Raw genomic sequence first — 72089 nt, 5'->3', positions numbered from 1 at the left:
CAACAACAGGGACCTGGGGGCAGTGGCAGTGGGCACACGGTCCAGGGGACGGAGGCCCAGGAACACTGGGGAACTGGGAGGGCTGGCGGACAGGCCAAGGGAACCCACTCTCCACGAGGCCCTCTCCTCCATCATGGGAGCCTACCACCACTCCCAGGAGACAATGGCAACGGTCCTGGCCAAGTTTCAGGAGACCCAGCGCATGCAGGAGGAACAGTATTTGGGGTTCAAGGAGGAACTCAGAACCATCAGCTCCGCCCTGGGCACCATCGTAGGGGTGCTGAAGGAAATACTTAACACCAGGAGGGACACTGTGGCACTCCAAGGGGCCCCTGACACTAGCATGGACGATGAACTGCCCACCACCTCCGCCGGCGCTAGTATACAGGAGGCACCGCCACAAGACCACCACACCAGCACCCCACCCCCTGCAGACGGAGAACCACCCCACAAGCGCTCCCTGAGATCCAGGAACAAGACAGAGCACGATGCCAAGACCCCCGCCAAGAAATGAGACCGCCCTGATTGTCAAACCACTGTCCCACTTTGTAACACTGTCTATGTTGGAACTGCCCCAGCTCCACTTCCTATGCCCATATGGGCAATGCACCTGTGAGACTAATAGACTGGACTCTGCCATGGACATTTCTCCACCATCCCCCCTCACCATTTTACAACCCCCTCCAATAATGAGCACTTCAATAAACACGCTTGAAGCACAAAACAATCTGGAGTCAGTCTGTGATTTCGAATTTGTGTATTAGCAATTACAGTGACAAAATGCTTTTTCAAATGTAATGTCAACATACCTATGTCACACAGCTCAAGTCCAAGAGGAATCTAAGCAGATGACACACGTTGGAAACCACACCTGTGAAACCGTAAGGGAAAATGACAACTCAGAGACCATACACTGGGTGAAATCGACAGACAGGATAGAGGTAGAAGTGTTAAAGTACTTGTAATAGGCAGGAATGTTTTCTCACCTGTGTGTCACTGGAAATATTGCTGGATGACTGAGTCCCTGTTGTCAATGTCTTCTTCCTCTGCTTCCTCCTCATCACTGTCCACAGGCTCCACAGCTGCCACAACACCGCCATCTGGACCATCCTCCTGCAGAAAAGGCACCTGTCGTCGCAAACCCAAGTTGTGAAGCATACAGCAGGCCACAATGATCTGGCACACCTTCTTTGGTGAGTAGAATAGGGATCCACCTGTCATATGGAGGCACCTGAACCTGGTCTTCAGGAGGCCGAAGGTGCGTTCGATCACCCTCCTAGTCTGCCCATGGGCCTCATTGTAGCGTTCCTCTGCCCTGGTCCTGGGATTCCTCACTGGGGTCAGTAGCCATGACAGGTTGGGGTAACCAGAGTCCCCTAATATAGCCACACCCGGTGCCTCTGGAGTTGACCCATCACATAAGGGATGCTGCTATTCCGCAGGATGTAGGCGTCATGCACATAGCCAGGGAACATAGCATTTACCTGGGAGATGTACTGGTCTGCCAAACATACCATCTGTACATTCATGGAATGATAACTCTTCCGGTTCCTGTACACCTGTTCACTCCTGTGGGAGGGGACCAAAGCTACATGGGTCCCATCAATGGCACCTATGATGTTGGGGATATGTCCCATGGCATAGAAGTCACCTTTCACTGTAGGCAAGTCCTACACCTGAGGGAAAACGATGTAGCTCCGCATGTGTTTCAGCAGGGCGGACAACACTCTGGACAACACGTTGGAAAACATAGGCTGGGACATCCCTGATGCCATGGCCACTGTTGTTTGAAATGACCCACTTGCAAGGAAATGGAGCACTGATAGCACCTGCACTTGAGGGGGGATTCCTGTGAGATGGCGGATTGCTGCTATCAGGTCAGGCTCCAACTGTGTACACAGTTCCTGGATTGTGGCACGGTCAAACCTGTAGGTGATGATCAAACTTCTTTCCTCCAATGTCGACAGGTCCACCAGCGGTCGGTACACCGGAGGATGCCGCCATCTCCTCACATGTCCCAGCGGACGGTACCTATGAAGGACAACAGCGACCACAGAGTCAAACAACTCAAAGTTATTTACCCACAGTCTACACAGAACACCATTCATACACAAAATGTGGCCTGTATTTTTGTTGTGAGACAAGGCCTAGGTATGTGTGACGCAGTTGGTAATTAGGCCATGTGGGCCCCTGAAATGGCGGCTGCCTGACCTGTAAAGTGGGACAGTGGGATGTGAGGTAACTGTGCTGTAGTTGTACACCGTCGCGGTAGGCGGTCGAAGACCGCGGCGCAATGCTGCATTGGTTAACATTGGACCCTATGGGTCCCAGGAGCCAATGACGATGTACGCCGGCGGTGACGGTACGCACCACCGCGGACGTGACCGCCATTTTCTATCTGTTCAATCACTCAATACCTGATCTTCGACAGGAGAGGACCTACACTGCAAGTGCTGCTGTGACCTCGGTCTGGAAGAGACACTGGCTTGTGCGTCTGGGGAAAGGCCCCCTGCCTTCACTGCAGAGGATTTGGAGAAGCTCGTCGACGGGGTCCTCCCCCAGTACACGCTACTCTACGGTCCTCCAGACCAACAGGTAAGTACACAGGGAGCATGCTGTATGGGCTATGCCTGTGTGGAGAGGGCTGGTTGTAAGAAGAAAGGGGGCACAGTTCTGCGTGCATGAAGGACTGTGAATGCATGTGCCACATGGCAAGGGTAGGGATGTGGGCCACTCACTTTGACGGTGCAGTTGGTAATGACTTCTCTTCTTCCCCTGTACATGTCATGTAGGTCAGCGCCCACCAGAAGAAGGATATTTGGCGTGCCATCGCCAAGGACGTCGGGACCCTGGGGGTCCATCACAGACGGAGCACCCACTGCTGTAAAAGATGGGAGGACATTAGCCGCTGGAGCAAGAAGACGGCGGAGGCTCAGCTAGGGATGGCCTCCCAACGTGGGAGGGGTGCCCATCGAACCATGACCCCCCTGATGTTCAGGATCCTGGCGGTGGCCTACCCTGAGTTGGATGGGCGCTTGAGGGCATCACAGCAGACACAAGGGGGTGAGTACACTCTCATGCTGCTGACTTTGCACGCATTGAAGGTGTCTGGGTGGGGGAGGAGGGCTGTGGGTTTCCCTAGGCCAGGGCGAGTTCTGTAGGGAAGGCCCCTCCGTAAGGCAGGCCATGTGGCCCCCCCACCCCACCTCTGTAGAGTGCCAAGTACAGCTATTCATGCCCCTGTGTCAACTATGTGTGCAGATGTCGTCCATAGCCTTGTAGGCCATTTCCCAGGAATTGCATCTGTAGAGCCCAACAGCACGACGTAGTGCAGGGGGCTGCTGTGTCTGTATTGTCCGCCAACGGTAGCGGTAAGCCATGCACTCAACCTGTCTTTCTTCTGTTGTCCCCCCCCCCTTTTTGTGGTCTCCCTGTTCTTGTGTGCATTAGCATCATCAGGCGGAGGTACAGTGGCACCGGAGCACGAGGGAGCTGCATCCCACATGGCCATGGAGGGCCACACTACGGACTCAGAATACACCAGTGGGACGGAGGGCGAGGGGAGCACCACGGCGGTCACAGGATCTGCAACCAGCGACACGGACTCATCCTCCGATGGGAGCTCCCTTGTGGTGGCGGCAACATCTGTGCCCCCCCACTTCTACAGGTACAGTTGCCACCCCCCCTACCAGCACCGCCCTCCCAGCAGCCCCTCAGCCTTCGCCCCGTGCCCGCTCACCCAGGAGGGTGGGCATCACCTTCGCCCCAGGCACCTCAGCCCCTGCCCCTGTCACCTCTGCTGCCCTCAGTGAGGAGGCCATTGACCTCCTCAGGTCCCTCACTGTTGGGCAGTCTACCATTTTGAATGCCATCCAGGGTGTAGAAAGGGAGTTGCAACACACAAATGCATTCCTGGAGGGCATTCATTCTGGTCAGTCGGCCCTTCATCGAACCCTTCAGACTTTGGCCTCAGCACTGATGGCAGCCATTGTCCCTGTGTCTAGCCTCCCCCCTCCAACTTCCTCCTCCCAAACCCAATCCCCTGTACCTCTGCCTATCCCAAGCACACCATCAGACCAGCCTGCACACACCCCACCACACAAGGGAAGCTCAGGCAAACATAAGCACCACACATCCCACAGGCACTCACGCAAGCATCACACACATACAGACACACCAACATCCACTGCCTCCACTGTGTCCCCCTCCTCCTCGTCTCCCTCCTCCCTTCCAGTCTTGTCTACACTCACACCTGCATGCACTACCACTACAGCCACTACGTCCCCCACCAGCACACCCACCACCACACCCCGCTCACGTGCACTCACCACCCCCACTACCATTTACACGTCCCCTGTGACCTCTCCCAGTGTGTCTGTGACGCCCCCTCCCAAGATACACAAACGCAGGCACACACACACCCAACAGCCATCCACCTCACAACAGCCTCCAGCCCATGCACCTGCACCCAAAACCACAAAAGTTACACCTCCTACAACCACCACCTCTTCCTCCACTCCCAAACCCCCTCCAGCTACCCGTCCCAGTGTCTCCAAAAAACTTTTCCTGTGCACTCTTAACCTATTTCTCACCACCCACCCCGTCCAACTCATAGGTCCCGTACTAGCACCTCAGCCAAAAAATCTACGGGACCAGTTGTGCCTGTTGTTACAGGTATGTGGAGTGCACCGGCCACCAGGCCAGCCAGTGTGGCACGGAGCCACAGCACAGCCAGTCCCCCCCTGTGAAGCACCAGACGTTGGACAGTACCCGGTGGGAGAGGGGGAAGCCTCCAGCCAGCCAATCCGCTCACAGTGGTTCCGGGGGGAGAGTCGACTCAGCTGTGACTCCTCCCAAGGTGGGGAAGGGGCAGAAGAAATCTCCAAAGTCTGGGAGGAGCAGCACGGCAGAGAAGACCGCCATCATTCCTGCTGCCCAGGAGGCCTCCGCCAGCCACATCGTCACTGCCCAGGAGGCCTCCGCCAGCCCCATCGTCACTGCCCAGGAGGCCACCGCCAGAGTCACTGCCCAGGAGGCCACCGCCAGCCCCATCGTCACTGCCCAGGAGGCCACCGCCAGCCCCATCGTCACTGGCCAGGAGGCCACCGCCAGAGTCACTGCCCAGGAGGCCACCGCCAGCCCCATCGTCACTGCCCGGAGGCCACCGCCAGAGTCACTGCCCAGGAGGCCACCGCCAGAGTCACTGCCCAGGAGGCCACCGCCAGCCCCATCGTCACTGCCCAGGAGGCCACCGCCATCGTCACTGCCCAGGAGGCCACCGCCAGCCCCATCGTCACTGCCCAGGAGGCCACCGCCAGCCCAATCGTCACTGGCCAGGAGGCCACCGCCAGAGTCACTGCCCAGGATGCACCGCCAGAGTCACTGCCCAGAAGGCCACCGGCAGCCCCATCGTCACTGCCCAGGAGGCCACCGCCAGCCCCATCGTCACTGCCCAGAAGGCCACCGCCATCGTCACTGCCCAGGAGGCCACCGCCAGCCCCATCGTCACTGGCCAGGAGGCCACCGCCAGAGTCACTGCCCAGGAGGCACCGCCAGAGTCACTGCCCAGGAGGCCACCGCCAGCCCCATCGTCACTGCCCAGGAGGCCACCACCAGCACCATTGTCACTGACCAGGAGGCCACCGCCAGAGTCACTGGCCAGGAGGCCACCGCCAGCCCCATTTTCACTGCCCAGGAGGCCACCGCCAGCACTATCGTCACTGGCCAGGAGGCCAGCACCATCGTCACTGCCCAGGAGGCCACGCCAGCCACAGCCCAGCTGGCCAGGAGGGCCCCGCAAGCCACAGCCGAGCTGACCCATGAAGGACCGCCAGCCACAGCCCTGCTGGGCAATGACGGACCGCCTTGGCAAGGACCGCTGAACAGGGCAAAGACCGCTGAACAGGGCAAAGACCGCCATGGAAAGCACCGCTGAACAGGTCAGACACTGGCAACTCAAGCACCGCTGAACAGGGCAAAGACCGCCATGGAAAGCACCGCTGAACAGGTCAGACACTGGCAACTCAAGCACCGCTTAACAGAGCAAAGACTGCTGAACAGGGCAAAGACCGTTGAACAGGGCAAAGACCGCCATGGAAAGCACCGCTAGCCCAATTGCGGCACGGGCAGTGACGCAACAGGGACCGTCACAGGGTGAGTGCTGCACTCTGGGCCCCAGTCCCCCTCCAGAACCAGTGGAGACTTGCATCCACTCCGTCTGTCCTTGGCAGGATGAAGCACTCTGGGCACCAGTCCCCCTCCAGAACCAGTGGAGACATGCATCCACTTGTGTGACTGTGGCTTTGCACTCCCCACGATGGAACATTGGGCAAACCACCCACTTGTGAGACTTGAGAGACTGTGGCTTTGCACTCCCCAGGATGTAACAGTGGGCAAACCACCCACTGGAGAGACTTGAGAGACTGTGGCTTTGCACTCCCCAGGATGGTACAGAGGGCAAACCAACCACTGTAGAGACTTGAGAGACTGTGGCTTTGCACTTCCCAGGATGTAACAGTGGGCAAACCACCCACTGGAGCGACTTGAGAGACTCTGGCTTTGTACTCCCCAGGATGGTAAAGTGGGCAAACCACCCACTGTAGAGACTTGAGAGACTGTGGCTTTGCACTCCCCATAATGTAACAGTGGGCAAACCACCCACTGTATAGACTTGAGAGACTGTGGCTTTGCACTCCCCAGGATGGTACAGTGGGCAAACCACCCACTGTAGAGACTTGAGAGACTGTGGATTTGCACTCCCCAGGATGAAACAGTGGGTAACAGTGGGCAAACCACCCACTGTATAGACTTGAGAGACCGTGGCTTTGCACTCCCCAGGATGTAACAGTGGGCAAACCACCCACTGCAGAGACTTGAGAGACTGTGGCTTTGCACTCCCCAGGATGTAAAAGTGGGCAAACCACCCACTGTATAGACTTGAGAGACTGTGGCTTTGCACTCCCCAGGATACATCAATGTGCATGGAGCCCCCTTGTGTATCTGGCGTGGTGCACTCATCCGGCTGAGGTGCCCCCCTTCCCTTCACCCTGAGGTGCCTGTTGTATTTCTATCTGATGCCCCTGCAGTGTTCTCTCCGTTTGGATCGGGTATCTTGTGTGGGCCTCGCCCATGCATTTTGGGCCCTGTGGTCCACGGACTATGAATGGTGCAATACCTGCACTACTAATCGTGGTGTATAATTTGTTTATTGTGTATATATATATGTATATATTTGCTTACTGTATTTTGATATATTACAATGGTTCCACTCATTTCCTTTTGTCTTTGAATTCTTCCGGGGGGGGTTGGGGGATGTTACTGTTATGTTTAGATAAACATTGGTGTGTGTGTTGTAGTGGGTGAGGGTCGGGGTGGGGGTTGGGGTGTTGAGTGTGTGTGTCCCTGTGTTTTTGCCTCCCCCCTCCCCTATGTCGTAGGTGCAGTACTCACCGTGGTCTTCGCCGCCGGCGTTGATGCTCCTTGTAGAAGAGCAGGAAGACTAGTGCAGGAAGAATATGGAGTTCTGGCTCCATGGTGCCCTCCTTCCTCGTGGAGTGTGTAGAGGTGAGCGTTTTCCCTTCGAAATGGCTGTTTCCGTCGTGTTTTTATCCGCGGTGAATCCGCCCCGGAAAAGGTGGCGGATTGGTAGGTTGTGATACTGTGGGCGGTACGTTGTCTCCCGCCTGTCTGTTGGCGGTGACCGCCAAGCTGTTTGTTTGTACCGCTGTGGCGGTCGGAGTGTTAAAGTGGCTGTCTTTGTTGGCGGTTTCCGCCACGGTCATAATTGCAAATGTTTTAATGCCGGCCTGTTGGCGGTCTTACCGCCGCTTTAACACCGTCCCCAAGGGTTGTAATGACCACCTATGTCTGGAGCTGGCCTCAAAACTGCATCTGCCCTATAGTCAACGGAGCTAAATTTAGAATCAAACAAATAAACAAGGAGGATCATATGTTGCCGCTGTTCGCCAGAGGTTTCTAGGATTCAAACACAACACCCTGCACATACAGAAAGAAGACTTAAGCAGCATTTTGTCACCATATAAAGTCAGTCATGAAGTAATTTAAAGTCCACAAACCTGTTCCACTTTGCATCTCCCATCTGGCTATACCCTGCCTGCCCCTGCCATCCTAGAACCTTTGTTAGATGAATAGCGCTTACTAAAGTTTGCAAGATTCCATAGCGCTCTCGGAATCTTGATGCCTTTATCAACTCTGGCTAGTGGCTGACAGAGCCCAAGTGGTCTGCTAATACTAACCTCAATATTCTCTGAAACCTGGGTGTTAACATCATTCCACATTTTAAAATGTTTTATAATTGTGGAGATAGTTTTTTTCCCAACGCGCTCTTAGATTTCTGTATATAATTACTAGAAGTGCCAACGTGGGAACTGTTTTAAATTGTGCCTGAGTTATGGTATTTATTGGCAATTAAAATAGTGTTTACTGGCCACAAAGCTCGTTGCTGACGGGTAGCAGACTCGTGGACTCCCTTTGCCCATTTCGTCCTCACCTCCTTTCTCTTCTTGGTATGTGTTGTGTGTCTGCATCGCTGTCCACTTCTCTTTCTTACCCCGTACCTCGCTGCTTTTTATTCTGAGGTCAGCTGGAGAAATTCAGTTTGGAATGGGGTTTTCTTGCCACTGTAACTCCTTTGAGTAGTAAAGTCAGGGTTATAGCTTGGTCAGTAATACTTGGGGGTAGTGGGGTGCGAGCTTCTGATTTTGTCTTTTGTATTAGTTTAATGATCCTTTCATTCAGCTACCTCTCTTGTTCTGAAGCAGCTAGAAATCGTTACAAAAAGTGCTGCTGTTTTTTAGATATGGCTGTGCTGCTTCCCACAGTAGCTCTTTTTAGTGGCTTGAAGCTGGTAGGGCTGCAGCGCTATAAGGGCACTGCATATGTTAGACATGGGCTTTAAAAATGTGTACTTTTATTTAAGGACATAGCAGTGCTGCCTTCATCAGTAGCTTGTTGTAGTGTCTTGAAGCTGGCAGTGCTGCAGCGCTCTAGAAGCCCTGCAAGTGGATGCTCTGGATTTAAAAGGCTCATATTTCTGTTTAAGGCTTTGCTGCTTCTGCTTCCGACACTAGCTTGTTGTATGTCCAATTTTTCCCGTAAACCTCCTTATCAACCTCAAACCACAAGTTAGTTGCTATTTTACAGTTTGTTTTGTTTGCACAATAACAAAATCTATTTGGAGGGCTAAAATCATTAACTTTTTTGCTATGTGTAAATTGGTATGTGTTTACAGTAATTGAAGTTTACAGGATTAAAATAAACGTGTATGATAAAATGATTTTGTTCAATTACTAATTGTGTGTTGGTATTTTTTATAGGACAAAATAATTTTACATATTTGTGTGCTACAGCCTCAATTAACTTTTTTTTCATTGGTATTATACTTTACTATCATGAAGTTAGGTAAGTATTTACTATGCGGCTGTTGCTGTGGTGCTGCAGGGGTCCTGTACGTAGAGGCTTTGGTCTTCAAAGGACAGCACTTCCGTGTTTACTGCATCTGATGTTTAAGCTTGGCTCTATCATGTTGGGATGTGTTTACGCTAAAAGGGGAGTTTATACATTTGTTATACACTGAGCCTCTGCTGTGGCTCTGGTATCAAGGTTGTAGGCAAGGGCAGAGGGAAGATAGGGAGGGAGCGTGAGGAAGGATTACTGAGACTTGGAGACATACAGGAGCCTGTGAGTGGCAGGCCCAGGGGCAAATTTTTTATTTAATTGAGTTTTATAGGTTTCTCATTTACAGCTTGTAATTATCATCCACGGGGTATCCTGGGCATGTTGGTCTCATCATTTCACTTATATATGCAGTATAGATGTAATCACATTGCTTACTACAGTTACAGCAAAGGAATACACCAGATGGTGGACTTGTTACTTCAAACAATTTACATCAACTAAAAAAAAAACGTCTACAAAAAACATGAAGGATGTATTTTTATTATCTACAACTGGTCCCTATTATCTAATCCTTATACAACCAAAGTAGCTTTTGACTGAATTAGTGTTGTGTATGACTGTGTTTATGTGCACCACCAGTCACCCATCCATGCTCTGCAAATGTAGGGCTTCTTTGAGAAAAAAACCTGCCAGAATCCTGCTATTTTCTGATTTCATATAACACAGTCCACATCCATGTAATCTATGGGGGGGCTGTCATCTAATTTGGGGGTGATGGTTTGTATCAAACGTTCCCAACTCAGGTGACCCCAAATGATGTACGGCTACCCGCAGCCATTTCAGCCGCAGCAAATTTCCATACTTCAGACTTTCATCTATCTAGGTTGAGTGGAAGGGAAGATCTCCAATGCATCACATTTAATCTTTTTGCAAGGATCAGTGCCAAATCCATGAATATGATATTGGGTTTGTCAGTTATACTCTGTCAAGTCTGACACAACTGTTGTGATCTCTGACTACCAACATCTAGTCCCCATATAGTGCCGTATCACGTAAATAAACATTGCCTCATCTGCTCCGCATTTGTGGCAAACCAATGTCGTGTTTGGCTAAATAACTTGTAAATGTGCAGGAGCAGTCCGGTCCGGTCGGGTAGGCGATGCATCGTTTTTCTCTCCCGCAAGAGTGCGATGCGTCGATTTCCAGACGGTGCACCTCGGATCTGCACAGGCAGGTTCACAATGATTTTGACGCCAGGCGATGATGCATGAGAAATCCGGCTACACAGTGATAGAAAACCGCGCTGCGTGGGGTTGGTGTTGATTTTAGCAGCCACAAGCGGGTGTTGAATCAACGTTTTCCGCTCATGGCTTCCTGTGCATTGATTTCAGTCCTTGTTCTACCAGCTTCACCTTTCAAGGGCCCAGGGACTAGATAGGGCACTACTTGGCATGACAGGAGTCTCAACAGAGAGTCCAGATACTGGCAGAGGAAGTCTTTGATGGCCCTGAAACTTCAAAATAAGAGGCAAGCTAAGTCCAAGCCTTTGGAGACACTTCACAAGCAAGAATATACCACAAAGTCCAGTCTGTGTACTCTTTCAGGCAGAAGCAGCAACTGCAGGCCAACCCAGCAAAGCACAGTCGCATGCAAAGGGGCAGTACTCCTCCTCCAGCTCTTCAGCTCTTCTCCTAGGCAGAGGTTCCTCTTGGTTCCAGAAGTAATCTGAAAATCTGGGGTTTTGGGTCCACTACGTGTACACCTTTCTGCCTTTGAGGAAGGCAAATGTCAAAGGAAAGTCTCTGTTGTTCACAAGATCCTGCCTTGCCAATGCCTGGCCCCAGACACACACCAGGGGGTTAGAGACTGCATTGTGTGAGGGCAGGCACTGCCCATTCAGGTGTAAGTGACAACTCCTCCCTCCAATCTAGCCCAGATGGCCCATCAGGATATGCAGGCTACACCTGAGCTGCCTTTGTGTCACTGTCTAGTGGAGATTAACAAACAGCCCAATTGTCAGTGTGACACAGGCAGGGAATACGCAAGCAGGCAGAATCACAGAATGGCTTAAACAAGATAATGCCCACTTTCTAAAGGGAGGCATTTTAAAACTGATAATTTAAAAGCCAATTTTACCAAAAGTTGTATTTTTAAATTGTGAGTTCAGAGACCCCGAATTCCAAATCTCTATCTGCTCCCAAAGGGAAACTTCACTTAAAAGTTATTTAAAGGGAGCCCCCATGTTAACCTATGAGAGAGATAGGCCTTGCAACTGTGAAAAACAAATTTGGCAGTATTACACTGTTAGGACACGTAAAACACATCAGTACATGTCCCACCTTTAACATACACTGCACACTGCCCATGGGGCTGCCTAGAGCCTACCTTAGATGTGCTTTACATGTACAAAAAGGGAAGGTTTGGGCCTGGCAAGTGGGTACACTGGCCAAGTTGAATTGGCAGTTTAAAACTGCACACACAGACACTGCAATGGCAGGTCTGAATCAGGTTTGGAGGGCTACTTATGTAGGTGGCTCAATCAGTGCTGCAGGCCCACTAGTAGCATTTGATTTACAGGCCCTGGGCACCTATAGTGCACTTTATTGGGGACTTACTAGTAAATCAAATATACCAATCATGGAAAAGCCAATTACACATGCAATTTACAAAGGAAGCACTTGTACTTTATCACTGGTCAGCAGTGGTAAAGTGCCCAGAGTACCAAAACCAGCAAAAACAGAGTCCAGCACACAGTCAAAACACAGGAAGCAGAGGCAAGAAATACAGGGGAGACTACTCCAAGGATGCCAGGTCTAACAGCTTGATTCATAATTTGTTGCGAAGTGGTAAAGGAGAGTAAAGGTGGATAACTTCTCATGAAGTCTTGGGAGCTTGTCTACATGTTGCAGATGCCTGTTGTATGATGTGATATGACTGGACAATGAAATCTTCTGATCCATATGGTGTTACCAATGGACAAATCATGATTCACTTTGAACTTTAATCTATCATTCCCAGTTGGTTCAGAGGGAGAGATCCTTTGGAATTTGAGAGGTACAGACCTCTTTGCCCTTACCCTGCACAATCCAAATGCCTGCTGAGAAGACTTAAATTTTTCCTTTGAGCCATAAGAAGACTCTTGACCTAGCTTCTAAAATGCTGACAATTTTCCCTTTTAGTTACTTTTTGCCAACCTTAGTTTACTTCATTTTGCCCCAGATGTCCTTTTTCCAAATTCTATTTGTGCTTTATTTCCTTTTTACTTTTTGTCCTCATGTTTTGTTGCCCAGCACATGTCAATTAGTGGCTTGTTATTTTTAGAGATTCCCCTTGCTTAGTTAGTTAATTTAGATGATTCTGAAATTGCTCCAATGATCAGAAAAATTGGACAGAATTTGTTTTCTGAGCACCAAATCCTACTTGTGTTATTCTGAATAGCTCTGATAGAATGTTTGGCTTGTCTTATATTAATTAGATATCAATTTTTCCAACTTGTTAGTCACCCTATAGTGACATTGTACCCTTACAGACTAGTCTTGAGAATCATTTATGCTAACCTGAGTATAAGCTTGTAATAAAACCCTTGACCTTTATTTCCCACTCGGGTTCTCCTTGTGTGACCAAATTGGTCATACTGTAAAGAAATGGCAATTGATTTGTTATATTAACTGCTCTTACCACTTGCTAAGGCGAAAAGATCCGTCAAACTTGTTTAAAGCATACCTGAAATGCTCCAGCAACCTCCATAGTGAGATCTGCACTAAAGTTCCATGACATAGAGAGGTATGGGCTCCATCAGAGTCCAATGTTTACACACACTGCCTTGTTCGCTGTGCCACAGGGGAGCAAGCTGGACCTCACAGGTTTTTTAAGCATGGAGAGAGGAAATGTATTACCTCTAACCTTCATGTTAGCAGGCTAAAACATTCACCACTAGGCTACCAGAGAACTTTTAAACTGCATCGCTCTGATGAAGCTCAAAGTGGTTGAAACGTACCCGTGGTTTCTTTCATTGTTTCAGAGAGGAGAGTGGGTGAAGCTGGACTTTGCCTACTTAAGGAGCATCATGGATACTTTGCATTTCACGTTTTCTTCTGGAATTGCACTTATAGGCTAAACACAATGTAATTTATTGTGTTCTGAGTAAAGAATTTCTACATTAGAATTCGGGCAATAATATCACCAGAATTGCAACCCGGAAATGGCAAGTTACACCCTGAGATTGTTTTTTATTTTTTAACTAATTTTATGTGTTTTTTTTTATCGAAATAACTACACTTGGTCTATAAGATACACACACATATCTCAGTGGAGGGCGCATTAACCCGCAGACAGCTATACTATCCGTAATACCTGCGGGGAATCTCCCATCCACGTACTCCTGAGTCAACTCTGCCCGTGAGATATTTCGGTGTCTTATCTGCGCCGGGACCGGCTCGAGGTCACCCTGGTGCGCAGTTATTGCCAGCATCCGCCTCTGGGATCATCATCGGCGCCGTCAGGATATGGAGCCACCGATAAGATTCGTCTTATCAGGGCCATATTTGGGTCTTATCACGCGGCGTGTCCCTTCCTCCGGGAGTGGACGAGTTCCACCCGCCCATAAATCTGATTTTAATATATTTACTTTCTTTACCCAGCAGATGGGATCCCTGTTGTTTAGGAGGAGGAGCTCTCAGTAGATGAATATAAAAGGTGCAGCCCTAAGAGGGGCTGCACAGTGACTTCGAACAGGTCTCAGTGCACCTCTCCTGACCCCCACACATCTGGACAAGTAAGTATTTCTCTTTATAGCTCGTTCCCTCACCCTCCATCATTCCTTTTTCTCTGTGCCCATTTTTTACACCTATTTCGGTTGTGTGCTGAGCCAGGATGCCACCAGCCATGACCATGAATTTGAAGGAACATTACCGCGTCTCCAACTCCACACTAATTCCTTCCCCCCCCCCCCCCCCCCAACAGACAGTAACAAAAACCAGTAGCAGGCTTCGATGGACGTTCAGTGGGAACAGAATTTGACATTTTCTTTCCAGCAATTAATGAAAGGCAGGAGTTAACATAAGAATGACGTAAAAACGCTAAGGCCCAGATTTACTAACATTTTGTGTGTGTTTGTGCCACTTTTTTTGGCGCAACCATGACGCAAAATGGTAATCGAGATTTACAAAGGCAGGCAAAGGCCGAGTTGGGTCACATTGCATGACTTTGTAAAAAATTAGGCAAAGCAGGGCCTTGTGCTTGTTAAGCACTTTGCACTTCACATTGCGTAGGGTAGACGTTCCATATCTGGAGAATGGGTGCTCCCATGCATCCACCCACGTATTAGACACAAACCCAGATTGACTAAATGCAGTAAACCTGGGTTTTGCCAAAATGCCTGAAGATTGTCAGCACAATGAGGAAGCAAAAGCTAGCCATATCTTAGTAGATATGGTGCATTTCTGCTCGCTCCATTTCAAGCAATGCAGCACAGCAAGTTGACTTGCTGTGTTACAAGAAAGGCTACTAAATCCGGTCCTAAGAAAATTTGGTGATACAAACCAGAACCCTCACTAGTGCTGGAATTGGTCAAAACAAATGATCTGGGCTCCTCTCAATTTGAAATAAAAAGAGTGGTAGTAGAAAGTGGGTGTTGTTATGAAGGTGTGGTCATGAGGAGCGATGCATGAGAGTCAGCTTACACATTGAGGGGTAATTTACTAAAATGTGACTCAACATAGCAAAGCAAGCAAAGTTCTTTTGCTCTGTTGCATCAGGGGAAAAGTGAAAAATAGCACCAAATCTGTTGAAGTATGGTGCCATTTTTCCCTCCACCAGTCTGGTGCACTTTAGGCTGCCATGCGCCAATGCACACACATACGCACCATTGCTTTGTACAGAAAGGGGAGCCTTCCAGTGCAAACGCTATGTTTTCATAAAGTTTTCACTTAATATGTCTTCACTACAATACAACAAGCAGGCAAAGTGTGCAAAATATGGAGAAATTAAAACATTTCTCCAAAGTTACTCTTACTATGAGGAGGCGTAATGTTCTGGTGCAAATTCCTATCTACAATTGTTAATAGATAGGGATTTGGGTCAAAACCCCTGAGTGGTTGCATAGGAATGACAATGTACCACCCATGGAATGCCTCGTGCATGCAAAGTAAGGAACAGAGCAACGCAACTTTGCACTGATTTGGGCAGCATTCCAATGCAAGTCTTGATTTGCATTGGAAAGTCAACACCACCACAACACTTTGCATATGGTTTGTGTTACAAAGTAGTGCAAACTGGGCGTAAAGTATTAGTAAATCTGCACCTTATTTTTTTTAAGCTCTGTACCAAAGAATTCAGCAACATCGTCAAATGTGATAGTAAATCTATTCAGGCTTAACTCATTGGTAACAAACAGACTTCGTTTTAAAATATTGTTTACATTAAGATACCTGCTGCAGAGATCTTTGTGTACCTAGCAATTTCTTGAGTACAATAACTGTAAGATAACTCTGGTGATGAATGCACTTGCTGGAAAAGTTTGGGTAGTCTAGTCACAGGTAAGACTCAGCATTTAATAGCACAAAGGCTGGGCTGGCTTTAGCAGTGGTAGCACCTGGTGCAACAATCTTTGTTGTCACCACTGCAATGACTTCCTTCTCCACAGATTTACTGATTACCACCCTCCAACGATGTCCCTTGTCTCTTTATAGTCCCACTCCCACAATAATTTAATTTCTGTTATAGCCGCTACTCATCCCATTGTAGAGTATCCTCGTATTTTACATTATGTGCACCTACTATAGGTGGACAATTAATCTTACAAGTGTGTAAATCAATCCTTGGGAAATAGCACATAAGATAATAACAGCTACTAGGTGTAGGAGTCATATATCATGCATACTGGTATGCATTGTATGTTAAGAGCGCATGGTCTGGTGAAACAAAGTCAGGATTTAAAATGTAAGGAAGTGGTTGAGGTGGTCTGCACTAAAACACATGTTTTTCCATCCCAAATGTACCCGTTTTAGCAACCTTAGAATAACCAAAGATTGAGGGAAAACCCGGTATGATTCCAAACCACTGTCTTACAGTTTGCATGCAGCTCCTTCATGGCATTTCATAGCCCAATAACACTGCAGCAGGTGCCTTGAAGCTATCCACCTTATCTCCAGCTTACCGACTGGTGCCACCCAAAAGCCAGCACTGCATGGAGGGCTAATGTGCCGGATGCAAAGCATAATGTGAACATGCGTGTCACAGATTTGTATTTTATGTGGGCAGCTCAGTGGGTTCTTGCTTTTGATGCATTGGTCCTTTTGTTTGATGCAGTTCATAATATATAATTCTTATACAACAGCTGAGTGACCTACGAACTGGCATCAAGGAACTGCAAGCATACTACATGACATAAGCGTAGAACCTTCCTGTTTTTTCCTCAATTTTTCATTATTCTAAACATTTCTAAAAATGATTCCTTTGGATAATAATATGCACTCATTAGTTACTGCTGCATAAATGATTGCGTGTATCAATATTCCTATAGACACATAGGTTTGACATTCTTACAGTGCAGGCATATCTCTTACATATAGGGCTTGGAAAACCCAAAAGACTGTTTCCAATTTAAAGTTTGGTTCAAATACGCGTGTCATCACAGTGTGAGTGTATTTGTTTTTTCAATGACATTGGAATTAAGATTTTAGGTGCCAGCCAGCTCTATGCCAGATCAAGACTTGAACACACATAGTTCAGATGACTCATTAAGTAAGGTATTTGTGGTCTGCCTAGATGGAACTGAAACATGGGGCCTCATTCACCCTTGCAGGTTGCTACTCTGACTGAAAAGCGCAGGCCCCTAAGTGTCCCGGTGTTGGCAAATTGCACCATGGCATACTAAACATCTTTCACTGATTCTGGCCCGGCTCCCTAATAACTTCCAGATCTGGGGTCCAAATCAATTTCCCTCATTTCCAACTCTGGCCTTCACAATGGAGTGGGATGAATGAAAACCAGATTTAAAAGGTGAGAGAATAGATTGGAGATCAGCTGAGCGTTTATTTATTATAACATTTGTATAGCACTGACTACCCTTATGTGGTGTACTGGAATGCCTATGTGTGTGGGTAGCAGACTACACTGTAGGGCTGTGTGGTTCGAAGGGTACTGTTTTTATTTTGAGCCTATCCAGGAAGTGTTTTTATGCGTGAGTGATGATCACCAAGGTACATTTATTGTGTTAGGGGACGCAGTGTGTAGTGGTGTGGTGGATGCAGAAGTGTGAGAGACAAACCTGCATTTTCATAACTTGTGTAATGCTGCAGGCAGGCTCCGATTAACTCTGCAGGCCCCTTTATTGTGTGTAATGTTTATAATTATATTCAACATCCAATTTCCTATTCTAGCTGTTGCAGGAGATTGACCTCTCTGTGATGTTATATATGTGGGAGAGGTGATAAGGATAAGTTAGATAAAGAGTGAGGAGCGCATCAGAGATCTACCGGATAGGCTGTGTTACAGTCCTTCTTGAACTGATTGCCATTATAAGACTTCATAGTAAGAGATTGTCCAAGATGCACAGCATTATCATCATCCTTTTTGTCACTTTAGGAAGTCAGTGCTCAGAGTACACGACTGTCTTAGAAGTGCGAGGAGGACTATGTTAGAATAGTCTGGTGACCAACAATTTGCGGCAAATCTCTTAAATCTTGGCAGTCCTCTCTGGCTGGTACTGGGTAGTTATTTGGGCTGACTTGTATAGCCTGTAACTGTGTCCTCCATTAGCCAGCAAGGTTCCATATGTCCTTTCATCCATTATATGCCCACTTTGTTGAAAAAAGGAGCAGGTTATGAGTCGGTGGATGATAGTATACGTTGACATTAGTCATAAAGACTACAGTTACTGCCCTTCTTCTTGTGGTCAGAGGTAGGCGATAGGCTCAACATTGTTAATATGCCTGTGAAGTCTTTGGGAGCTACAAATAGAGTCCTAAATGTACATAGGCTGATTCTGGGTCTTCATTCACAGATTGACAGCAGGTACTTTTAGTATTAATTAGAGAGGCATATCCGTGTTGCGCCCCTGGACTAGTGGGTGATGTAATTATCTTGGGAATAATTTTGTTTTCACCTCTTTTCTGAACTTTATATGCTCTTGGATGCTTGTAATTTTGGCTCGTGCTGCGTACCCGAGTTTAGTGGCTTTGAACCTAGGAAGTAGTGTCTCCTAAGGATTTCTTATTGTAAGGTAGTATGTCAATCCGTGCTGCTAGCCTGGAGCACAAAGTCGAATTCTTCTTGTATTGTTTAAATGTAATTTCTAATTTGAAGGGATAGTGGTGCTGCTCCTTTGGAGACTCTGTAGACAATGCAAAAAACCTTAATCTTCGAGCTACAGGTAGCGAGGGGAGTTTTAGTCGAACAGGCATCATGTTTCTCTGGGGTCAAGGCAGAGGAGGAGTCTTGCTGCAGCATTTGGATTTGTTAAAATTTGCATATAATGAAATAGGGGACAGCAATATATTGGCTATTGACATGGTTGAGCTGTGGTATTACAAGAGTGTAGAAAGCGTGCAGTATTGGTATATAATGTGTGGGAAGATGTGGCATTGTTTTCATTGTGTCGAAGATGCTCTTTGTGACCTTGCTGGCATGTGGTATCAGGGACATATCAGAGTCCATGGTTATGCCTAGATTTCTCATGTTCCTTGACGTAGATTGCTTGGTATCAAGCTCTCTTAGCTGTTCGTTGATAGGCTGGTGTTTGTGATGCTGTCCACTGATCATGATCAATGTCTTTGTGGTGTTGAGCCTTATGCAGTTAATCGTCATCCATACATGTAACCAACAGAGACAGGCACTCAGGGGCTCATTCTGTCTTTGGCAGTCTTTTCCTTAGACCGCCGAAGTAGCAGGTGCTGGAGGACCGCCATATTCCGAGTACTGAAGGATTTTTGCCACAATTTGGGCAGAAACCCTCTAGTAGTCGTGCTGGCAGTTGAAGGTGCAGAGGCGGTTCCACTGCCGGCGCCGCCCCACCAAAAGGACTCCGCCTGCCATATTGAAACCTGTAATGTGGCCTGGCAGTGTCCTGATGGTGGGGTGCTGCTGGCGGTGGGAGAGCCGGGTCCGGTCCCCTCAGGGAGGAGCACCTCGTTGGACAAGGTAAGTGTCCTCCGCAAGGAGAGGGGGCTGGGGTGTGTGAAGGGGTGTGTGTGTGTGTGTATGCGTGTCATTAATGGGGGGGTGGGAGAGGAGTGATTGTGTGTGCGTGTGTCTGTGTCTAAATGAGGTGATGGTGATGCGTGTGTGTGCGTGTGGGTGTAAGGGTGTTGTAAGTGTGAGTGAGTGAGTGTGTGTCAGGATGTGCGTGTCTGTGGGTGTGTGTGTGTATGGAGGAGGCGGGGTTAAGTAAGGGGTTTGGGGTGGAGGTTAATGCTGAGATGGCGGCGTGGGGAATAAGTATGGGGATCGGGCTTGGGGGGTCACTACAGGGAGCGGGTGAGGGAGTCATCTACCGGCACTGGAATTAAAATTCCTGTAGCCAGTAGACTTTCCACCATGGATTTTGTGGCAGTGCTACTTCCACGGAATCCCTTGCGGAAAGGGGACTCTGAATACCAGCGGGGGTATTGGGTGGCCCACCGGGTCAGAGATGCTCGTCTCCAGCCCGGCGAGTCCAACTGCCCTGGTGGTAGGAACGAGTAAATGGCAATTTGGCACAGGCCAAACAGCCACACTTGTTATATGGCGGTCTGCACCACCATCCTGGCGGTGGTCAAAAGACTGCTGCCGGCATGGCAGTTCAGTTACCGCCATACTTGGAATTACCCCCCAAGTCTTAAATTGTGGACATCTTCTGGGCCATGAAGTTTTAGAAGATTTGTGTATCATCTTCATAGTTGTAACATGTAGGGTTAGACGACATGATCCTGTCTGGTTAGGTAGATGTTGAATAGGAGAGGAAAGGGGATGGACCCCCTGAGGGATGCCACGGTGTTGATTGGGAGGTGCAGATGTGAAAGGTGATAGGAACACCAAGCTCTGTCTGTGTTTGAAGTATGAGACAATCAGTTTTAGGGTATTTTAGTATATTCCAGGATGATGGAATTTGTGCAGTAGTGTCTGATGGTGAACAGTGTGAAATAATATGCAATAGGTGTTTGAAGAAAGAAAGTAAGAGAGAGGTTTCAAGAAGCAGAAGCAAAGGAAGGGCCAGTTGAGTGTTTAACGTTGATTATGAGAACAGTGGCATGTTTGGACAAGGGTAATTTGCATTGAGATTAGCTGCTATGTATGTCTAAGGCTACAAGCAGGCTCCCTTGTAAGCACCGCCTCTCCTGCCACAATACTTGTCTCCAGTCCATTCACTTCTGCACGTGAGAGAAACCACTTGTCAGCTTTAGAGCATCCGCACAGGAGCGTAACCATCAAAGGTGCTTCAGTTGGAACGGCCCCGGTACCTCGAAGAGGCCCACTGCACCTTAACTCTAGCTGTTTTTATTGCCACAAGAGGAGGCATGGGAGCATTTTACTTACTGGCATTAGAATCCATTTTGCCCTTTTAATGTCAATGTCCCCACCTTTTTCCTTTGCCGTCTTCAATGAGAAAAAGTACTGGACATTAGTCCCTCCTATGCTCTGACAAGAAACATCTCGTGAAACCACTGCATATTGGTTTGTCCAAACTAATTTATAAACTAAAACTTGTTGTTTTTACAGAACTTGTTCTCTTTACAGCACTTTTTCTCCAGCATGTTGGGGAGATCATATTAGATTTTAGAGATACATTATATGGGTGCCACCCACCAAATGCAGTTTCTAAAAACATTAGGGTGCAGTTTATGGTAAAGGAAAGCTTACATCTCTGATATGTTAGAGCTTCTCTTGAAATTAATTTTCAAAGCAGGAGAAACATTCTGCTATTTTAGAGGCAACAAGATAATTATCACATCTTCTGACAGCCTTGCAATCCCTCACTTCTCATTGGTTGAGGATAGGCTTGTGTCAGGACAGTATCACTCTTATGATTTGAAACAGCACCATCTAGGCCATTAGACCAGCATTCAGGATAGAAAGGAGGCGCATCATGTCTCGTAGCTCTCGTAAGGTAAGAGTTATTTATCGATAAAGGCCTCCTGTATTTTACATTTCTGTTGCTGCATCTGGATTCATGCATAAGTTTAGGCTGCACACTTATTTGCAGAGCTCTGTGACTATAGCATATAAAGTGAGATTTGGAAGTAATAATTTAAGGCTTGGTTTGTGCTATGATTTCTAGACGAATCTGCTGTTGTGAAGTCGGATAGACACAGGATATAGACTTGCTCACCTTCTTTAGAGCACTTACTGGAAATGACCACAATGAACTCCACAGAATGTATTCAGGTTTTGATCATAACTAGTGCTCATTTGCATTTTCATGAACTCAACTTCGGTTATTTAGTGTAAGCCGTTTTAGAGTATTAATGGTGTACACCTTGTATTCTTTATGCAAACCTAATGTTGAAATAATATTTGAGGGTTGGTTGTGTGAGAGCAATACAGTGATTTGAAGGAATTACATTTTTGAAAATGTTTTTACAGTGCCAAAAACTGGAATTATATAGGATTGATTCGAATAAAGAAGCGCTGTACTATCAAGTGAGAATGATCAAAATTAAATCATGTTTCTGTGTCTGAGAATTACGTATGTACCAATGTCTTTCTGCTTTCTTAAAGTCAGAGGTATGCTTGGACGTGCTACTGCCAGGCACTTGCATATTTAGATGTATTTATATTTATGCTGACTCTATTTTTCAACAATGGTACTATACACTAACAGGGTGCAATGACATCAGGGTGAATGTATATTCTCTATACTTGTATCACAAGCCACAAAAGCTCATCCGTTGGTTGCGTGGTTATGTTACTTTTTGGGGAATCAGCAATAATTTAATTACTTCAGTTAAACTGTAGGTAAGATGTTTCCAGTTCAGAAATGTTCAGGCCTTCGTATTTATGTTGTGGTTGTAGTAATAAATTAATGATTGTGTGAGTATTCGTTGCAACTTCCCTGAGTGTCAATTCCTATGATATCACTTCCTGTGATGTCACTGATTATAATAATCATCAGCTACCTGGAGAGGCTAGCTGTTTCCCCCGGATTTTTAGTGTCCTGTACGTGGCGACACCAATGGGTGCTTAGACTTTAGCAAACTATTGCTCCTGGCCTTCCTCAAACATTCGTTTTTTTAGCCCCAAAGAACTCCCAAATCCCATCCAGTTCTCTTGGACATTGAAGGCTTTGTTTTTTTGGTACATAGTTTCAATTTTTTGGTACTATGCTTATATTTTTGCATCTGAGACCATACACTGCATTGGGACTTTTGACATTTCTATCAAAATGCTCATGTTTGCCTCCATACAATGTTGCTGGTGGAACTTTGGTGTGGTTGATTGTTTGGGGGGTTGATTGGTTTCTAATTCTCTTGTATTGCTTTTGTGCACTACTATAAGATTGCCTGTACGCTGCTCTGACTACACATTTATTTGTTGTTCTGTGGTGCTTAGTGCATTTTGCTCTGTAGCTGACAGAGTGACATTTGTACATATATTTTTATTGCGCCAGGAAAGGTATCCAGGTGCTATGCATAACTTCAGCTCTCCAATAAAGGCACATAGAGCAGCCTCATTTTAGACTCTTTTAAAAATTGCCATATTAGAAGAGTATTTAATGTTTATTTGAAGTTAATTTTACAGTTAGGTGCTTTTCAGTAAACATGTCCCACCCAGGATGCTTCTCTTTAAGCAGGGGCTATCAACGTTTTTGTGTCCATAGATCTGAGGCGCCTCATTTGCATATACCAATAGAACTGAGATTGCCCGTGCTCAGGGAAGTCCTGATCAGCAGCTCTGTGGACAAACATCAAGGCCCAGAATTCCACTCCGGAGACAATAGGCCAATAGGTTACTACAGTACCAGCCTGGTTCTGGATTGTCTGTAGTCATGCAAAATACTATTTTGGAAACTTCCCAGAAAAAGCACTGCAATAATGACTTGCATTAGTGACCATGTGTTCTCCTTCCTAAAATGGTCCGAATTTCAAAAGTATCCTCAGCTGGAAAGCACACTTTTTTGTAAGATTGCCTGCTTTTCAAGAATATGTAGCCGATCGAACAAGATGCCAAACCTCTGCTTTCTATGTGATATATATGCCAGAGTCCCCTGTCATCATCTGACCGCATGACGATTTTCATTTGAGCATCATAAGCAACTCTGTGTTTTCTTTCTTAATGGCCAACTCGACATCATGCAATATTTAACTATATTAGTATCCTCATTCAGTTTCTTCGCGCCTCGTTCAATATCTCCATCGAAAATAACGATGAACTGAATGGCATCAGCATGCACGACCAACCCCTACCCACTTGATATCAACAGGTCATGTAATGGATTTGCATAACAAAGAGTCCCCCTTGATTTCCAGTGTCGAAGGCAGTGGGTGGATCAGGTAGCACTGGCGGTGCTGCCTTCCCTTCCTACGCGCTCTGCAGTAAATGTTGTCTTGCATTAAGCAGGGTTGTTTCTGTCGCCCTGCCTGCTCTGAAGCCTGACTGCATGTCCCCCTAACATGGAAGGGAGCACCTCAGACGTGGACAAAATGTTGCCCGATAACACCAGGGGCATATTATGCATCGTGCCCTACGAGTGCAAGGGGCATTAGTGCCCTCTTCGTGCGCCCCAGCCTGTATTACGGGCACTTCTACGCATGTAGCGCTAGCTGCGCGGCTGCCTGCACTGTGAAACAAGGAGCAGCAGATAAGCCGCCACTGATTGCCTTCCCTCCAGAGCAGGAGCAGGTTTGCAGCTGCCCCGAGGCAGTGCATTCTTTGCAAGAAGACCCCCTCCCACTGTGCGACCGGTGCAAAGGGAGACAGGGCGCTCTCGCTGTAACATGGGCCCAGGAAAAGTCCGGTGGTAAATGGTAGGAAATGGCCCACACATTATGATTTGCTGATGCTGCGAAATGGTCTTCAGGAGTACTGTGACAGAACCTCAACCACTGAGATTCTTGGTTAGCCGAACATCAGAACGAACTTTTTAAACTGTGGACATTTTACCAAATAGATATGAAAATTGTGGGGTAAGATGTGCACATGGCCACATTTTTCATACATTTTATTTGGGGAGGTTAAGGGAAATCCGATCAATCACTCTCCCTCCTTTCCGACGAAAACTCCCCTAGTTATGGCGAGCCGCTCTCACTCAGTGCATTGTGGTGCTGGTGTTAAATCACTTTCCACTACAGCTCTTGGCTCTAAGTCCTGCCCAGCACATTTATACCTTGCTGCCACAGGCCAGCATCAACAGAAGCCGTGGCCACTGTCAAGAAGATCTTCGACCATGTCAGTAGCAATGTCTGCCTGTTTTCATGCTGCTGTGTGACTGTCTGTGTGCTGGACTTAGATGCAGTCTGTGCTGCTACATGCATGACCAGTGCTTAATCAGCGCCGGTGGTTGTAGGGGGTGTGCACTGACACGGTTTTTTGGAGGACCAGGACTTACTTTTCATTATCAGACTTTTGACTCAGAGTGAAGAGAAAGGCATTAAAAGGGGAAAGGAAGTGATAAGTGAGAAGACTGTGGCAAATGCAGAATGCAGAGTTGAATGTGAATCTGCAGGAGTGCGGTGCGGAGACATTTGTAGGATGGCAATAAAGAGACATGAGGTGGAATTAAAACTGAATAGCTTTGGTATTTGGCAAGTCCAGCACTCAGCATCGTTCATAGTGGGCTCCGAAGAAAGCCTTTGGGCCTGCATTTTTTTGTATTTAAATCAAATACTGAGTACATGACTGTGTGTGGTTGTTCTGTGATAGCCTGAAAGAGGCACTCTATGACCACTTGTGTGTACTGCTGACCGCCTTTGCATGCTGCTGTTTTGTGAATACACTTCTTATGTACCTTTGTGATTGTCTTACTTATGGCAACACCAGTTCACCAACCTGTCTTACATCGTTTTCTCCCTCTCTTTTCCCGGCAGAATGGTTTACATCACATTGCTGGCCCTTCTGTGTGCGGCTCTCTGCGTTAATGCAGGTAAGATTCTAGGAGGATTTAAAAATAAAAGGACATTTCTAGCACACAGACGTACAGGGAATTTCGGTGTAAGTAGAATGACAGAGCGAGTGTTATGCAATAAAGGGATTTCGAGGACCACAGAAATGTAAGAATTCATGTTATGTTATGCCTTTTTATTTAACACACATTCTGAAATGTCCTGGGTTCTTAGCGCTTTCAATTCATGCTGTGAGTTTGCACACTGGAGATGGTCCATGAGGGCTCTTCGCAGACAGCCCAAACCAAGTGTAGTGAGTGTAGAATAGTGACGGGTGTTGAGTTTTTCCTGTGGTTGAATTCCACGGGGTGGAAGGTTTTGGGGCCTACTTGGCAAACCCATTGGAGTCAATGTAAGGTTTGGGTTGTCTTTATAGGGTGTTTTGGATGGTTTTACAACCTTCTGCATTACCTGTATCAACTGTGATTTTGTAATACATTGTTTTCGGACTTTATACTGCAATGCGGGGTACCTGCACTTTCCTAGGACCGGAATGAGAGAATCTGCTGGTGTTAGGTGCAATATTTATGGCTGGCTGTACTGATTTTTATCTTCTGTAGCTGATACTGGCATTTGAAGGAAAATGCACTACAAAAAGCACATTCCTTGCCATGTTAGAACAAAGGACTTAAAAACACACCTGTCAACAGACCACGACTCTCGAATTACTTCTCTTTGCACCTCAAACTTTCACTAGCCTCCAGGATAGGTGAGTACTTTAAAAACGCCGCCAGTAAAATAAATTACAATAAATCCTTAAGTTAGAACTCAAGAAACACGCTGTACGCGCTCTAGTCATCTCCCATCAGATGGCAAGATTTTCGCCTTCACAGCCTCTCTCCACAGCTTCCTTCAAACGGTTCTGCAAGCAGCGGCAAGAATGACCTTTGGCACCAGGAAGTATTACCATATGTCCACTGTGCTTTCAAAACTAGAGCCCAACAGCTGTTATTATAGGTCCAAACCGTCCTCAGTAGCGGTGGGGGAACTCGTTGAGTTACATAAAAACTGAGATTCCGAGGAGTTCCTCCAATAAATGGAAAATGCATGTCGTGCTGCAATTTAGCGGCAGTAGCGCGAACAATGCTGAAAAATTAGTGCAAGCAGCACCATGAGGTGCATAAGAGCGTGCAGCTATTCGAGTTGATTTTGCTGCTGCTCGAGTAGAAAATCTATCTTGAGCAAAAGCGAATCTACTCAAGAAGCAGCCCTCTGACTGCGACTACTTGCGACCACCCGCTTACAAAAATTGCACTAGGGGGCACCTATTCCCACTCGCACTTCTAGAGCCTCGCTACAAAGAAATTCCTCCACACGGTGATTGGTGGAATTTGGCTGGGATTGCAGAGCCTCCCAGTTCTGCCAATTCCACAGGTGGAATGAAACATTCCACTTACACCTGGTCTTCAGATCACCATGTGTCATTTTCAAAGCTATGTAACAATAGAAATCCTAGCTATCTTGGCCAAAGTCACAACCTCAAGCAATTACAGAAAGCTACGCAGTTCTAACCAGCTCTTCCTTGTGCCGCTAACAGCAAATATTTCTAAGAAGACTGCTTTAGTATTCTACCTTCCACTACTTCTTGTCTGTGCACAGACGATCCCCTGCCTTCTGGTTCCTCGGTCTGCCTCTAAACCACCTAACTCCTCACAATTTGCAAGAGAAGGGTGCTGATCCCCCTCAACGGGAATTATAACGATCATCCAGTGTGGCAAAATTATGCACCCTGTAAAACTAAGGCCCAGATTTAAGAGGGCCTAGTGCCTCCTTGCGCCACATTAGCATAATTTTTTATGATGCTAATGTGGTCCAACAAGGCCAAATTTGCTGCGCCGTATTTATAAAGTGGTGCAATGCATGCATTGCTCCACTTTGTAACCCCTTGCGCCACATTATTTCTGCGCCAGGCCTGTTAGGGGGACCGCAAAAATGATGCAGTGTAATATAAGAGATTCCCCTGTGCCTTTTTTAGCCAATATTTTTAACACTAGCACAGAGCAGGCATTAAAAGGGGGCATACCATTGTTTTCAATAGGTCCCTATGTACTCTGCAAGTTTATTGGCAACATTCAGGCACTAATGCTGCACAGTACGTCAATAGAGTAAAACATGTTCACTCTATTTCCCCTACCCTGCACCATGGTGCACCATATATTTAAGGCACACACATGATGGCGGTAGGGGGCGCTAAGGGGCGCAAAAAAAGTGGCGCTGCATTGGATGCAGCACCACTTTTCTTAAATTTGGGCTTAAATGCTTTTCTTTGGCCATTTTCCACTTGTAAATTGTAAAAGGACCCGATTCAGGGAATTACATGGGGTAATAGGGCCCGGTAATTCTGATCCTGCATGTTAGTCCCCTTTCCTGGCCCAAAATGTCCTGCTGATCGGTAATTGGGTTGGAGAGCCAAGTCAGAATCGATAACCCCAGGCTCCGTATAACTGCTTCCACTTACTGGTTTAAATACCTTGATCAGCTTCACTTCCTCTACAAACTCTCTCTGGTGTCTTGAATGGAATCCTGAATAAGACTGCAATTGCATTTATAATAAAAATTTTACCTCTGTAAATTGTGCTTCAGTACCTTGAAATGGTGCAAAAATGTTTTCTTCTAGTGTCTATTACACCCAGCTTTATACACCGAAGAAAGACAGAGGGATAGGGAGTTTGCACCGTTTTGAAGCTTGCTTTATTAGGGACAGGGTCAAGTGAACAGGTCTTAGTCAATATTTAGCCTGGAACATGTCATATAACATGGACCATTTTAGAAACCTGCACAGTAACGAGCAGAACTAATACATTTTGTTTTACGTTTACTGCTTGAAAGATGGCACAAACTTTGAGGCAAAATCAGTTGGCTTCTTTAATGGTTTTGTCAGTTCTTGAAAGTAGCAGTTTGAGATATGAGGCCTTGTCTATCAGGCTCATCTGGAGGTGGCAGTGATGGTGCCAGGAGTAACTTATCTCTAGCGCTGTTTAACATTTATATGCAGCATGAGGAACTGTGGTGCATTATAAGATGTGGTTGTCTGATGTCACTGTGGAATACACTCACAAAACCAACTTGGGTCCAGCCAGGCTCATTTGTTAAACCTTAGCTCAACCCTTGGTAGTTGTGGTTTTGAACAGTCATGCTTAGACAAAGGAACAATTGTGAAGCATTTAGAAGTACCAAAACAACAGAATAAGAAAGTCACCCAACTAGAAAGAAATCCAACTCCAATGTATAACTTTTAGTCAGATTTGTATGAATTAGTAGACAGTAGAACTAAAAAAATCAACTGGAGGGTTCTGTAGATATATAGTTTTATGTCAAATGTAAATCTCAGGATTTTACTCAGAAAAGGATGAACAAGCATTGGTAAATGAAAAGTTTAGATCCTTTGTAAAAGTTTAGAGTTGTATTTGGCTACTCCGCCCTGTGCTGGGTGACCAATTCTGGCAAGGTTAAGGTCAGAGAAACCAATAAGGAGTAGTAGGACAGATACCGTGGTACCAAAGCAGTCACAAGTCCAGTTGTAGGTTCAACGGGTGAACCGCTTTATAAATCAATGGAGTGGTCCTGAGGCAAGAGATACAGTATGCTAAAGATGCTCTGTGGCCAACTGAAGCCTTCCTTGAACTACTCCTTGGTCCATGATCCAGATCGGGGGACTTTTGTCACAGGGATCGATGTCCTTCTAAATCCTCTTGGGCCCAGCAAAAGTTCATTTGCCACTGGACTACTGGTCTTTGGTCACAGAAAAACCAGCGGTTCCCTTTGACGCAGGCAAATGTCTGTCTTTGGTGACCAAACCGCACTTCGATGACACTCCTGAGTTCAGCAGACTCAGGTACAGCTTTTGAGCACTGGGACTTGGTCTTCCAGGCTGCACGTCGGCAGTCAGTCAACAGTCAGTGGCAGTCAAGCGTTTTTGGCTACTGACTGGCCAGGACAGGCTACTTCAGCTTTTGTGGTCCTGTTGCTGTAACACAAAGTCAGCCAACTGAGTCTTGGAGTTCACCTTTTCAGTCTGGGGGTCTGAAGTGACTTTCCCATGAGCCAGGCACCACAGGCACACTCTTCTCTTTGCTATCTCTAGGATCAGAAGGTGCAGTCCATTGGCTGGTGCAGCTGTCTTGCCAGATCCACAAAACAGCAGGGCAGTCCATCTTCAGGTCTTTCTCCCATCCAGATGTGATCTAAGGGCTAGATGCCAGGGGCGCCATATTTATATCCAGAAAATTCCCTTAAGATATGGTGCTTACTAGCCAATGGAACTTTTCCGCCTGATGACGACTTTCTGCATAGTATGGCATCTAGCTATCCCAGGGTGCATTATTCTGCCCACTTCCAAGATGTGGCTGTCTCTTGGTGTGTAGAGCTTGGTACCCACTCTACAGATATAGCTGCCTGAGGGCTACATGTCCACGGAAAAAACAGAAAGTGATTTCCCCTCTCTATCCCTGACGCCCACCCATCTACCTCAACAGAAGAGCAGCCCCTCTTTTGTATGTCCCCCATTTGCCCTTCAAAGGTGGTTTCTCCTTTGATGCTCATATTTTGGGCTCACACCCTATGTTACATCCAGCCAGGGAGACAGGGCACCTTTTCCAATGAAAGGCCTCTATTGTTCTCACTCCTGGGAGTCGTTCACACTTCTAGCTAGGAGGGAAGAAGGCTGCCTTATGGCCAGAATCTGTGTGTGGCCACTGGAAAACTTGGCCAACAGAGTGGCAACTTTCCAAAAAGCTTAAAAGTTGCATTTAATTTGACATGAGCATTGGATCGGGGTTAATTTATTGATTGACTTGATGCCTTGCAGTACCAACTTTAGAGGTCCTGTTCAGGAGTTAGCACAGCTGAATTACCAGCATTTAACCTAGTACTTGCCAATGGGGCTACCAAACTTTACTCAGTAAAACCAATTTGGGTTTTGTACTGTAAGGACACTTAAAAATGCAAGTTCTACTTTCTAATATAAAGCCCCCAGCCTTAGGACTTGATAAGCCTACTTTAGGGGTTTAAAAAGAGAGGCGTGTTCTTTGCCATTAGCTTAAATGTCAAAGTTGAGTTAGCAGTTTAAAACTGCTCTACCTGTCTGCAGAGGAAGGTTGGGAGACATGTTGTCACTTTAAATTACAGACCCTGGGTGCCTCGGGCACCATATACTAGGGGCTTATAAGTAAGTTAACATATGCCATTTGTGATAGCCAATCAAACGCATCCTTTTAAGGATTAAAAACACTGGCCCTGAGGTCTGGTTAGCAGGTCTCAGTGCATTGTCAGAGCCAAAAAACCAGCAGCATCTGTCCAAACCTTTGGGGGTAATCATGCAAAAAGAGGCATTTCTTTACATGCAGCAGGTGCTGGGTCTTTTTGAAGCACGTGTCCTTTGTTTTGACTCATAATGGATGGTGCAGTGTAAAAAGGATTTTGGCTTAGCGGAATAGAACCTCTGGTCTGTGGCAACTTGGAGCAGTGACCGAAAGTTAGATGGGCCAAAACGGACATACTTTTCTTCATTTTTCCTGCCTTACTAAATGCCACCATTGCAGGCAAGGTACCAACAATCCTTGTGGATTGGCTTGCGATTGAGTGAGAGGGGCAAATGTCTGACCTGAGCACGGGTATCCAGTCTGGGAGATGGTGCAAGGGTCATTACTGAGGCTTTATCAGCTACAAGGATTTCTCCCATAAACCTAGAGACGGTCATACAGTTGTGGTAGGGGGCCCCATAACCTTACAATTTGTCTATCATATGCCTCTGGAGGTGGTCCAAAATGCTTCCATTTTCTTACGATAATGGCATTACTCCTAGTCCTACTCCCTCGCCTTCCTTTTAACCAATGAGGCCTCCTGCCTCCCCCCTAGACCCTCCCTTCCCCTTTCAAAACCCCCCCCCACCCTTATCCCCTCCTGTACAAAAACCAAGCCCAAGCCGCAACTCGGACAGTCCGTACCGGGAGGGTGGGAGGGAACGGAAAAGGAAGGCGAGGGAGTAGGACTAGGAGTAATGCCATTATCGTAAGAAAATGGAAGCATTACCTCCCGTCCCTCCCTCGCCTTCCTTTTAACCAATGAGACATAGCAAGAAAAACACACAGGAGACGGACATCGAGTTGCAAGACCCTTAGTTAATATCCTGCACCAAGAACATCCCAAACATTCTCTCATAGAGGATAAGACCCGGTGACCAAACACCGACTCCAAACCACCCCAGTCCGACAGCCTATAATGACGCACAAACGCCGAAGGAGAAGCCCAAGTGGCGGCCCTGCAAATCTCCACCACTGAAGTCCCCTGAAGCTCTGTCACCGTCGCCGCCATGCCTCTGGAAGACCTCCCCTGAATCCCTAGAGGAGGAACCACCTCTTTCAAGGAATAGGCCAACAGAATCAAAGATCGAACCCACCGACTCAAGGAAGCCGTGGAAGGTTTCTCACCGTAGCGCGCCGGACCAAAAGTAACAAACAGTGAATCCCCTGTACGAAAAGGAGCCACCACCCGCAGATACTCCAACAAAACCCTACGTACATCCAACAAATGCAAACGGCCCTCCTCCCCTGATGAGGGATCCGGACAAAATGAAGGAAGGATGACCGCCTGCCTGGAATGGAACGAAGAATTCACTTTTGGAATAAAGGAAGGCACCGGAACCAGAACCACCCTATCGGGAAAAATCTTACAAAAAAGGAAAGGAACATGCCAATGCCCCCAATTCCCCCAACCGACGAGCCGAAGTAATGGCGACCAAAAAGAACGTCTTCAAAGATAGACGTCGCAAATCATAGTCCCCCAATGGGTCAAAAGGAGCCCCCGTCAACACATCCAAAACCAAGGACAGATCCCATGAGGGAAAAGAACGTACCGGGCGAGGAAATAAATTAATAAGCCCCTGAAAAAATCCAGGCATCAATCGCCCTTCAACTTGAAGATTACGCCATGGTCCCTAAATGCCTGAATAGCCGCCCACTGTACCCGAAGAGAAGCCACTGACAACCCTAAACGAGCACCGTCCTGCAGGAACTGCATGACCTCAAAGAGAGAAGCGCAGGAAGGATCCAACTCACGACTTAAGCACCAAGACGAAAACACCTTCCACTGTCTACCATAAGAAAGCAAAGTTGAACGTCTCCCTGAAGCCAGCAAGGTAGAACTCAAAGCCACTGGCACCTAACAGAAACGCCCTGAATAGTTGAAACGGAGGGAACGCATATAAAAGGCCCTGCGGCCAAGGACATGACATCCCGTCCACCTCCCATGCTTGGGGACACCGAAACCGGGAGCAGAAGCACTCCACTATCGCATTCTCTACTGACGCAAACACATCCAGCACTGGAAGACCCCAAAGCCGAACCAGATGCCGAAACAGAGACCTCCGGAGAGAGAAAAGTTGAGAGGAAGGAATCACTCTGCTCAGTAGATCCGCCCGAACATTTACCACTCTCGCCGAATGACATAAGCCTCGGCCACTAAGTCGTCTGTGCGAACCAGAACCGCCAACCCCCTCAGGGAATCCTGGAAATGGACCAGAGCCAGGAATATAGCCCGCAATTCTCGCCAATTAGATGACCGACTCGCCTCCCGAGGGGACCAAAACCCCTGAATCTGAGCTGACCCCATCCATGCCCCCCAACCGGAGAGGCTGGCATCCGTCGTCACCACCACGGGTCTCAGAGGTGACAAAGACACCCCTACCCTCAGGTGGTCTGCATCCAACCACCATTGCAACTCTCTGTGAATCAATCCGGACCCTGGAACCCCGTCCTTCAGAGAACCGGACCCTGGATCCCACCTACTCAAGAACCACGTCATCAAGCACAGGGGATGGAAACGTGCCCAAGAACCCAAAATATCACTGACGCCAAATGTGCAGTCGCAACCATAGAAGAGCTCGGGGAGCAGACAGTAACCATACCTTCTTTACCAAAGCCTGGAGAGCATCCAACCTCTTTTCGGACACAGTCACCAACCCTGGAATAGGCTGAAACCGAGCCCCTAGAAAAACCAGATCCTGGGACGGCACAAAGTCTGATTACACCCAATTGATCAAAAACCCGTGTTATTGCAGGACCCCCAGAACTTGGGCCACCTGCCTCTGCAAAAGGTCTCGTGAATGGGCATGAATCAAAATGTCGACTAGATAAGGGTGCAGAAACACCCCTTCTGAATGAAGCAAAGTCACTAGAGGAGCCAGCATATTCGTGAAAATTCAGGGAGAAGATTTCAGACCGAAAGGCAGAACGCAAAACTGGAAATGATCCTGCCCCACAGCAAACCTCAGGAACTTTTGAGAGGACCATGCCCCCGGTACGTGTGGGTAAGCATCCGGCAGATCCAGTGACACCAGAAAACCCCTTGCCTGACCAATGGAAAAATAGTCCGAATGGACAGCATGCGGAAATGCACTGTCCTGATCCAGGTATTCACCTCCTTCAGATTGAGCACCGGTTGAAAATCCCCCTGAAACTTTCCGCACAAGAAACAAGACCGCATAAGTGCCCTGACCTCGGTCGTCTAGCGGAACATGGGAAATGGCCCCCATGACCAGTAAGTCCCGCACTCCGTCCAATAATGCTCCACTCCAAGACCCCTCTGAAGGCAGAGGTGTGGGATGCACCCCGGAATCTGGAGGAACCGCCACAAAATCTATGACATAACCATTGGTCACCATGTCTAGTACCCAATGATCGGTTACACTGTCCTCCCAAGCTGAAAGAAAGTGACACAGTCATCCCCCAACCGGCCCTCTGCCAGGCCCACAGCGAATGCCAGGACCCCTTCTTGAAACCACCCCGGGTCTCAGGAGTAGACTTCTTAGGTGAAAAACGCGGATGAAAACGCCGTCTCCTAAACGAAAAGGATTTGGAAACCCAGTAGGAGAAGATCTGGAATGCTTCTTCCACCCTTTACCCGAAGAAGAAACCCCTTTATAAGGTAAGGCATGCTTCCGCTCCTTAAACGCCTTGGAAAGTATGGATGGTAATAGTTCTCCAAACAAGTTACAACCCTCAAACGACAGTCTCAACAAGGCCGCCGTTTCCCCTGGATCAGCCTTCCATGAACGCAACCAGAGGGACCTACGAGCCCCAATCAAAGACCCAGATGCCAGAGCCGAAGTACGGACTATATCTGAAGACACATCCGCCAATAATCTGGCCAGCTGTTCCATACCAGCCAGGAGCTCCGAACACTCCGCCCCTTCCTGTACAGCCACCGCCAGTTTATCAAAGCCTTGAACCAATGATTGTGACGCATAAGCAGAATAAATCCCTGCCTTCAGCGCCAGATTCTCCGCCGCAAAAGCCCTCTTAAGACCTGAATCCACTTTACGGTCTGTGGCATACGTAGGCACACAATCCTCCGGATTGACTGCCGTTTAGCCAATTAGAGTAGCCAGAATAGAGTCCAGGCGTATTGAAGGAGGAAAAACCCCCTCACCCTCAAGTAAGTAAAGTTTCTGAAGGAATCGTGGAACCTGAGCCTTCTCCACATCCTTCCACTCACGAAACACCATATCCTTCACAGGTCCCTGGAAAGGCATGGCAAGCATAAAAGGCGTCTGATATTTGAGGAAATAAATGAGACTCTGAGTTTGTAGGTTGAAACACAGGGAAACCTAAACTGTCCCGAACATGTGTCATCACTTCCCACATTACCTCTTCTGGAAACCTATTTCCCCCCAGATGACGTTGATGGGGCCTCATCCTCACTCTCCGATGAGGATTTCCTTGCCGCTACCGATGAGTGCGCACGCTTAGACTGATCAGTCCTGGCCACGCCAGCTTGCAGTGCCCTGGTGACAGCCATTTCACCCATATCCTGCACTTCCTCACTAGACATGAGGGGAGTACCCCTGCCAGGTACCTGTGGGTTCTCAGGAAGAGCAATGCTACCCTCCCCTCCCACCTCCGAGGAGGAAGAAGAGACAACCACGTCTCTTTGCTGGAGCTTTAGGCATGGTAACCAAAATAACACTGCCTTTCATTCCAAAACACTACCCTACATATAGGACCCTGGTCCTCCCTAACAGGGCTCCACCAAACCCTAAAAAGGTCACAATCCCTGTAAAAATCCAAAAAACCACGGGCAGAACGCCCGTCCTACCTGACCAGCATCCAAAAATTGAAGTTCCTCGGTCCTCGCGGCTCCGCGGCGCGGAAACCCGGAAACTAACGCCCCAGCCACAGAGGGCCGGCTGACCCCGTCAGCCAGCCCCCAGTACACGCCTCTCGAGCAGCCATGCCGTTCGCTCAAGACATGACCCAGCCGTAGCACTCCTCGTGGAGCACCGCGTCCCGAGGAGTGCCTCCATCGACGACCTCCAGGCCCCGCCGTGCAGGTAAGAAAGGGAAAGAAAAACGTCTAGCGTGGGCTAGACAAAAGAACAGGAGGGGATAAGGGTGGGGGGGGGTTTTGAAAGGGGAAGGGAGGGTCTAGGGGGGAGGCAGGAGGCCTCATTGGTTAAAAGGAAGGCGAGGGAGGGACGGGAGGTAATGCAGCAGCTAGTACCACCTCCAGAAAAAGCAATTGAACCTGATGGTCTTCTGACTAAAAGTTTGCACTGCAGCCTGTTTACAGTAAGTTTCTTTGTTTGACTTCTAAATGTATAAATAATATGGCACCTTTCTGTATGAACAAGGAAACTGCCCCTTATGTATCCAGATCACAGCTTATTGAATGTGCTAAAAGCCAGGTACCAGATATGAGGAGACCTCAGGTCCTCCACCTGAGCTCCATAGCTGTGAAACATTGCACCTATGACCATAGAAAAGCTTCTGACCACATTCAGTTAAGAAAGGCCCCAGTGATTTGCTGTTTTGGCAAACATCTTTATGTAATATGGCTTGCAGAAAAACCTGTTGCTCAGTTCATTGTTGTATAAGGAGCCAAAATGGTGCCAAATGGCATTTCCCCGTTTTTGTGGCCTGGCCTTGAGGCAGCTTTACTTTCCCACTAGCCTTGTGTTATAAAAACTATAAATATAAAATGCATAGATATGCACATGTGTAGAGGGGCTTTGGGTCATCCCTTTTTATCCGCTGGTCTGTTCAACTGTCATTCATAATTTGTTTCCACATACCATAGTATTCAGCATTGGGCAATGGGTCAGCTCACTTTAGCCATTGCCTCTCATCCACACATGTACAAACTCATTTACAAAGAAAAATACTTCATTTATATCCTTGTGGCCTAACGCCAGACCCTGCCAATACTTTCTTCTCTTCATTTATTAGTCATTTTCTATGTTGCAGCCATTTTGAGTATTTAAACCATTTTACAGTAATTCAAAGGCAGCAGCAATTTTTTTCCACCAATAAGAATTACATTTTTCCTTGATGTGAGTTAAAACGAAAGTGTCTTTATTTCTTTTATAAATACTTCTGAAGGCTAGTAAGCACATGCACTGTTCTGTTAAAAATGTATGCATTTTTTGTATTGCAAACATATGGTCCCCACATGTAGGCACTTCTTTTTTGGGGGGAATTTGCCTGCAATAAAACATTTTAGAAAAAAATAGCTAAACCATGCACTTGCCAAGCACAGTTTCTTGTTTCATTAGTTCACACTTTACAGAATAGGGCCTCAATCTCTCAGTGCTGCCCGGTCACATGTAAAACTCTCAGGATCGGACACTCAAAATTCAGAATAAGCTGTGCTATCGCCACAAGACTGAACTTTCATGGTCTTGATGTTCTCCGTGACCTCTCTGTTCCTGGGAATGTTTATAGAGCGCCTTAGTCTCAAGGTGTAAATTGAAGTTTCAAAACACAAAGGTCTTCCTTCGCATGCTCATGTTTTTGTGTATCTCTTCCTCTCTCCTCAGGTACTCCACGTTCCTCCTCATATTCCGGAGAGTATGGTGGTGGTGGCGGAAAGAGATTTTCCCAGTCAGGCAACCAGCTGGACGGACCACTGACGGCCCTGAGAATCCGGGTCAATAGACAGTACGTTACCGGGTGAGTCCATAACACCCCGACTCTCAACCTAGGGTTCTGCTGAAGGCGAGGGTCAGGTGAAATTTCCGTAGCTCAACAGCAGTTTTGCTTTATTTCAGAAAGATTCTGTTAAAGTTGTTACACAAAATACTTGACATGCCTATATTATGCCATGTTGCGTAATTACGTGTGGGAACAAAGGATGCACATAGGAACAGCATGAAGGACCAGAACGCGAACAGCTGCTGTTTGCACTGCTTGTGTTATTTTGCACCATATTTTAGTGCAAAATGTGTCTTTGTACGCAAAATGAATGCGAGGACGCATATCGTGTTAAAAATCTAGCGCCAAATGTCCAGAGGCGGCCTCCACACATATCAAGGGGAGGGGCAAATAATAAAGTAAAAAAAACAAAAAACTTACCGTTCCCGCCGCCATTTCCTGCTGTCTCGCTTGTCACTCCTTTCCTGTTCCAGTGCCCCAGCTTTCACTGCGGAGGAGCCGCCCCTGCAAATGTCAGCTTTGCATTTTACGTAATTATGTCTAATTTAGTGTGATTTTTCTGAAATTTCATCTCATTATACAAAACCAAATTGTGCATTCCCCTGCTGAATGCCTGATGTGTGACCACAAACATTTTCGGTTGCCACACCGCTTGAAAACATCACTTATTCGCACCTCTCTGCTCACATACAGTTCAGTGACATCTTTTTAACAGCCAGTGCACACATCTCTTACATTTTCACGGAGTTTAAACTGATTTCCCTTTCTCATATTATATACACGTCAGTGGACTGTCGCTTACTCCCCGGCGTTCGCCTTGTGCATTTAAGAGTCTGACTTGTCCCCCACAACTCTGGGCTAGTTCGCTTCAATGATGTGCCAGTCAATCTTCAGATCACTAGCCTGATACAACCTCAGTTGACACTCACAGTTTCCACACTCATTTGTCTGGCTAGTACTGTTTTTGTGACCTGTGGGATGTGCTCCAAGATAATTTTATTCAATGTGACCCTAATGTGAAATGTTATAGAATGGAAAAGTGATTCCAGTATAGTCATTATTGACTGTGTTGTTTTTGACCTTCTACAGGCTTCAGGTTCGATATGGCACTACATGGAGCATCTACCAGGGTGGGAAACTTGGTGACCTGGAGGAGGTTTTCCTGCACCCTGGAGAGCATATTATACAGGTGCACGGCAAGTACTCATCCTATGTCCGCAAACTGGTCTTCATCACCAACAAGGGCCGTCAGTTCCCATTCGGCAAAGACTATGGTACCAGCTTCAATGGGGCTCCCCTCTACCCTGGCAGTGTTTTGCGCTTTCTGAGTGGCAGTTCTGGTTCAGTCATCAACGCCATTGGATTTCACTGGGACAAGCCCAACAGCGGATGTGTTCACTGCAGCCAATAGGGTGCTTTGGCCCTTTTCTCACTTTTCTCACAAAGCCTAATCACTCCTAGGAAATACGCACCATTTCCGTCAACTTCAGACTCGTGGGAGCAATTTCAGTGTGCTGTAATAACTAACAAAATAAAGATTTTTTGAATTTTGCCTGGCAGTTTGACATTTTTGTTTTTTTTTCTGATTTCCAGAAAGAGGGGGTGCAATGGTGTAACAAAATCATAAGGACATCTCGTGCAGGGTAGAAGGAGGGGTCCTCCGCCACAGGTTACACAAACCCACATAGGATCTGGATTAAGACTGGGTGGTAACCCTCAATTAAAATAGAAGATACAGATAAAGACACAGACCTTACTCTTAACAAATAAGGACTATCTCGATCATTTACCCAGGATGCCTTTTTTCTCATCTCCCTTAAAAAACATAGTGGGCTCTGAAATTGAGGCCCATGTTTATTAAGAGTTCACGGGATGTAGGGCAGCAAGAAAGTTGCTGTGCTGCTTTGCATGAACTGGAGAGAGCAGAACTGCACCATATCTACAAAGAGATGTTCTAATCTATCCATGTTCTGGCACACTTTGTGCAGCCATGTGTCAATGCTGGTATATTTGTGCCATAGTGCAAGGAAGTCTGGGTTGTGGTTTGCGTAGTTCTTGTGCAGGATGGGTATCTTTCGGCATAAAAACGTTGCTTTAAGTATATTTCCTCCATGTATATGTGCTGTAGAATGAAGCACACGTGTGAAGAGGAAAAAACTAGGAGAAATAAAAATAGTTCTCTTCATTACGCCAACCTTAGTTAGGCTCAGGATTTTGATTCAAATCTATGTCTACAAGTCTTTGTAGATATGAATTTGAGTCAAAATCTATGGGTGGATGCATGGGAACACTCCTGTCCCACCCAATGAACACCTCCATGACGCATAGCAAAGCTTTTTTTCAAACCAGAGCAAATCAGGATTTGCATTGGTTTGCGAATCCCAGCAGAAGACTTTGAATCAAGTCTGCAATAAAAAGTATATTACAATCTCTTTGTAAATTTGGGCCCCAGTGTTCTCTGTACAATGTGTCTTTCCTTCTTCCTGTTTACCATTGAAGTGATTGAGCTACCTAATAAATGGTAAATGCTATGCTGTAAGCTGAGAGTTGAATATTTGTGGTTCTTGTCCTAGGGACGGCCTGGCCATTTACAGTTCCGGGTAATCCCCAGGAGGTGGGGGTCATTGAGGCCAGTAACATCCCCTTGGTGAGGAGAGGGACTGTTCATTGAGGTCCACCTTTGCTGTACAAACAAAATGCACATTTTAAAAGACGCTGCAGAGGTCTTCAATTTGCAGCAATGCAGGGTATGAGAATCAGGGCTTGGAGGTGTCCCCTTCAGTACTGGGTATGTGCTTGATTAGGCCTCTCAGGGGTAGTTGTGGGGCCTCTTAGAACTGGGAATGTGAGTGGCTAAGGAAAGTATCAGTACTGGGCAGTTCAGACTAACTGGGCTGTGCCCTCCCCACCATAGGTGCCCGAAGTAGGGATGCTGCAGGGCTGCAGCACACCCAAAATAAACATGAAAGAGGCCCGTGGGTGAATGAGCATGAAAAATGACTGAATGTTTTTATCTTCACATGTTGGCTGTGCCTTTAAAACAGAGGCCAGATTGTTGCTTATTTTTTTGACATGGAAACCGGTGTTTACTTTTCGTTCTCTTACTGCAATGTGCAAGAATTTTGTCAACTGAACTATTTGGCAATCATGCTGGTGTGAAAGGAAAGACTATAGAAGGCCTGTGAGAAATTGGGCTGCTAGTTGAGGGTGATGTGAGCCCTTCTCAAGCAACAGCCACAATCCTTGTCACGGTGAACCACAAAAGTCACTAAATTAACTAGTGCTTAACCCTCTAGTAGCTGGGCAAAAAAAACAGTCAGGCTTAACTTAGAGGCAATGTGTAGAGTATTTAAGCAGCACACGAACAGTAATAAAGTGAAAACACAATGCAAGAAAAATACCACGCCAATTTAGAAAAATAGAGTAAAAGTTAATAAATTATTTGACGCAAAAATGAGAAAAATCCAATCAGTAAAATGAAGATATGCAGTTTTAATGGTTTTAGGTAAGTATAACGCCTCAAAGCACAAAACACCACTCCAGGTTATCTGGTCATTCGAGACCAGGTGAAAGTCACAAGTTCAGGTCGACCTCGATGGAGCAGGGCCCGAATGAAGGGACCAGGTTAGCCCTGCTGGAAAAATGACCTTCTAGAGCCTAGCGTGATGCATCCAGTCCGCAATGGAGGAGGCTGGGAGGAGTAGTGAGAGTGTTGCTGTAGCACAAGGAGAAGGCTGTGTGTTGTGAACAGTCGTCGCTGCAGAATGAAGAACCTGTTGGGCATTGTGGATGGTCGTTGCTGGAGCTTCGCATTGGTGGGAGCACGGTGGCAAGGCTACAGGGCAAAGTTCAGATCTTGCGTCGCTGGTCCTTGCTAGCAGTCGCTGTAGTGTGAACAGTCGATTCACTGGAGCATTGTGTTGGCGGTGGGCACAGGCTGCAAGATCTTGGCACAAACTGGCCAGTTCACAGTCACAAACAGCCCAAACCTTCAGGATTTCTCATTTTCTTCCACGAAAAGTCACATTGAGGGACCAGGTTTGGGAGACACCACTTGGGGATCAGGACCACACTCAGGGAGAGGCCAGCAGGGCTCAGGCAGGTCCAGTGGCAGCAGACTGGCTGGGCAGTTGCAGAGGGGCCTCTGGAGCTTGTTGTTTCCCTGTGGCACAGAACAGGAGGTCAGTCGGATGACCCTTGGAATCACATCCGTCTGGGATAAAGGGTGCAGGTCCAGATTTCAGCAGGGAACTTCTTGAAAGCAGGACAGCGGGATGTCCTTCTTTTGTGACATCCACATGTCGAAGAGTATACTCAAAAGTAGGTCTGGAGGTCTCTGATTTATACCTGGTGCCCATTTTGAAGTGGGAGAAGCTTCTAGAGTTTCCCCCCTGCAGAGGTGTCTGGAATTTCCTGCCTCCCTGCCATGGTCCCAGTCTGTCTGAGGGCACAGTAGTTTGGTATGAAGTCCTTTTTGTTTGCTCTGAACCAGTGCCTTTGAACGGTAAGTGTGGCAGGTGACAACTCCGCCTCCCATCCTGACAACCCCCATACCCTCCCTTATGATACTGCCTGGGAGGAATACATAAAGGCCACCTGCCAATTACACCTAGTGAGATGACCCAGGGGCAAGCTTCAGACATCAAATGGTTAGGACAAGAAAATGACAATTTCTAAAAGTGGCATTTTCAGATTTGTAACTTAAAATCCGACTTTACCATTAAAGAGGGTTGTAATTTACAAATTTTCAGACACCAAGCATGACTTTTCTTCCTGCTCCCAATCAAAATTTATCACATATCAAATGTAATAAGGTAAACTAATGTTATCCTATGGGAAAGGTAGGCCTTGCAATTGTGAAAAATGAAGTGAAGAGTTTTTCACCACCAGGACATGTAAAACCTAAAAGTGCATGTCCAACTTTTTTTAAATACAAGACATCCACCCTATGGGCTGTTTAGGGCCTAATTTCGAGGTAACTAATGTGCATCAAAAAGGAAGGCTCAGGCATAGCAAATTATTTTTTAAGGTCAAAATATCAGTTTCAAACTGTACACACAGGCTGCAATGGCAGACCTGGGGTGTATTTGAAAGGCTACTTAAGTGTGTGTGGCACAAGCAGTGCTGTAGACCCACTAGAAGCATTGATTTACAGACCTGGGTACCTGTAGTACCACTTTACCAGTAGAGACTAAAAAACTAAATTAAATGTGCCAATTGGATGTAAGCCAATTTTAGTATGTTTAAAGGCGAGAGCACAAGCACGTTAGCATTGTTTAGCAGTGGTAAAGTGTCCAGAGTCCTGGCGGCAACAAAAACAAATTCAGCAAACAGAAGGAGTGAAGGCAAAAAGTCTGGAGGAAGACAACACTAACCATGACAGGTATAACATGTGTCCTAACCTCCTGAAAGTTCTCATCACTAAGGCTGAGGGAAATGAAGCACCTAACAATTTGGGATTCTCACTCCTCACAGGCATTAGTCATTTGAGGGGCCTGTGGACTTTATGAACACGAAAGTGAGCCCCAAAACTGATATGGTCTCAGCCTCTTAGTGCCCAGATCACAGCAAAGGCTTCAGTTTCAATAGCACTCCAACTCATTTACCTGGGGAGTAACCTCCTGCCCATGAAGGCTACCGGTTGATCTAGGCCTTCCTCATCCAACTGTGCTAGAACAGCCACAACACCATGCTTTGAAGTGTCTGTCTGCACATTAAATTCCTGGGAGACGTCAGGGGTCTTGAGTACTGGTGCTGTACACATGGTGTCCTTGGTGGTGTCAAAGTCTTTCTCGAAGGACTCCATCCAGGTCACCTTTTGGGGCTGCTTCTTGGAAGTCAGCTCAGTGAAGGGAGCAGCAATGATGCCACAGCCCTTAACAAACCTCCTATAGTAATCAGTGAGGCCCAGGAAGAGTCTGTGTTAAGGGGGTTTCCAGGCCAGGATGATCTCAATTTTGACCTGAAGGGGATGCACCTTGCCCACATCCACAAGGTGTCCCAGACACACCACTGAACCCTGCCCGATCTGGCACTTGCTGGCTTTGATTGTCAGGTTTGCTTCTTGCAGAGCCTGAAGTACTTCCTGGAGTTGTATACATCTATGTTGTCCAGGTAGGTGGCACTAAATGCCTCCTTCCCAGCCAGACCATTGTTAACCAACATCTGAAAGGTGGCAGGGGCATTTTTCAATCCAAAAGGCATTACTCAAAATTGGAAGTGGCAATCTGAGGTAGAAAATGCAGGCCTCTTTTTGCCCCCCTCAGTCAGGGCAATCTGCCACTAACCTGATGTCAAGTCAAAGTTACTTAAGAACGTGGCAGCTCCCAGGCTGCCAATGAGCTTATCAGTTCAGGCAATAGGATGAGTGTCAGGTTTGGTAACTGAATTGAACCCTCTGTGATTAATGCAGAACCTGAGGTCTTGGGAGGGGCCAGGTGCGGCAGCTTTTGATACTAGCATCACAGGGCTGGGCCAGGGAATACTGAAGTGCTCAGCCATCCCCAGTGCATGTTTTTAAGAGACTTCCTCCTCGATGCAAACCTCCACTTTGTCTGACAGCCTGTAAATTTTGTTTTTCACAGGCATACTATCTCCAGTATCTAATCCATTGGTACACATGTTTGTAAGCTTAGGGTTGAGGGAGAACAGAGGGACAAAGTGTCCCAACAACTGATGATAGTCCCTCTGCTGTTCTGGAGTCAGAGTAAGGGAGACGTTGACACCTTCTACTGACCCATCTTGTTCTTTGTAGGGTAAGAGATCTAAGATTTAATTCTCCTTTTCCACCTCATCTTCTGTCACCAGAAACATGGTGTTCTTCAACCTGTCATGGAGTGGTTTTGAACAGTTGACATGGAGCACCGGTAAGTGGTTCCTAGGGTCTTAAGGTCCACCAGGTATGTGATTTCCCTTGTTCACTCCTCCACCTGTTAGGGTCCAGGCTAGCAGTCTTGGGGCCCTGGGTTCCACAGGCTCCAGAACATACACTTTTTGGCCAGGTTAAAAATCTACCAGAGTGGTCTTCTGGTCATACCAGAGTTTTATTACCTCTTTGCTGGCCCCAAGATTCTATTTAGCCTTCTTCCAGAAATGCTGGGTCTGGTCTCGGAGAGCCAGCATGTATCTGACTACATACTACATCCTGGGGGGGGCTCTATGGAGCTTGCCTCCACCCCTACTTAACTAGACTGAGAGATACCCTAACAGGATGACATAGAGGAGCTCAAATGGACTAAAACTAACTCCCTTTTTGTGGGACATCCCTGTAAGCAAAGAGCAGGCATAGTAAAATGATGTCACACTATGCCTCATGGTCTTAGGCAGGCCTGTATTCATGACCTTGAGGGTCATGTTGAATCTCTCAAAAAGTCAATTTCTTAGTGGGTGATGAAATGTGGGTAAGTTGTAGGTTACACCACACTCATCCCATTTGGTCTTCATATAAGCCTCCATGAAAGTGGTGCCCCTGTCACACATCACTTCTCTGGGGAATCCCATGCAGGTAAAAATCCCCATCAGATCAGGGCCTGGCCACTGCAGGTGCAGTTACAGACCTCAGAGGGATGGCTTCTGAGTATTCAGTAGTTTTACCCACAAACATCAGAATAAACCTGTTGCCCAAGACAGTTTTGGGTTCCAGGAGCCAAACAATGTTGTTCACCCTTTCAAAGGGGTTACCAATGACAGAAAAGAGAACTAGGGGAGCCTGGAGCCCTTTCCTTCTTTCCTACTGGCCTGGCAAGTGAAATATGTCCTTCAGAATGTATCTGAGGCAATACCCTTCAGCCCAAACCTGGCAAGTAAGAAGGCCTTCAAGGGAACCTACTGCATCTGTTTCCCCACCTCTAGTGTTAGAACGGTGTCCCTCCCCACTGTGGGCATGTGTTTCCACAACCTTGCTCCTCACTTCCACTCTTGGTCTCTCCACACTGTGAGTGTGAGTGCTACCTCTTAAGTCAAAAAACACTTTTCTATGTCATCTTCCACCACATAATTGGGTACCAGGTCTTGCGGTATGCAGAATCTCACCACTCCAGTGGATAGTGATGGTATGTTGCCACCATTGTTGCAGACTCTGCGACTTGTTTTGTTTTGATGTCCAGCTTCTTCATGCTCACTTATTGAGCCAGTAATACTATCTTTTCAGCCAAATCCCTCTCAGCGTAAGCCTTCTCCATTGCCAAGGTTCTATCTGCCTCAGCCTCTCTGTCTTTTGCCTCCAATTTTAACTTAGTCAGCTGCAGCTTGAGATCCTTCTCAGATTTTCTGTTTTCCAGCTCGTCTGGGGACAGACCCAAGGAAGAGACACTGCTCTCTGCCCTGAGAATTGGCTTCACTCCTGAGGGTGAGTTGTCCTTTTTCTCAGAGGACCTGCTCCCTGGTCTTTCTTTTGCTCCCCTTTCGCCTCCTCTTCACCCACTGATGTACCCAGTGTAGGAGGATGGACTGGCTTGTAGTGAGTACCAAGGGGTACTTACACCTTGCACCAGGCCCAGTTATCCCTTATTAGTGTATAGGGTGTCTAGCAGCTTAGGCTGATAGATAATGGTAGCTTAGCAGAGCAGCTTAGGCTGAACTAGGAGACGAGTGAAGCTCCTACAGTACCACTAGTGTCATATGCACAATATCATAAGAAAACACAATACACAGATATACTAAAAATAAAGGTACTTTATTTTTATGACAATATGCCAAAAGTATCTCAGTGAGTACCCTCAGTATGAGGATAGCAAATATACACAAGATTTATGTACACAATACAAAAAATATGCAGTATAGTATTAGAAAACAGTGCAAACAGTGTATAGTTACAATAGGATGCAATGGGGACACATAGGGATAGGGGCAACACAAACCATATACTCCAAAAGTGGAATGCGAACCACAAATGGACCCCAAACCTATGTGACCTTGTAGAGGGTCGGTGGGACTGTAAGAAAACAGTTAGGGTTAGAAAAATAGCCCACCCCAAGACCCTGAAAAGTGAGTGCAAAGTGCACTAAAGTTCCCCAAGGGACATAGAAGTCGTGATAGGGGAATTCTGCAGGAAAGACACAAACCAGCAATGCAACAACGATGGATTTCCAGTAGAGGGTACCTGTGGAACAAGGAGAGCAAGTCCAAAAGTCACAAGCAAGTCGGAGACGGGCAGATGCCCAGGAAATGCCAGCTGTGGGTGCAAAGAAGCTGCTACTGGACAGTAGAAGCTGAGGATTCTGCAGGAACGACAAGGGCTAGAGACTTCCCCTTTAGAGCATGGATCCCCCACACCGTGGAGAGTCGTGCAGAAGTGTTTTCCTGAAGAAAGACTGCCAACAAGCCTTGCTAGCTGCAAGTCGTGCGGTTAGTGTTTTTGGATGCTGCTGTGGCCCAGGAGGAACCAGGATGTCGCCAATTGCGTCAGGGGACAGAGGGGGCGCCCAGCAAGTCAAGAAGCCCTCTCAGAAGCAGGCATCACCCGCAGAAGTGCCAGAACAGGCACTACGAAGAGGAGTGAAATGGTGCTCACCCGAAGTCGCACAAAGGAGTCCCACGTCGCCGGAGGACAACTTAGAAAGTCGTGCAATGCAGGTTAGAGTGCTGTGGACCCAGGCTTGGCTGTGCACAAAGGATTTCCACCGGAAGTGCACAGAGGCCGGAGTAGCTGCAAAAGTCACAGTTCCCAGCAATGCAGTCTGGCGTGGGGAGGCAAGGACTTACCTCCACCAAACTTGGACTGAAGAGTCACTGGACTGTGGGAGTCACTTGGACAGAGTTGCTGGATTCAAGGGACCTCGCTCGTCGTGCTGAGAGGAGACCCAGGGTACCGGTGATGCAGTTCTTTGGTGCCTGCAGTAGCAGGGGGAAGATTCAGTCGACCCACGGGAGATTTCTTCGGAGCTTCTAGTGCAGAGAGGAGGCAGACTACCCCCACAGCATGCACCGCCAGGAAAACAGTCGAGAAGGCGGCAGGATCAGCGTTACAGAGTTGCAGTAGTCGTCTTCGCTACTTTGTTGCAGTTTTGCAGGCTTCCAGTACGGTCAGCAGTCGATTCCTTGGCAGAAGGTGAAGAGAGAGATGCAGAGGAACTCTGATGAGCTCTTGCATTCGTTATCTAAGGAAATCCCCAAAGCAGAGACCCTAAATAGCCAGAAAAGAGGGTTTGGCTACTTAGGAGAGAGGATAGGCTAGCAGCACCTGAAGGAGCCTATCAGAAGGAGTCTCTGACGTCACCTGGTGGCACTGGCCACTCAGAGCAGTCCAGTGTGCCAGCAGCACCTCTGTTTCCAAGATGGCAGAGGTCTGGAGCACACTGGAGGAGCTCTGGGCACCTCCCAGGGGAGGTGCAGGTCAGGGGAGTGGTCACTCCCCTTTCCTTTGTCCAGTTTCGCGCCAGAGCAGGGCTAAGGTGTCCCTGAACCGGTGTAGACTGGCTTATGCAGAGATGGGCACCATCTGTGCCCATGAAAGCATTTCCAGAGGCTGGGGGAGGCTACTCCTCCCCAACCCTAATACCAATTTTCCAAAGGGAGAGGGTGTAACACCCTCTCTCTGAAGAAGTCCTTTGTTCTGCCTTCCTGGGCCAAGCCTGGCTGGACCCCAGGAGGGCCGAAACCTGTCTGAGGGGTTGGCAGCAGCAGCAGCTGCAGTGAAACCCCGGGAAAGGCAGTTTGGCAGTACCAGGGTCTGTGCTAGAGACCCGTGGGATCATGGGATTGTGTCAACTATGCCAGGATGGCATAGAGGGGGCAATTCCATGATCATAGACATGTTACATGGCCATATTCGGAGTTACCATTGTGAAGCTACATATAGGTAGTGACCTATATGTAGTGCACGCGTGTAATGGTGTCCCCGCACTCACAAAGTCCGGGGAATTGGCCCTGAACAATGTGGGGGCACCTTGGCTAGTGCCAGGGTGCCCACACACTAAGTAACTTAGCACCCAACCTTTACCAGGTAAAGGTTAGACATATAGGTGACTTATAAGTTACTTAAGTGCAGTGTAAAATGGTTGTGAAATAACGTGGACGTTATTTCACTCAGGCTGCAGTGGCAGGCCTGTGTAAGAATTGTCAGAGCTATGGGTGGCAAAAGAAATGCTGCAGCCCATAGGGATCTCCTGGAACCCCAATACCCTGGGTACCTCAGAACCATATACTAGGGAATTATAAGGGTGTTCCAGTATGTCAATGTAAATTGGTAAAATTGGTCACTAGCCTGTTAGTGACAATTTGAAAGAAATGAGAGAGCATAACCACTGAGGATCTGATTAGCAGAGCCTCAGTGAGACAGTTAGTCATAACACAGGTAACACATACAGGGCACACTTATGAGCACTGGGGCCCTGGCTGGCAGGGTCCCAGTGACACATACAACTAAAACAACATATATACAGTGAAATATGGGGGTAACATGCCAGGCAAGATGGTACTTTCCTACACCCAGAAACTGGTGAGCCACTTCACAGGCCCTGACAGCCTTCTGGAGCTCCTCCGTCTTTGAACTCCTTTAGGTTGCACGTCCCTCTTTCTTGTAGAAAGTTCTGAGCTCAGCTGCAGTGTAGATCTCCAGGTTGTTGAGCACAAGGTCCATTCTTACAGGTAGGGTCACAGGTACAGGCAGTCAGGTAACATGGGAGTGAGATTAGAAGAAAGCAAAAGTAGCCAATCAAGGCAAATTTAACAAAAAAGGATGAATCGGCTATTGAATTGTGAATATGTTTTTTTGTGTTATACAAGTCACTGTGTGGCAATGCAGAGACACACATGCTAGATTGAACCATTGAACGTCAATGTGAGAAATTGGATTGTTGGTTGGGTGGGTGGCGGGTGAGCCCTTCTCAAGCAACAGCCACATCCTTGTCAGGGTGTACCACAAAAGTCATTAAATTAATGTATGCTTAATGCTGTAGTAGCTTGGCACGAAAGCAGTGAGGCTTAACTTAGAGGAAATGTGCAAAGTATTTATGCAGCACACAAACAGTAATAAACTGAAAACATGACATAAGAAAAATCCCATACCAATTTAGAAAAATAGAGTAAAATAATTTAATACATTATTTGTCATAAAATGAGAAAAATCCAATCAGTAGAGAGAAGATATGCAATTTTAAAGGTTTGAGGTAAATATAGAACCTAAAAGCACAAAGCAACAATCACAGTCACCTGGCCTTGCGAGACTGAGTGAAAGTCGCAAGTTCAGCTCAACTGCAATGGAGAGATTGGGGTGGATACAGGGTCCAGATTAGTCCCACTGAAAAAGCTACCTTCTAGAGTCTAACCCGAAGGGGTCAGTTCATGGTAGAGGAGTCCACGACGAACAGGGAGTGCATCACAGAGGGTTGTTTGTGGCTGTTGTGTCAAGAGCAGGCCAGGCTTTGTGGATGGTTGTTGCTGTAGCGTGAAGATTCTGTCAGAGGTCCCAGATGGTCATTTCTTGAGCTACGCGTTAGAGTCACTGTGAGCTGTCGATGCTATAGACTGAAGTGCAGATCTCGTGTTGCCAGTTGTCGCTAGCTGTCACTGTAGCAAGAATAGTAGAGATCACTGGAGATTTGCTTTGGTGGTTAGTGGGGCAGCAAGATCTTGGCACAAGGAAGACTCAAATGATCCAACACCAAGGGTCCAGGACCTGGGAGGCACCTTTTGAGGATCTGGAACACACTCCTGCAAAGGCCAGCATGGCTCAGGCAGGCCCAGTAGCAGGACCTAGACAGGTCCAGTTTAAGCAGGTCAGCTGGGCAGTTGCAGAGGGGCCGCTAGAGCTTGTTGTATCCATGTAGTTCAGAACAAGAGGTCACTCAGCTACCCTTGAAATCACTTTGGCTTGGGATTAAGGGTGCAGGTCTAGTCTTCCTTCTCAGCACGCAGGACAGGCCTCATATAACAGGGCAGCAGGATATCCTCCTTCTGTAGGATCCACAGATCCAGGAGTGTATTAAAGAGTCGGTCTGAAGGTCCCATTTTTTATTGGGTGCCCGCTTTGAAGTAGGCAAAGCTTCTGGGGTTTCCCCCTACAGAGGTGTCTGGAATTTCCTGCCTCCCTGCCCTGGTCCCAGTCAGTCTGGGGGGCACAGCAGGCTAGTGTAAAGACCTTTTGGTATGCTTTGAGGCAGTACCTTTGAGGTGCAGGAGTGATAGGTGAGAGCACTGACCCCCCCCCCCCCTCCTGCCAACACCATGGCCATCTATTGTGATACTGTCTGGGAGGAATACACAAAGGGCAACTTTCTAAAAGTGGCATTTTCAAAATGGTGGTTTAAAATCTGTCCATTACAAAGGGTTTACAATTACAATTCATCAGCCACCAAGCATGAACTTCCTACCTGCTCCTGTTAAAAAGTTATAACTTATTAATTGTAATACTGTAACCAATGTTGTCCTATGGGAGAGGCAGACCTATGGGAGAGGTAGACCTTGCACTAATGAAAAAAGAATTGAAGCATTTTAGCTACCAGGACTTGTAATACTTAAAAGTCAAGTCCATCTTTTTCAATACAACACACCCTGCCTTATGGGCTGTTAAGGGCCTCTCCTAGGGGTGACATATGTATTAAAAAGGAAGGCTTAGGTCTGACAAATGGTTTATTTTGCCAGGTTGAAATGACAGTTTAAAACTGCACACAGAGGCTGCAATTAAAGGCCAGGGACATGTTTGAAAGGTTATGTAAGTGGGTGGCACAATCAGTGCTGCAGGCCCATTAGTAGCATTTAATTTACAGGCCTTGCGTACCTATAGTACCAGGTTACTAGGGATTTGCAGGTAAATAAAATGTGCATGTTGAGTATAAGCCAATTTCATCACGTTTTAAAGGAGCGAACACAAGTACTTTAGCTGTGGTAACAGTGGCAAAGTGTGGCCTGGTTGTAATGGAGAGGGCAGTGGTCAAAACCATGGTCCACTGCGACAAACACCGGAGAATCAAAACCAGCTACCACCAGATGTCAGAAAAATGACCGACAAAGTCACTCCCGACTAAACCAAAGGAGGAACAAAGGAAAACAGTGTAAGAAATAAGGACTGCTAACTCAGCTTTTGCCAATAATAATTGGACGTCTCTAGCCTCGGAAACAGAGAGCAGTGGGTCAGAGTGCAACTCAGCGGGCGCAGACTCAGAGGAAGACCAGTTGAAATTCACTCCTGTTAATGCTGATTTTAGTATTAAAACTATTAATGAATATTCATGTATCCTGAGTGTTGAATTTGCACAGAAAATGTAATAACTTAGAGAAAATAGTGCACACCTTTGAAAGTGTGACCACGTGAGTGGCCACCAATGTGCATGAAGTGTACTTATTGATGGCTTATTATTATGAAATGTTGAGCTTATGTGTGATTAATGTAGTAATATATCATATTAAGGGTTATGTACTATGTATTAGCTTTATGAATTGTAGGCCTTAATTAGCAGAGGTCTTGGCCTAGTTGCATGGCCTCATGTCAAGCCGCATTTCTTAAGCGTTTAATAAAATGTCTGCTTAGAGAATTAAATTGTGATTTTCCACTGTACTGTCCATATGCTTGTAGCTGAAAGTCTTTCTTATGAGAACTGCTTGCTTGCTAGAAGATGCTATACTAGCTAATGCAACATTGTTTTATGTAATGTGTGTAAAACTGACTTTCTGAGGAGACGCGCGCCGAACACTTTCTTGGGACAGAGGAGGCGGGCAGCAGCTGTGTGCTGCCTTTCCAATCAGGGCAGGAGCCCTTTAAAAACCAGTGTGCGCTCCCTCTCCGCGGGACGCGCGCCGAACACTTTCTTGGGACAGAGGAGGCGGGCAGCAGCTGTGTGCTGCCTTTCCAATCAGGGCAGGAGCCCTTTAAAAACCAGTGAGCGCTCCCGCTCCGCGGGACGCGCGCCGAACACTTTCTTGGGACAGAGGAGGCGGGCAGCAGCTGTGTGCTGCCTTTCCAATCAGGGCAGGAGCCCTTTAAAAACCAGTGAGCGCTCCCGCTCCGCGGGACGCGCGCCGAACACTTTCTTGGGACAGAGGAGGCGGGCAGCAGCTGTGTGCTGCCTTTCCAATCAGGGCAGGAGCCCTTTAAAAACCAGTGTGCGCTCCCGCTCCGCGGGACGCGCGCCGAACACTTTCTTGGGACAGAGGAGGCGGGCAGCAGCTGTGTGCTGCCTTTCCAATCAGGGCAGGAGCCCTTTAAAAACCAGTGTGGGCAGCAGCTGTGTGCTGCCTTTCCAATCAGGGCAGGAGCCCTTTAAAAACCAGTGAGCGCTCCCGCTCCGCGGGACGCGCGCGGGCGGCGCCCGGGCGAAGCCCGGGCCAAGGGCGGGCCCGTCCTTCGCCCGTCATCAACCGGAAGAGGCCGGGCTGGGCCCCCCCCCTAACGTCTACTTCTTCTGCCTGTGGAATCTCCATCGGGGTGCTGTTTCAGATACTGTGTGAGTTTGTTACCAAATATGGGGAAAAGAAAGTCTAATGTTCAGAAGGGGGAAGCCGGGTCCAGCTCCCTTCAGTCCTCCATTACTAGTTATTTATCTTCTGTGATGGGGGCCATTGAATCCGAACTTGAACATGTAGAAGAAAGGATTGGGGCTGTCCAAAGTACTGTTCAACACCCCCCCTTGGAACCTACCATCCATATTTCCATATTTCCACTTTTCCAAGGACTGGTCCTTCATCACTGATCTCGCCTCTGAATACCAGCCAGTTGGGCGCCGATATACTCCCCACTACCGACCAAATTAATTCTTCTCTCCTTTTAGCTATTCCTCCTCCTGAAAGCTCTTGCTCTCAGGCCGATTCTCCCCCTTTGAAGAAGAGGAGAGCCGGGAAAAAGCTCAAAAATACAAAAAAGGCCCTGGGCTCCAATAAGAATCTACCTACCTCCCTGGCCCATAGTGACCAACCCCCAATCCCCCTGGTCTCCTTCCCCGAATGCCCTCCGAGTAAGGATGCTCCTGAAGATCTTTCTAGTTTTATTGACTTGACACTCAAATCCTTTTGCGCAACTCTTGAGGCAAAAATTTCCACCTTGATCGCTAGGAAGCTCGATTGCTTTTGTAACGATGTGACCAGGTTTTTATCTAGTTTTTTAAAACCAGGTCCTTTATGCACGGGAATACTTCATAGCCCCGAACCAGCACATCAGTCTACTCCTCCCCCTACTTTGGTACCCCAAGGAGTAAGTAATTTTTTGCCTGATCCACGAACCGTCTCTGGTCAAGGACCTTTCGCTGACAACCCTGCATCAGGGCCGATAAGGGAAGTTTATTCCTCTAGAACGCATGACAAAGATCCTACTAAACTTACTAACCATGCAGACTTTTTACATTTACCACCTGCCTGCAACCCGTACGTTCTGGTTCTCTCAAATGTTCCTCCTCTGGAGTGCTCCAAACAAGAAGATACCCACTCCCTAATTAGAAAAGCTGGTCACTGGTTGAACTTCAATTTCAAATCCAATTGTTTTCACAATGATAAGATTCTCATGGCCCGAAGAGTGAGGAGGGTAGGACACTCCAAAGTATTGGAGGAGGGAGACTATGTTGTTTTAAATTTTGCTAATCCTCGTTCAGTAGACAATTTTTTGACCAATTTGGACTACTGTAAAATGTCAACTAACAGGATTCAAATACATCCCCTGTATCATTTTTACGACCCTGTGCTCCTACCAAACCGCATTGTCACTAATTCTAGTATTCGCAGACCAGATTTTGAAAGGCTTCATTTACAGGTAAATGTACCCTCTAGCATCCGGTTCTCGACTCTCAGTCACCTTGACGTGAACCATTGACTATCGGTGACCCACCCCTGTTCTTCTAAAAAGGAGAGACCTAAGGCTGGGAATGTCCACGCTGAATGTATCTGGGACACAGGAAAGCCTGATTTGGACCTGAAAGCTCCTATAAATACTAAAGTTCTAATGTCATGTCCTGTGTCTAGACCATTAACTCTGCTTAGCTGGAACATAGCAGGGCTGCGATCTAAATCTGACAATTCGGACTGGAAGAGCTTCATTTCCTCCTATGATATAATCTGTCTACAGGAGACCTGGTCCAAAGATACGTTCCTCCTGAACGGTTTCACCTCTTTGTGTCAGCCGGCATTAACCTCCCAGATGGGGAGAGCTAGTGGCGGCCTCTTAGTTCTCGTTTCCGTACATCTCCCGCTTTTAAAAGTGTCTTTAATCTGGTCTTCCCTTTATTTTATGGTTGTCCTAGTCTCTATTTGTGGCCAAAAGGATATCCTTATTTCAAACTTTTATAACAATATCCCTCGGGGCCTCCTTATGGGTCATTTGGAAGAGGTAACGGATTTTATAGATTCTTCACATGCTTTGCAGAACAGTGACCTAATTATTATATGGGTGGGCGATTTCAACACTCCTCTGTGCAGCAAAGAACACATGGACCTGTGTGCCTTTCCTGCTGAGGGCAGAGAGTCAGTATTTCATTTTAACCATACATCTGAAGGAGATGCCTTAAACCTTTTTACTTGTAAATTTGACTTGGTCCATGTTACCGAGAAATTGGCCCCTGACGCCTGCAATATACCAACCTTTACAGGGAATTTGAGGGGGAGTATTATCGATTTCATACTTATCAGCTCCTCTGATTTTTACGTAATTCAAGAATTCAAGATTACGCCCCACTGTGCGAGCGATCATAACCCCCTCAGTATTATATTGGACCTAAAAATTATTCAGGCACCCAATAATAAAAGCTTGAGCGCTGCTACTGTTTATAATCCAAACCGTGGCATACGTTTAAAATGGGACAAAATAGATCCAAAACTTTTTAACCAGGAAATTGTAAGAAGTAGGTCGGACTCGATTCAGATGTGTCTCTCCCAGCAGTTAGATTCTGACCGCATAGTGCGTGAATTTGAATTTTTAAGCACTGACATTTTACGCGCCTTGGCGGTGGACAGGCCTGCGAAGGGGCCGGCGGCCCACAGATGGTTCGACTCCGCGTGTTCATCTGCCCACAAAAAACTCAAAGATGCACTTAAAGCAGTTCCTCTCTCCCGTCAATTAGTTAAAATAGCCAGAGTTGATTATAAGGCTGCCATTGACAAACGGAAATCAGAAATTAGGTCCAGGGCCTGGGGCGATCTTTTGGCTGCATCTGAGCAGAAGGACACTTCTAAATTTTGGAAAGTGATTAATCACTCATACTTTTCTGGTCACCACTCTTTGGCCGATGACTGTCTTATTACTGAGGATGTCTGGTTAACTCATTTTAGGAAAGCCTTCTGTTCAGGAACCTATGAGAATTTGCATGTAAATCCTTCTGCACTTTTCAATTTAGATTCCAAAACTAAGGCTCCAAACATTATTTTTGACCTCCACGAGGTCAAAAATGCTATTAATAGATCAAGGCAGGGAAAAGCTCCCGGCCCCGATGGGGTTCCCGCTGATCTTTTTAAATCAGAAATTGATCTTTGGGGTCCGCTAGTTACAAATGTTTTGAATAGTGTGGTAAACAGTAACGTGCCCCTTTCATGGAAATCGGCCATTATTGTTCCTATCTTTAAAAAAGGTAATAGACAAGATCCTTCCTGTTACAGACCAATCTCTCTTATTGATTCGACGGCAAAGATTTTAGGTAGTGTGATCTTGTCCCGGTTAGAAGACTGGGTGTCCGAGGCCCAGATTTTATCCCCTATTCAATTTGGTTTTAGACCTGGCGTAGGCACAGTTGAGCAAGTTTTAAACTTGCAGCTGATACTCAGCAAATATGTGACAGTCAAAAAAGAGTCTATTCACATGGCTTTCATTGATCTAACCAGTGCCTTTGATATGGTTAATAGGTCAAAGTTATGGCAAATTTTGGAAGCCTTAGGCTGTGATCCGCCTCTATTGGAGCTTATTAAACGCCTACACACAGACCTAACAATTTCTGTTCAGGTCGGCTCACATGGGCAGAGAACCTCCCCCATCCCGTCAACTAGGGGCGTAAGGCAGGGATGTATCTTAGCCCCTTTTCTCTTTCTGATTTATATAAATGGGCTTTATGATTCACTTTTAAAACATGCAAAGGACATACCGAAGATGGGTCAGAGACACCTTCCAGTTTTATTATACGCTGACGATGCAGTTTTAATTGCCCGTACTGCAAACGGTTTACAGGGACTACTGGATGTATTTTACGATTTTATGCTGAATCTGGATCTGAAAGTAAATTACCCAAAGACTTTTGTTATGACTTGTGGCCCACGCAATACAAAGTCTAAACTATTTTCTATGGGAGGGCACACTCTTAATAAGGTCAAAGAATTTTGTTATCTAGGCATGTTCATGAGTTCTTCTTTGTCCTGGAAGACACACATTAATTTTAAGCTCCAACAGCTGATAAGGAACAATGAAGCAATTTTTCGCTTTTCAAATAAACTAGGTCACAGACCCCCTGCTCAGTTGAAAATTCTTTATAATTCCAAATGCACTGCATCAGTCCTTTATGGGGCAGGCGTCTGGGGCTATAATAAAATACCGTCTCTTCAGAGTGTAGAAAATAAATTCCTGCGCAGATTATTGTTGGTTCCAAAATGCACCGCAAACATAATCTGCCATGAAGAACTGGGTCAGTGCTTTTTGGAGGACAGGGTCTTTATGGCTCCCCTACTGCTGTGGATCAAATGTTGGACAAACCCTACGGCAAGTTTGGTCCAAGACTGTATCACTGATTGTCTTCAATTGGAATACTCAAATAGGATTCCCTGGCTTATGTTTCTGCAAAACTCCTTTGAGAACCTAGGGCTTAGATATATGTTTGATGATCCCCATCTATTAACCACAAACTCTAGGTCTGTTTTGAAGTCTACTTATTCCAAGCACATATCAGAGCTGAGATTTTATAGTTCCCTGAAATTGAAATCTTTCGATTCTTATTCTCGGATTGTGACTGTTCCATGCCTTGAACCCTATTTGTCTTGGTTTTCAAGTTTTAAAATAATTTCCTTTTTAACACTTTTTAGACTTAATCTAATTCATTTTAAGGTAGCTTTCCCTGAACCATGTTTCTGGAAAAAGGATTTACCGCTTTGTCCCTGTGACTCCAAATCAACCCAGAGCACTTTGCATTTTTTTCTTTTTTGCCCTTTATATGCTGCACCTAGAGGGGCCTTTATTTTACCCACGCTACGTCTTTTTAGACCTATTCATTATAAGGAAGCCCTGCTATACCTTCAGAGATTGCCTAATATCCAAATTTGTCACCATGTATTAGACTTTGTCACAGCTTCTTTACGTATTAGGAAAAGGCCTACTCCTTTTTAAATATTTTATGTTCGTATAGTATATCTTTTTAACGCTAACATTTGTACTTTTCTGACTTTGTGATTTTTAATCATGTCTAGTATATTTATCTATGTATGTCAAGGGGCTTCAGATTGGATGTTCATCTGGTGCTTCCAGTAAAGGTTTTAAAGTTTTATTTTACTATTTATAGATTGGGAAATGTGTCTTGGTTTGTACTTTTATGGCAATTGCCGAATAAAGTTATTTGACTGACTGACTGACTGACTGACTGACTTTCTGAGGAGAATACAATGGAGACTCTGACTGGAGTATAAGCTGCAACAATATTGTTATCTGATGAGCCGGATGATGAAGACAGTACAGAAGGAGCCATTCATTGACATGTGAACCATGTACTAGTATAAATGTAGATCTGAAGTTTTAGTTTTATTGGACAAAATGTGAACATGCGATCCCTTGACCAATAGGGACTTGGGAAGTAGTTTTAGGAAATCTAACTTAGCCAGACTGCACAAAGAGGAGAGACCACCATTTCTTTTGAACTACCCAACGAGCCACTTCGGCCCATTTTGCACATTTTCCGTCTTGAAAAGAGACGAGCTTATATTTACTGCTTAAAGAGACTTTGCCTTTCCTGAACTTTGATACTGAATCCTGATACCTTGCTGACCAGACTGATGTCCTGATGACGAAGACTGTCACTGCTTGTTGAGCCAACTGAGGATAGGTATATTGACTATGATGTTGTTTGCTATGTCTATTTGCTTTTGTACCAACTGCGCCATTTTGATACAGCCATAGTTAGATGTTTTTCCAAATTTGTGTTGACTAAATTGTTTTGCATGAAGCCCAAACATGTTAATTCTAATCTGATGTTAGTTAGGGTCCTCACTAATGGAGCCCAATACATGGAATAAAATTTGATTACTTTTCTTTGCTGAATCCAAATGTATGTGATATAGTTTGCACAGTTATTCTTGTTATTGATTTGCACTGTAAATTTGGAATGTGTAGTAGCTCAAGCATTGATTAGGTTGCGTTTCTTTTGCCGCTTCGGACAGCCAGTGTTGTTTCTGTATGGTTATCAATTGATGAACCTAAATCATATTAGCATTGTTATTATAGGGAAATAAACATTCAAACTTTTACATAAAGGTGTAGTTATTCATGGCTGTGAGGTCATGGTGTGTGACAATCACTGACTCCTATTGATTATTAATGTTATTGACTGTTATTGATTATTGATCTGCACATGCTGGATATATGGTGGGAACATCTTAAGCACAGTCAAAAGGTTCACCGGCCTATTCATGTCCCCTTGTAAGTTTACTTATTAAGGTGAGACTCGCTAACACTCCCATGGCAGTTGTATACTGCCATGGGACCCATATCCAGCATAAGACCAGCACTGGAATGCAGAGGTCTGTCAGAGTACGGAGGTATTTGTTTGCGCACATTGAGAGAACACTTGTTGACCCCGGGGATCAACCCCCACTCCCATCCCCCTTGTTGGCGGAACGGGATCCACAGCACATAAGTGGGAAACTATTATTACTTTCAAGAGAACTGCCTGGAGTGAGACTTTATGGAAAATTCTCATTTTTTTACCTCCAGCCTTTAATTCTAACCTCGAGACGACTGCGCTGCATATATCTCCCCTTGTAAGTTTACTTATTAAGGTCAGGTGCGCTAACAGAGATGGTAGCAGAGATTGATGGTTTATCTCCTTAAGAGCCCCTCACATAGTCCAGAAAGAGAGATACTAGAGTATTCAGTCCCAAAGATTGAAAGCGAGAAATAACAGGTGTTCCCAGAGATGGTAGTAGCTTGATGGTCTTGTCTTTTGAGGGCTCATCATCACCGAGATTTTGATTTACGTTTTTCAATGAAACAAATTGGAGAGAAAATGTTTCCCTAAGTCCTTAGGATGACTTTAGCAGAATCTTGGATCCTGCCAATGATTGTTTGAGGATATTTTCGGCATTCTAGTGATAGTGTGAATGAAGTAGGTTTTGCACTTGCACAGCTTATGCAAATTGCAGGTGAATGGTGAGGGTTTAGGGGGTTTGCGTACCACAAATTAAGTTGTAGAAGGAGTGTGCGTACTCCGAAGTGTGAGAGTAGGGAAGTAATCGAACTTCACATGTGTGTGGCACTTTCTGCTAAAAAATTGTCAACGTGGTTGTTGATGTACGGACCCTGCGTGGTCTAAGGCTCCGGAGTATATTGAAAAATGTATGAGACACTTGGTTTTTGTTGTAATTTGTCTGGTTTAATAGGTCGATCGGGCGTGGTCGACAAGTCAGAGTGCGAGTCAAAGTGAGAGAAATAATTTTTCGACTGAGATCTGGCGAATCCTATGTGCACAAGGACAGACCCACTGATCAGTTAAGAGTGAAATTTGCAAGGTGAATTTTGCCCGCGAATCAGGGAGACTGAGAAAGAAGGAGTAGCTGCTGGAGCGAAAGCCGCCAGTAAAAAATCTGTAATGTTTCTGAAGCAATTGCGTTACCCTACCTGTAGTAAACCAACACATGGGGTTTTGATTTTGTTTAGTGCTCGCAATATTTTACATTAGTTTTGTGTGAGTCTGAGTTTGGGAGGACAAGCCCCAAGACTTTGTCAGTCACAATACGTGTGAATGTGACGTCATTGGAGGTGCGCTGGGATAGGTTCGCTAGTGAGAAGGGTCATGCATGGATTGGCAGCCGTCCATGAAGCTCAACTGGTTGAGAAGGTGGGTGAAGAGAATTCTGGGATTAGAAGTCACTTCCTGATTTGATTTAGAACAAAATAAGGGTTCCATGAATGACATTTTTCAAAGCTTTAAAGAGTGCTTTAAGGGGAGATACGTACATTATAACGAGTATAGGGGATATTGGACACCAGCTTACATTGTAATCAAAGAAAAGGGGGTTGTGCCATGTCTTTGGTTGAAGCAATGGTGCAAAGTGACAGAGAAGGATGGGAGCTTAGCGTTTCCTGACAACAGATCCTTTAATTTGAGGAGCTTAGAGCATTTGAGGAGGGTGCTGTATGACTTGAAACCCCCTCCGAGACCAGCCCAGTTCGAGGCATTGGCAATCTGGGAGTTAGTAGCCAGACAGCAACAGCAATAGAAATTCGAGAGCAGGATGAGAAAGGCAGAAAAGACACTAGCCGAGGCTAGATGGGACCATGCTCAGGAATTTTGGAGAACAAAGTCTTTGCAGGGGATTAAGTTATTCCCATCAATTACACAGGACAGTGAGAGAGAAGGAAGGAAAGTTACTAAAAAGACAAACAGAAGCCCTTCCGAGAGTAGGGAGGCTAAAAACTCTTCGACATTGGAGGAAGAGTCAGACTATGATGAGTTTATTTTACAGTTATTGTGAATTCGTCCACCACCATATGCAGCACATGAGAGTGATCCGAGTACCAGTGCTGACCCTTCAGCTCAGACGCAGGTTAATGTGATAACGAGTTCAGTGCAGGTTAATCCTAGCCCAACACAGAACCTGATACAGAGCAGTCTTAATGCACCTACTCATCAGTACAGTCTCAAATCTAATAGTGCCCATAGAACAGGTTTTCCCGAAACCGACGTTGGTTCAGACAGAGCCAGCTCCACTTTTACTGCCTCAAGTGCAGTCACAGACAATACCAAAGTACACTCCAATAACAGGGACCTAGACAGATATGTCTGTACTGATGAGCCAAGAGATGAGAGTTACTCAACCACAGAACCTGAATGTCAGATCAAGCCCAGATGGTGTATCTGTACCTCTTACCATTGGTCCGATTGTACCCTTGTTTGCACAAGAGAAAAACAGCGTGAATGGACAGGGAGTCCTAAGTCCAAATTTAATGAGGGGAGGACTTAATTAGGATATCCGAATAGATTCTCATGTGGGACAGACCGTTGACGGATCTAGATAATTGCTAGACCTAAGTCTATTAGGACTTCCTCCGGATACTGTCATAGGGTCGAACATTAGTCAGAGCTTGAAATTGTTGACACTGCAGACCCCAAATACAGTTGGACAACAGGCACCACATGCCCAGGCTAGTAACATTTCACCGCAAGGTTTGAATGCCCAGTAATTGACCGAATGGTTAGACAAGCTGAATACCCCGCAGAGTGCCTCCAAGGGAGAGGAGTACTTGAACTACACTAGACTAGGAATGGGAGTGGGTGAGCTCATTGAGGGAACTATGGGTGTGAACAGGTTAGAGTCCTTCACAGAAGCAGAGCTGAGATATCTGTGACCGAAGATTCTGAGGGAAGTGAGCAATGTGCATCAGAAGCTAGCAGACCTGGCAGAGAAATACAGAATGGAAATAGAGAAAACAAAGCATTTGAAAAGGAGCTACAGGTTAGATTTTGAGGCTAAAGATTTTGAACACATGAGATCTGCCGGAATGAAGGCACACCTGAGGGAGTGACTTCAAAGTGCCAAGATTTAGGGAGCATTAGACAAATGGGAAGGCAGATGGGTAAAGAAAAGAGATAAGAGGAAAAGGGATTCTGCAGAGCTGATTTCAAATGTGCAGCAGGGCAAGGATCCATTGGCAATTTTACCAATGTGGGAGATTCCAGGAGGGAATTTTGTTTGTGTTCCTTGGAGCAGAAGTGACTTTCTGTCATTTACAAATGATTATCCCAGATTGAGAGAGAAGCCAGTGGAATGGTACCAACAGACAGACAGGTTTGTGAAACTTGCAAAATGCCTATGGGAGTACTTGAATACTTTATTAGAAATAGTAGTCACAGCTGATATATGGATGGAGTGTAAAAGGAGCATAGATTGGCCGACAAAAGAACCAGAGATAGATCAGGTTACCGGTGTGCCGCCTCCTGAAGTAATGAAATATTATTACAAGGTGACTGAATTTCTGAAAATGAGAATTTCACCCAAAAACATTGACTGGCAGAGAATAGACAGGACAGCTCAGGAAGCAAATGAGTTGATACATGCATATTATGAGGGATTGTAGCAGGCACTTAAGCATTACAGTGCTACAGAGACAATTGAGTCAAAAGAAATGATTTATTTTGTGTTCAGATTTGTGGAAGGGTGAGACCTGAAATTAGCCAGATGATTAAGAGTCATTTGATTTGCTGGCAAGCAAAGCCGATTGGTGAGGTGTTGCAGGATGCAAAGTACTGTAGCGGCGAGATTGAATTGAAGCAGAGCAAATTGAAGGAAAAGGCGATGGTGATGCAGATTGAAGCCGCACAAACAGGGATGCAGGGAAATTTCCACAACAGCTACCACAGCAGCAGCAGGGAAACATGGTATTTCAGAATCAGATGAGAGGTGGAGATTACAGAGGTAATGTAAATCGTGGTCCAGACATGGGTACTGTAGTGGTTCAGAATGATGTGCAGGGAATGAAGAAATTGTTGTCTTGTCACGCTTGCGGAGCGGTCGAACATTGGAAGCGGGAGTGTCCGATGATGGTGCAGGAAGGTGTCGTTCAGCAAACTAATGAGATCAATTAGTTTCAAAACATGAGAGGACTGAGAATGAGAGGTCCTAATCTGAATTTTCAAAGTAATGTGAATCAAATACAGAATTTTCAACCCATGCAGCAGGTGCAAATGCTGCGTGTACAAATTACACAGTTGCAGCCGATGCAACAGCAGGTTCCCATGGTACCTAGACAGCAAATCCAAATACCTCAACCCCCAATGGAACAGCAGCAGGTGATGCTCCCTCAACAGGTCAGAGGTCCAACCAAAGTAATAGCACAGTTCACCAATTACCGTTACACAGCGAGAATGGAATAAACGATGATTGTATGAGTGAGAGTTTGAATGAGGAGGTGTGTTTGCTTGCAGCTTCCTTAGAAGTGGATCAGAAAGGTCCCTATGTGCAGGGAAAAGTAATGGGTCACCGAGTTTAGTTTTTGGTTGACACAGGAGTTACACACTCCACAGTAAGGTCTGCGGAAGTTCAAAATTTGCCCCTTTCAGGGAAGACAGTCCAGATTGTAGGAGTAGCAAATCATTATTTGACCAACCCAATTACAGATCCAGTACATATTAAGATTGACAACTTTCAGGGATTGCACAAATTCGTAGTCTGCGATTCAAGTCTGGTATCCCTACTGGGAAGAGACTTGCTGTGCAAAACCAGGTGCTCGATTACTTGCTCAAATGATGGAATTGAGATACAGACGAATAATTATGATGAGAACGACCCAGTCCCAGAGACAGAGTGTGAAACCACAAATGAGGAATACACGCTGATTGATTTCTTTCCAGTGTTCACAGTGAAAGAGCTTCCTCCTGATTTACAAGAAACGGTTAAGGAGAAAGTGTGGGATATGACAGGAAGAGAAATAGGTCTGATAAAGGGAGTTGAGCCAGTTAAAGTTTCTGTAAAGCTGAATGTGATTTTTCCTCAGATTCCCCAGTATCATATGCCACAAGGTGTTCTTATAAAGGTTGCCCAAGTAATTGCAGAATTCGTGGAACAAGGAGTCCTGAAAGAAGTGTTGAGCAGCCCATGTAACTCACCGATAATGGGGTTGAAAAAGCCCTGTAGGAAAGTTTGAATTGTCCAGGACTTGAGAAAAATAAATGAAATTGTGATCAAATGTTGCCCCGTGGTACCAAATCCAGCTGTGATAATGTTTCAGATTCCATGTGATGCTGAGTGGTTCACTGTCATTGACTTTTCACAAGCCTTCTTTTCTGTGCCTCTTCATGAGGACAGCCAATTTCTCCTTTGTTTCAAATTTTTGGACCAAGTTTACTGTTGGTGTCGAATTCCTCTAGGGTTTTCAGAGTCACCTTCCATATTCAATCAGATCTTGAAAAATAATTTGGAGTTGTTGGTATTGCCTTTCCACTTGACATTGGTTCAGTACATTGATGACCCACTGATTGCGTCCAAAACACAGGACGAGTGCAAGTATGACACAATTGCCTTCCTGAACCATTTGGGAAAGAATGGTCATAAAGTGTCTCCACTTAAATTGCAATACTGTCAGAAAGAGGTAAAATACTTGGGTCACCAGATTGAGAAGGGATCAAGGAAAATATTCAGAGAGAGGGTCACAACCATATTGCAGATGAATCCCCGACCACAGAGAGAGATGTCAGGATGTTTTTAGGGATGGTAGGCTACTGCCGCCAATGGATCCCAAATTTTTCAGTCATTTCGAAACCACTTTAGAAGCTGACACACAAGGAGGTCACCGATCCCATAGTGTTAGACCAGGCTTGCATGAATGCGTTTTCTGAATTGAGAGAGTGTCTGTGTAAAGCTCCAGCTGGGTATGTCTGACAACACTAAGCCTTCCACATTGGTTTATCATGAGCGTGATGCATGTTCATTGTCTGTCTTGAAGCAGGTCCATGGAGGTGTAAACCGCCCAGTAGCATATTTTTCAGCTACTTTGGACCCAGTCGCAGCAGCTTTACCAGGCTGTTTGCGTGCAGTTGCAGAGGTTGAACAGAGCCTTACACAGTGTGAAGGCATTGTGATCGAACATTCCTTAACTATCATGGTCCTTCATTCTATTGAGATCCTACGTGCAAAGACAAAAAAACAATACCTGACAGGCGCAAGATTGACCCGTTATGAGACAAGTATTTTAGGGTCACCAAATGTGTCATTGAAAAGATGTACAGTCCTGAACCCGGCAACCTTACTTCCAAATGAAAATGTTGAAATTTAAAAATTGGAAGACATTGAGCATGATTGTCTTGAAGTAACTGATTTGTGCACAAAACCGAGACCTGATATTAGAGATAACCACTTAGAAGAAAATGATCAAATTATCTCTGTTGATGGTTCTTGTCTGAGAGACAATACAGGAACCCTTAGAGCAGGACATGCCATGTGCACAATATCTGGTATCCTGGAAGCATCTTGGCTTTGAGGAGTGTACTTTGCACATGTAGCGGAACTGGTAGTCCTTACTAGAGCGTGCCATGTTTCTGCTCAGCTTAAGGTTACCATCTATAAGGATAGCAAGCATGGATTTGGAATAGCCCATGATTTTGGCCAGTTATGGTCACAGAGAGGTTTCATGACTTCTGGTTCACAAGTGAGAGATTGTGAGAGGATTAAATAATTGTTACATGCTATCCAAATGCCTGAAAAGATTGCTGTGTTGAAATGCAGTGCACATCTGAAATCACAAGATTTCGTGTCAATGGGGAATGGATATGTGGATCAAGTTGCAAGGCTTTGCTCATTGTATATTATTCAAAGATAAATGGGAATTGTTACCTGAAGAAGATGAAACATGTCTAAGTTTTGTATTGAAAGTAATTCGTACATTGGAAGAATTGAAAACATTGCAGAGTAATGTTGACAGGGAGGAAAAACGTTCATGGAGCAAAATGAAATGTGTACAGAGACAGTATGAATTGTGGGTTTCAGAAGAGGGTCAATTAGTTTTGCCAAACAGTCTGTTGTCTCAAATGGCTAGGCATTATCATGGTCAAGCATATGTTGGGAGGGATGCCGTGATTCATCTTTTCAAGCACAATTGGTTCAACCCAAGGTTTAGACAAGTTGCTGAAGCAGTTTGCCATTGTTGCTTTATTTGCCAAAAAGGATTGCGGGGAAAGGGACAGTGGTTAATTTGAGTCACATTGAAATAGCAGGAGGTCCATTCAGCAGAATGCAAATGGGTTTGTTTGAGATGTCTGTGTGTGGAGGTTTGAGATGTGTATTGGTAATTGTATGCATCTTTAGTCACTGGATTGAAACGTACCCTACACGAAGAAATGACAGCCTCCCAGTAGCTCTACTGCTGCTTAGGGAACTGATACCACATTTTGGGTTTCTGATCTCTTTGGAATCAGATAGGGGAAGGCACTTCAACAATGAAGTAATTAAATTGCTGTGTGCAGCATTGAACATTGAGCAGACGTGGCATTGTAGTTTACCGCCCTGAAGCATCAGGACTAGTGGAACAGATAAATAGTACTTTAAAATCAAGAGTGGCGAAGATGTGTGCGTTCACGAATCTGAAATGGCCTGACGCACTTCTTTTAGTTCTGATGACAATGAGAAATACACCTGACAGGAAGACAGAGTTGTCGCTGCATGAGATCCTTTTGGGCCGAGCCATGAGGTTGCCAGCTGTGCCTGCAAATGCACTTCTCAACATTACAGATGATATGGTGTTGGACTACTGCAAAGGTCTGTCTGATGTGGTTAGCTCTTTCTCCCAGCAGGTGGAGGTCACCACATTGCTACCGACCCATGACCCATGGCACAACCTGAGAGCCGGTGACTAGGTTGTGGCCTGGAAACACGTGCAGAAGACATGTTTGGAGCCTCACTGGAAAGAACCGTTCCAGGTAGTTCTAACTACTACCACAGCTGTGAAGTGCGCCGGAGTTCAGAAATGGATCCACATCAGCCACACGAAGAAAGTGGCATGTCCTTTGGACAATGAAAAAGAGTTGTTGAGAGTACTAACAAGGACCAAACAAGTCTCAGAACCGGAAGTAGAAGAGAGAGAGGAACTGAGACCGGATCTGACCCCTATGAGGACTGTTCAGTCACTCCTGTGGAAGACGAAAGAGAAGACCTCCAGGAGGGTGACAGTGAGCCCATCTCAATTGAGGCAGCAGGACAGCCTAATGATTTTCCCAGAAGCAGACGATCTTGAGAGACAAACAGAGCAATCGCCAGACCCTGAGAGGGAAAGAGTTGAGGCGGATCAAAGGCAATGTGATCTGACTCCTCCTGAACCAGTTGCAGTTCCATCAAGAGAAAATCCTGCAGAGCCAAAAGAAGTTACAAGTTCAACACTGAAAAGAGCATTGACAAAGGGTCCACTGAAAGGAGATAAGTGGCTGGAATCACAAGTTAAGAGAAAGGAAGCAGTTGTTAAGACAACAATCGAGGAAGAAGTAGATACAACAAGGAGAGAGGATCTAAGTGTAGGAGAATTGAATGGTGATCGGAAGTTGAAAACAAAGAGAGTAGCAAGTCGGAAATACGCAGGTCCTGAATGGGCATATGCAACTACAAGTGAATGGCAGAAAGTGTTTTTCTCTTTTTGTTTTGATCGAGACATTCAAGTCAATATTTTGGCACTTGAAGGAAGCTGATGAACTGAACTGTTGAAACGATTTGACAACAGTGCAAAGAGAAAAGACATTGTTGAAGGCAACCGGAAAAGATGTTGATAACCTGCTTTGACTTTTAAAAACCAGATTTGACAAGCTGCTCAACCCATTTTTGACAAAGGATACTGGAAGTGAGACTGAAAGCTGTAAATAACTGCTAAAAGAAGATTTTTTGTTTTTGTTTTTTTGCTGCATAATTTCTAAATGTTTCTCTTCTACTTTCTGATTCTTTACAGATCATGAGTTACATTAGCCAGCAGGGTAGGAAGAATAGGTGCTGTAAATATATGAGCATTGGTTTGGCAATAGTGTGTGATGTTGTTTGTGATATTGATTGTGGGTATGACTGTTCTTGACAAAAGGGAAGCCAACCATACTTCGGCTTTAGAGACAACCACTGCATTAACAGCAATGGAGAAGTTTAGGTTAGATGAGAGGAATCTGCGCGTAGGTAGTAATTCTCAAGGGGAACTATCTTCTAACGTCTTTTATTGCTTATTGAGTGAGTATGTTGAGACGATGGATGCAAAGAATTGTTTTGTGTGTACGCAGATTCCTTCATTAGTCGAAGAAGGAGTTACTTATCATAGTTTGCCTCTTACTTATGGGATAAGTTGTAGTCTGTTTCTAACAAGATTCTATAACCAGAAGTTTATTCAGTACTTCTACTCTAACCACGATGTGGTGTTTTCATTTGTCCCCATAATTAGGTACCTAAGGAGAGTACCTAAGGATAATGACATAGAATTAGTTAGAGGTTTCTTTGAGCCCACATTAACTTTTTGGCACAGCTTACACTCACAGGAATAACTTGACATGCTTGCTTACACCTTTAGAAAAGAGCTTCTTAGATCACACAGATGACAGGAGGAAGGCATTGAAGGAGAAATTGAAAAAGGGCTTAGAGAAAAGGACTTACCAGAATTATTATGCTCATAGTGCAATTAGGACACAAGGGAAATTAGCTTTAGGTGCGCAACACGTCGGGAAGCTTTGTGTATATAGGCCTAAATCCAGCACTGACACTTTATTTGTGGGAACGAGTGAATGTAGACATGTCTTCTTGTTTCAGAGTAAATGGACATTTATGTTGAATGGACAGGATCATGCGATTCCTGGGATATATTATACCTGTGGACCTAATGCTTATCACTGTCTCCAAGAGGATGGTATGGGACATGTTATTTGGGGATAGTTTTCACAAAGATATTTCAACTTGACGACTAAAGAAATTTCCGAAAGTGACAGAATTACATCACATTAGAGAAGGGAGATAGGCCCTCATTACAACCCTGGCGGTAAAGTCTGCTGACCGCTGTGCTGACAGCCGCCAACATACCGTGTCCATGGTGGAAATCCGTTACGGATATTATGACCCACACTTAGAAATCCTCCACAAGACAGACACCCACACAAGTCCGCCACACCAAAGGTCAGTGATAAACTGGCGGTACCAAAACCCACACCGTTACGCCAACAGGAATATGCCCACACAATCATGCCCCACGAATCAACGCGCCGGTCATTGCACCGCGGTAATCCGCTCAAAATGAACACACATTTATGAAACACAACCACATTGGACAATTCAAAATACACACACCTGATACACACACCACACACTCACACCACTATAAAACCCACACCCACATTACCCACAACCCCTTACAACAACATATTTGGAAGAAGCAGAGAGACAGAAAAGCAAAGACAACACCAGCATCCAGAGGCACACAACACCATCACTCATACACCATCCACGCACCTCAAAGAACACACCACAACACATCACCCCACACATCACCTCAAGCATCACCTCACACATTTCTCACACCACATCATGGCACCTCAAAGACACCCCAGGTTTTCTGAGGAGGAGCTCAGGGTCATGGTGGAGGAAATCATCGGGGTAGAGCAACAGCTATTTGGATCACAGGTGCAGCAGACATCCATTGCAAGGAAGATGGAGCTATGGCGGAGAATTGTCGACAGGGTCAACGCAGTGGGACAGCATCCAAGAGCACAGGATGAGATGAGGAAGAGGTGGAACGACCTACGGGGGAAGGTACGTTCTGTGGTATCCAGACACCAGGTAGCTGTACAAAGGACTGGCGGTGGAGCCCCACCTCCTCCCCCACAACTAACAACATGGAAGGAGCAACTCTTGGCGATCATGCATCCTGAGGGCCTCGCAGGAGTAGCAGGAGGACTGGACTCTGGTAAGGCAATCCTTACTACTATATCCCCCACCCTACCTGCATGCCATCACAAACTTCTATCCCTACCCTCACCCCCATCACACCACCACCTCACATATACCTCACCATCACAACCCACCCGTCCCAATACCAAGCCCTGCATGCAACACCAATGCATGGACACCCATCACAGACCTGCATGGACACCCGTCACCACAGCATGCCCATTAGAGAGAATCACCTAGCCCACAAAATCACCACGCATACAAGGGCCAAAGCGATAATTCAAGCACAGTAGTAGAGGGAAACACACCCATTGCACAAGATGGCACACACAGATACAATAACAATGCATTTACACCCCAACAGGACCACTATAAAACATCACCAGACAGGAGGTGTCAGCCATTTCCAGTCCCCCCACAGAAGAGGCCCACAGTAACGACAGCAGCTCTGCATGCCTGGATGAAGATGACCAGCCCGGCCCATCAGGGACATCTGGACAGTTGGTCCCCCTGCCACAGTCCCAAACAACCACTGAACCTCCCCCCTCAGGAAACACCACCTCAGCACCCACCCAGCGGGCCCATGCCACTGTCCCCAAGACACGTCAATCAGCAGTGTGTCGACCACTACAGGGACCTCAGGCAAACCCACTAACACAGGACGATCAGGGACCTGGGGTCAGTGGCAGTGGGCACACGGTTCAGGGGACAGAGGCACAGGACAACAGGGAAACTGGGAGGACTGCTGTGCGACAGGGGGAGGACAGGCTTAGGGAACCCACTCTCTCTGAGGCACTCTCAAACATCATGGGAGCATACCACCATTCCCAGGAGACCATGGGCACGGTACTGGCCAAGTTTCAGGAGACCCAGCGGCTGCAGGAGGAACAGTACCTGGGGATAAGGGAGGACTTGAAGTCCATTAACACCACCCTGGTCACCATTGCAGGGGTGCTGGCAGACATGGCCAACAACATGAGGGAGGCAGTGGCATACCACCGGGCCCCTGACACCAGCCCGAACGATGAACAGCCTTCCACGTCCGCCAGCGCTAGTGGACAGGAGGTCACAGGAACAACAGGCCACCAGCACCCTACTCCCTGCAGAAGGAGAACCACCCCGCAAATGGTCCCTGCCATCCAGGCAGAAGACAGAGGACATTTCCAAGACCCCGCCAGGAAATGAAACTCTCCTGATTGTCACCCTTCTGTCCCACTATGTCACCCTGACCACCTTGATCTGACATTGCTCCACTTCCTTCCTATGCCCCATTAGACAATGCACCTGTGATACAAAGAGACTGGACTCTACTATGGATATTCCTCCACCATCACCCCAGCCCATTGCACATCCCCCTCTACTTATTAGCACTTAAATAAACACCCTTGAATCACAAAACAATCTGGAGTCAGTCTGTACTTTCACCAATGTATTATTACAACCTCTTAGACAAATATCAATGTATATGTTCATTTGCACATACCAAAATATGACAGTTGTTGGGCAGCAGTAAACATAGCAGAAGGCAGAATGTGGTACCCCTATCTGTGAAACGGAAAGCCAAAGTTAACTGTCAGGGTCCATACACAGAAGTAAAAAGGCTGACTTATACAATGTCCTACAGCAGTCAGATATGAGATGAGCAGTGCCAGTCGCTAACCTGTGTCTCACTGGAAGTACTGCATGATGATGTTGTTTCGGTTGTCAATATCTTCTTCCTCTGCCTCCTCTTCCTCACTGTCCACAGGTTCAACAGCTGCCACCAGACCAAAATCAGGGCCATCCTCCTGCAGAAAAGGCACCTGGCGTCGCAAAGCCAGGTTGTGCAACATACAGCATGCCATGATGACCTGGCACACCTTCTTATGTGAGTAGTATAGGGAGCCACCTGTTAGATGGAGGCACCGGAATCTGGCCTTCAGGAGTCCGAAACTCCGCTCAATAATCCTCCTAGATTGCCCATGTGCCTCATTGTAGCATTCTTCTGCCCTTGTCTTGGCATTCCTCACTTGGGTCAGTAACCATGAGAGGTTGGGGTAACCAGAGTCACCTGTAAATGTTGAGGGATATCTGTTAGACATACACCAATCCTTAGGGACAACCCCATACCCAGACACCTATTCATATTGTGTGGGGACCTTGGGCTCACCTATTAGCCACACACAGTGCCTCTGGAATT

General features: G+C 46.3%; 1 protein-coding gene across 1 annotated transcript; it reads left to right on the top strand.

Moving 5' to 3' along the window:
* Positions 1 to 14118: 14118 nt before the first annotated feature.
* On the top strand, positions 14119 to 38972 carry LOC138304237 (zymogen granule membrane protein 16-like). Its single transcript, XM_069244128.1, has 4 exons — positions 14119 to 14191; positions 25419 to 25474; positions 37306 to 37438; positions 38510 to 38972. The coding sequence occupies exons 2-4, from the start codon at positions 25420 to 25422 to the stop codon at positions 38829 to 38831; spliced, it is 510 nt and encodes a 169-aa protein (XP_069100229.1). The 5' UTR covers positions 14119 to 14191; position 25419; the 3' UTR covers positions 38832 to 38972.
* The last annotated feature ends 33117 nt before the right edge of the window (positions 38973 to 72089 follow it).

This window comes from Pleurodeles waltl, chromosome 7 (genome assembly GCF_031143425.1).
Source record: "Pleurodeles waltl isolate 20211129_DDA chromosome 7, aPleWal1.hap1.20221129, whole genome shotgun sequence".
Classification (NCBI taxonomy): Eukaryota; Metazoa; Chordata; class Amphibia; order Caudata; family Salamandridae; genus Pleurodeles; species Pleurodeles waltl.
This window is presented reverse-complemented; position numbering and strand designations above follow the sequence as displayed.

What these genes read in the sequence shown, in the direction of transcription:
- LOC138304237 (XM_069244128.1), top strand. Translation starts at nt 25,420, where the DNA reads ATGGTTTACATCACATTGCTGGCCCTTCTGTGTGCGGCTCTCTGCGTT. An exon ending in GGCTCTCTGCGTTAATGCAG is followed by an intron (nt 25,475 to 37,305) that starts GTAAGATTCTAG and finishes CTCTCTCCTCAG; the next exon opens with GTACTCCACGTTCCTCCTCA. An exon ending in AATAGACAGTACGTTACCGG is followed by an intron (nt 37,439 to 38,509) that starts GTGAGTCCATAA and finishes GACCTTCTACAG; the next exon opens with GCTTCAGGTTCGATATGGCA.